At 42.1% G+C, this 72,089-nt stretch overlaps 5 protein-coding genes and 1 pseudogene across 5 annotated transcripts in view; 4 read left to right on the forward strand and 2 right to left on the reverse strand.

Annotated features, from left to right (window-relative positions):
* LOC124024820 overlaps nucleotides 1–660 on the reverse strand; it is a 4,102-nt pseudogene extending 3,442 nt beyond the window's left edge.
* Nucleotides 661–4,761: 4,101 nt separating this feature from the next.
* On the forward strand, nucleotides 4,762–9,298 carry LOC124024815. The gene is made up of 6 exons (XM_046338577.1): nucleotides 4,762–4,855; nucleotides 5,085–5,203; nucleotides 5,433–5,469; nucleotides 5,601–6,004; nucleotides 7,074–7,704; nucleotides 9,272–9,298. Exons 1-6 carry the CDS (start codon nucleotides 4,853–4,855, stop codon nucleotides 9,296–9,298), a joined length of 1,221 nt encoding a protein of 406 aa, XP_046194533.1. The 5' UTR covers nucleotides 4,762–4,852.
* A 221-nt stretch (nucleotides 9,299–9,519) lies between these two features.
* LOC124024816 lies at nucleotides 9,520–12,699 on the forward strand. Its single transcript, XM_046338578.1, has 4 exons — nucleotides 9,520–9,658; nucleotides 9,980–10,713; nucleotides 12,102–12,189; nucleotides 12,521–12,699. The coding sequence occupies exons 1-4, from the start codon at nucleotides 9,520–9,522 to the stop codon at nucleotides 12,697–12,699; spliced, it is 1,140 nt and encodes a 379-aa protein (XP_046194534.1).
* A 2,506-nt stretch (nucleotides 12,700–15,205) lies between these two features.
* Nucleotides 15,206–44,147, reverse strand: LOC124024817 (protein ANKUB1-like). The gene is given in 5 exon segments (XM_046338580.1): nucleotides 15,206–15,295; nucleotides 16,053–16,500; nucleotides 42,412–42,526; nucleotides 42,672–42,882; nucleotides 44,139–44,147. Coding segments are annotated over 5 exon segments (798 nt in total). The 3' UTR covers nucleotides 15,206–15,280.
* A 5,836-nt stretch (nucleotides 44,148–49,983) lies between these two features.
* On the forward strand, nucleotides 49,984–52,638 carry LOC124024818. The gene is made up of 5 exons (XM_046338581.1): nucleotides 49,984–50,328; nucleotides 50,558–50,676; nucleotides 50,906–50,942; nucleotides 51,074–51,477; nucleotides 52,548–52,638. The coding sequence occupies exons 1-5, from the start codon at nucleotides 50,221–50,223 to the stop codon at nucleotides 52,636–52,638; spliced, it is 759 nt and encodes a 252-aa protein (XP_046194537.1). The 5' UTR covers nucleotides 49,984–50,220.
* A 17,291-nt stretch (nucleotides 52,639–69,929) lies between these two features.
* LOC124024819 overlaps nucleotides 69,930–72,089 on the forward strand; it is a 2,546-nt gene continuing 386 nt past the window's right edge. The window contains exons 1-4 of the mRNA XM_046338582.1: nucleotides 69,930–70,168; nucleotides 70,398–70,516; nucleotides 70,747–70,783; nucleotides 70,915–71,315. Coding sequence (XP_046194538.1) covers nucleotides 70,061–70,168; nucleotides 70,398–70,516; nucleotides 70,747–70,783; nucleotides 70,915–71,315 — 665 coding nt within the window. The 5' untranslated portion in view covers nucleotides 69,930–70,060. The remainder of the gene's footprint in view (nucleotides 70,169–70,397; nucleotides 70,517–70,746; nucleotides 70,784–70,914; nucleotides 71,316–72,089) is intronic.

The raw sequence follows: 72,089 nt of genomic DNA on the forward strand, positions 1-72,089 counted from the left end.
TGGCACAACTGTTGGAAGCATTGGAGTCAACATGGGCCAGCATCCCTGGGGAACGCTTTCAAACACCTTGTAGAGTCCATGTCCCAACGAATTGAGGCTGTTCTGATGGAAAAAGGCGGGGTGCAACTCAATATTAGGAAGGTGTTTCTAATGTTTGGTACACTCAGTATATATAAGTTATACTTATACATCTATATACTATAGATTTCCACTCTAGTCAATCAGCAAGAAGGAGAGACAGACAAGGTCTGGCTTTGACGATGTCAATGATGGGATGTGTAAGTAAGGAGTAAGGAACACAAAATAAACATTATTCTGATGGTTAAATTTGTACTTAGATACATAACCACTCTCCTCTGTTAGCAAATCTTCCACAGAACTTTGTGGAACAGAGTGAGTTCTGTACCTGTCTGGCTCTGGACATGAACCCAGAGACCTCTGTACAACAACACTTCACACTCACGAAGCAGTGTTCTTACTAACCAATCACTCTACCATAACCATGGTCTAGGTATAAAGCAGTGTCCTTACTAACCAATCACTCTACCATAACCATGGTCTCGGTATAAAGCAGTGTCCTTACTAACCAATCACTCTACCATAACCATGGTCTCGGTATAAAGCAGTGTCCTTACTAACCAATCACTCTACCATAACCATGGTCTCGGTATAAAGCAGTGTCCTTACTAACCAATCACTCTACCATAACCATGGTCTCGGTATAAAGCAGTGTTCTTACTAACCAATCACTCTACCATAACCATGGTCTCGGTATAAAGCAGTGTCCTTACTAACCAATCACTCTACCATAACCATGGTCTCGGTATAAAGCAGTGTCCTTACTAACCAATCACTCTACCATAACCATGGTCTTGGTATAAAGCAGTGTTCTTACTAACCAATCACTCTACCATAACCATGGTCTCGGTATAAAGCAGTGTCCTTACTAACCAATCACTCTACCATAACCATGGTCTTGGTTGAGCAAGGGCAACATTACTTTAAGTCTCAAGCAGGGTGACCTCAACATACTATATATCACCATACTATATACCACCACACTGTACAGTGGGGCAAAAAAGTATTTAAAATTTGAAGCAGAGCTTAATTTGTAAATTGGGAGGTGCCAGAACAAAGAGTGGGTGCTAGAGGGTGGGTTCTGTGGTACCAGAACTCATGAGAAAAATATCACCTATTATAATAGAGCATTGAACGCATATCATCACATTTGGGCAGAGCCACTTATGGAAGGTGCACACATGGGGAACATTTTTAGTAGCCTAGGGTCCGGGAAAGTGTTGGCCTTTTTAAAACCGCATTTCGTGCAATTCTACATAATTTTACATGGCTGGAGACTTTGGCATTATCTTTTTTTAATCCGCACAAATGATCGAAATGGCAGGCTACTTTGACACTGACAAACTTAGTATCTGAGATCAATAAAAACGACCTTGTCTTGAATCCATCAATAGCCTATAGGCGTAGGTTTGTGGAGAAACATATAGTAGGCTACAATATGAGGAGGAAATTAGTCCTAAAAATGCTTTCCAGTTTCACTGACTCACCCAATGATGCGCAGCTCACTCGCTGGAGATTGTCGATGCGCTCGTGTCAAAAGCCTATCTCTCCCTCTCTCTGTTTTGTAAAACAATGTTTGGGAGTTGATCAAATATTGTGGTAGTCTACAGCATAGTCTTATTCATTGCTTTTCAACCTGTGTTTTCCCTCGAAATATTGCAAAAGGCCTGTTTTGTCTGCCTGCTGTATTTTCACTGACAGATTTGCCTCGCGTTCCCGACTATAGGCTATTCTTTGTTATTGGGCTACAATCGGCAGCTCGGCTATTTAAAAAAAATAAGCTATTGGTCCTCTGTAGCTAAATTATAGGGCTTCTCATGACGTATTAGGCTATTCTGAATGATTTAATTTATTTCTGAACAGACAGCAGTAATTCCGTAACTTTAGAAAATTCCTCCAGAACCCTTCATGCAGCTTTGATTCTATAAGGAAACAAATGATGAAGTGCAACTCTGGAGAGATGAGGGGGCAGGATAATTGACGAAGAGGCAACTCGAATGAACTTTGATCGCTTTTATTATAATTGTTACATAGCAAAAAGTGAAAATTATTTTTCATGGCACGAGAGGTACCGGATTCGGCCAAATAGGTTCCGGAACAAAGCAGTCCAGAACGGAAAGGTGCCGGATCCTGTTCTGGCATGATCCGGCTCAAATTAAGCACTGATTTGAAGTACCTAGGCCTCTACCTGCTGAGTATAAAGATTATTAAACTTGATTCAGTAGGCTTGTCATTCACAGTACTGATGAAAAATCAAGTATATTTGATCTAAATGTGGATATACGAGGACATCTAGTGGTCACCGGATTTTTAAAAAATCATGCAAGCTATCTTTGCACCAGCATGCGATGCCATATATTTGACGCAGGTATTTATTATTCAACATGTATTGTCATTGACCCGGACAAAATATAATTGTATGAGCTATGCCTCCTTGTACCGGCGTTGTTGCACCCCTCTACTATCTGGCTTGGTGGGGCGATCTCGTTCTGTATTCCTGCTTCACTTATATTCAATATGTCGTCATGCATTTGTGCATGCACGCTGTTAACGGTCATATCCGTCTTTCTAGCTAACTTAGCTAGCTCATCAACCAGTATTTTATTCGCTTTTTCTGCACGATAGCACTTATTAAAGCCTTGCAACTCATGGGGACCTCACTGTTACCACGGGTCATCGAGCTGGCCCTTATTTGGCAGCAGGGTTGCATCGGTTTCCACTGGATTTGACAGCTTGTTAGGCTGGCTAGCTAGGTAGCTAATTCGCTAATGCGAACTATTTATCATGTAGCAGCCTATGCTAACTAGCGTCGCTAGCAACTAGCTAACATAGATAAAGTTTAGTCGTTGGTCCACAAAATCAAACAAATGGTACTGACCTGGTGACAAAATCATGTTTCGAAAATTTAGTAGCTATTTATGTTGTTGTTTTTGACATTTAACTACCGGTATGTATTTAATCCGGTTTCGGCATGAGAAAAGTATTCATCGCAAATTCCAGCACTAACGGATACCGGGTAACAGAAATAAGAGAACCGGTAAGGAATGCGGAGCCACGCCCTAAAATAACATGTGACCACAAGGCGTTTGTGACACATTCTTTGCGTTCCAATTTTGTCTTAATTGTCTGAAGGTTCTAAATTGTTTATTAGCTTGGCTGCCCTTCAGAAAGTAGCAAGGATTTCATTCCTTAAAATGATATTGCCAGATGGAAGAAAATAATAAGGTAGGCCTAAACTTTTTATTTTATTTATTATTATTATTTTTTCCACCTTTATTTAACCATGTAGGCTAGTTGAGAACACCTTTATTTAACCATGTAGGCTAGTTGAGAACACCTTTATTTAACCATGTAGGCTAGTTGAGAACACCTTTATTTAACCATGTAGGCTAGTTGAGAACACCTTTATTTAACCATGTAGGCTAGTTGAGAACACCTTTATTTAACCAGGTAGGCTAGTTGAGAACACCTTTATTTAACCAGGTAGGCTAGTTGAGAACACCTTTATTTAACCAGGTAGGCTAGTTGAGAACAAGTTCTCATTTGCAACTGCGACCTGGCCAAGATAAAGCAAAGCAGTTCAACAGATACAACGACACAGAGTTACACATGGAGTAAACAATTAACAAGTCAATAACACAGTAGGGGAAAAAAGGGAGTCTATATACATTGTGTGCAAAAGGCGTGAGGTAGGCGAATAATTACAATTTTGCAGATTAACACTGGAGTGATAAATGATCAGATGGTCATGTACAGGTAGAGATATTGGTGTGCAAAAGAGCAGCAAAGTAAATAAATAAAAACAGTATGGGGATGAGGTAGGTAAAAATGGGGGGGCTATTTGCCGATAGACTGTAATAAGATATACCTTCAAGACTGCTTGTGTTTAATCCTGAATCCAGTTGCCCCTCTTGTACTGCGATAAAACAATAGGCAAGCCATGAACCTTATGGAGAAGTGCATGTGTTTTGCAGACACACCTGGGTTCTAGACTGGCTGAGGTAAACATTTTAGGAAAGCCTGGGTTTTTTTAATCCCGGTGAAAGCAGATATGACAAGGTTTGTCAATGTCATGTTGCCCTTCCATTTAGATGAAACTAGAGAAAAGGATCATTTTTCTTCTCTTAATCCACATTTTCTAGCAAAAAAACATGTTCATGCTTTAGGGCTGGTGGGCTGCAAATATATTGGTAAAATATAAAGTGTGTGTGTGTGTGGGTGGGGGGGGGGGGGGGTAGTGGATATAATGGGGTATAGGCCTAATTGTTGTTATGAGGGTGAAATTTCAACCACAGGATGATGTCATCATTGTAAACTAAATTCAGCATAGCCAAACCTTGTTATAAAATAGGTTGAATTTGTACCTTTGAAACCATGTCAGATTTTCAAAATTATATACACTTTAAGAAAAAAACAATAGGCAGCACCTCAGCCCGGGATCGAACCCCATCCAGGGTTTTAACTACACCCAGCCCTGCTTAGCTTTAATACGTCACTGACTACTACCAATATGCTACTGTGAGAATTATTATTGAGAAATCTCTTAATAACAAAATATATTCAGTGTTAATTTCGAAGTCATTCTAAGGGGTAGGTTTGACAAAGCAAATGAGTGAGTGAGTCTTTGACATGAAGACAGTGGTTAGATTCTGCCATTGGGACTGCTCTGATGTTTCCATTCTCTCCTGGTTATGACCATAGAGCCTTGTCCCAGTCTCTAGACCTGCCTGTCTGTGTGGTGGATGACCACCTGACCTCTGAAGCTGTCAATGAGATGGTAAGTTGACCTTGTCATTTCATATTACAACATTAATCCAATAAAATGTTATAGTGATGCTATCATTGGCAATGTTGACGTACCACAACCATCTCTGTTGTGTTGCAGTTGTTTAATTGGCCCAACGTTGCCAATGCTCCTCCACTCTTTAACAGTTAATAATTATTTCAGTATGATATTTGTTGTATATTAAGTTTGATTATTTGCAATATAATTACATTTCTACCAGGAGCAGAGCAATTCTACCAGGAGCAGAGCAACCTCAGTGATGGAAACCACAGAAGAGGGGAAGCTCAACAATGTAGAACATCTGACACTTATGGACTTCCTTCAAAACCTAACTGAGAAGTATGTTCTGTTTTCTTTGGTACTATCACACCTTCAAGGAAATAGGATCAAATTAGAAACTGATCAATCGGAAAAAAAATGTTCAGTGCTAGAAAAGTTGTCACATTGCAATTTTGCCAAAACAACTGACACAAAGCAAGTATAACTTCACGACCAGGCAAATAATTAAATACAAACAATTCTGCCACGCATCCTGATATGACAACATTTATAACAATATTGTTTTCAGGCAATGGAGGGGGATTCGTGAGGGCATGTTTGACCCGGTAAGATCATGTTACTGACAATTTAATTAGATTACCATGAAAACTCTGCCTAATGTTTAACCTTGTTCATAAGCTTTTGAAAGACACACTATGCAACATTTTAAAACACTTATTCTGTTTCTGGAATACAGCTGACAAAACAACAGCTTGCCGGCTTGTGTCTGAGGATTGTCCAGTTTTTATCGGACAAGCTGATGCAGATCATCATCCCAGGTCTTTACGAACTACTGGGCATCCAAGATGCTGCCTCCTCTCCATTGTCACAGAGATCTCTCTCAGCGTCACTCACCAGTCTGTTAGACGATAAGACTAACACCAAGTCCCGCGTGAGATTTACTGAGGCTGGTGTACCTAAGAGGCCAGGCAGTCGAAAGTCTTACAATAGCTTTCGCATCCCGACTCCCTACCCTTCCTCCAACTGTGTGGAGCAGGAAGAGGAAGAAGAGCAGGAATCACAACAACTTAAGTTCAAGGAGATTTACCTGACTAAGGGCTGTCTGGGCAGTGGAAGCTACCTGCCCAATGGGGCCATGAGGTAAGTCCCATGATGGTAGTGACTGTCCATTACTGTTTATGACTTATCAACCATCATTTACTTTCTCATATAAAATATTTATTTGATGACTTTATTACTTCATTCCAAGTCATCAACTCATCTCTATAGAGCTGCTGCTTATCCTGTCTGACAAAATCACTATTTTAGTAGTTCTTCTAAGTAAATAAGACCTACTTTTATGACCGCTGAACACCAACTGTCAATCACTTAGATCATGTATTTCCAGGTAGAGAATCCTCGCAACGCAACTGCTTTTTATCTCTCTCATGCATTCTCTCGTCTCTCCGTCTCAGTCAATGAGGTTTCCGTATCTGCTCCACACAGAGTGGACAAGCAAGTGGGCGTGCAATGGATTATGGGAATTAATTGCCATATTTTCTGTGCTAAACTATGTAGAATATTGGCCTGTTGGAAACTACAACTCCCTACTACATTGCATAGTTCGTGCTTGATCTGATTTATCTCTACAGAAACTGAGCATCGAGCTTACAGAAGAAGAAAAAATTAACTATATGGAATTCAAATAATTGAGCCGACGTCGGTTAATTAGTTGTTTAAAAAACGAAAAATAACAAAAATGTTGGTTAAATGCTCAGCTCTAGATTCTAATGACATCATCAGTGTGCATCCTGTGATTTTAACAAATTATGAGTAGGAATTGCCTACTAATTGGTTGATGATGTCATAGAAAACACTTATCTTCCTCTTTCTACAAAACATAGAAATGCCCATTTTTCACATATGCTGATGTTGGGGTGGTGCTGGAGATGATGAATATGAAGTTGAAACATTTAGAAATTTCCCTTTAACATTTCTTCAAACTGCCTTGTATTTATGATTGTCCTTGAAGTTACAGTATTTGAAGTTTATAGCAATTTGGATTTTTGTGGAGGATAGATATTGCCAGGATAGATATATATCTACAGGCCAGTTTCAATACAAATGACTTATGACAATGGTGCAGATGTATTTGACACACTGAATGTGCATCACAGCCTAACATATTATTTGTTTGACTTTGATGATTTCTGTTGTTATTTTCCCCAAGGACTCTAACCTCTCTGTCTGATGTGCAGAAGAAAACAACCAACTCTGAGACACTACAAGTCCTCTTAGGTGTCTCAGAGGAAACCCTCGTCACCTGTGTGCAGGACAGCCTGCAAGGTTCTCTCTCCAAACTTGCATGCATGTCCAATTTCCCATCTGGAAGTGCAGGCTCTATGATGCTAACCCCTGCTGTAATGGCAGAGTTGGCTAAAGATGTCAAGTCGGCCTTATCAGTGGTCGTTAAGAGTGCCTCCGCTAGCCAAACCTCTCTAGTGACACCGGTAAGAGGAGACTCACAGACCAAGGTGACTGAGAGCATGGTGAGAGAGCTGGCTGCTAAACTTGAAAAAGTTGACCAAGAGAGCAAGAGTTTAACAGGGCAAGTCATGACCACCATCTCTGACACAATGTTGGCTTTTGTTGACGAGAACGAACAGAATTTGCTGAAAGATCTGAAGGACAAGATCACGTTTTTGGCATCGCATGTTGGCTTCATTGACGATCTTGATGCCCTGATAAGGAAATATGAGAGCAGCTACAATATTAGTGAATCTGGTTCCTCCTGCACGCTCACATCTAAGAGCATCCAAAAACTCTCCAGCCGGGAGTTTCAAACATCAGCAATACAAGCAGTGAGTGGAGTTCTTGACAAAAAAGTCAGTAGTTTGAGCTTTCCTAGTTCAGTCGTTCAGTCTGAGTTAACAGGTGATGTATCAGGTCAAACATTGTCTGGCATTGTAAAGACTGAGTCAATTCACCCAGTGGGCTCAGCAGCGTCAGTAGTTATTAAGACTTTCGTGTCAGATATGAAGTCCTTGGCTGAATCTGAAGAGAGTCCCCAACAGAAGAGTGCCTGGTCTGCTGCTGTTCACATTTACCACAGCATCCAAAACAACTTGAAAGATTATTTCGGCAAGCTTCAGCGATGTACCTTAAAGAGCATTGTCACATCTGATGACAACATCACAAATGCTGAGTTTAAGGAGACAGTTCCACTTCCTTGCTTAGACATGAAATATAGGCCCAGTAAGAGTGAGCCTCAGTTGCCAGAGTCCACTGGTGAAGTTACTTTACAAAGAGGCCTAAGTGAGTGCTCAAAACCTCTTTGGGCACAAACTGAGTCAGAAGAAAGCAAGCTCCTTCTGACAACTTGCACCAAAGAAGTCATCTCAGAGCTTCTGGTCTTGTACAACACTGAGATGTCAAAGGAGGACCCCCTGTACACTGTTGGAGAAAAAGGATCAGGCTTCTCTTTTGAGAGAGAGAAATTTGTAGAGGGTGTTCTGGCTCAGCTTGGGGATATCTCCCATTCCAGGTCCTCATCACCAATAGTATGTGAGTTCCCCTGTCAAATTGAGGACAGCAGAAGTAAGGCCACAGCTTCTTTGACCAGTCTGTTAGATTGCATGAAAAAACTCTCAAGTGAGGAATTCAAGAGAGACACCACTCAAGCAGTGAGTGAGTTCCTAGTTAAAAAGTCCAACAGTAGCTTAACTAGTGCACATCCTGCTTATTCTGTAGCATCCAGGTCTTGTTCCGTTCAAAACCAGAGAACCTTGTCGAAGGATATTTGTGCGGATTCTGCTGCCTTTGGCATCATTGACACATTTGTGGAAGACCTGCAGAGCTCGGCGCAACCTGCAGAAGTAGAGGAGAGAGAACCTGACCTCCAGGAAAATGCACAAAAGCGAAAGAGCAGGATCTGGTCTGCTACCACTAGTTTATATAACAATATTAAGAAGACATTAAAGGGCTTCACCATTCACCGGCGGAAGTCAGACGTGCAGAGAAGAATGTCTAGCCGTACACCCACAGAGGACTCTGGACATCTTGTGACTAAGGAGTACCTTGGTTTGGCAAGCCAGAACTTGACGCAAGCTAGTAAGAGTGTGCCTCACTTGCCCAGTTTGAACCAGGAAGTGACTCTACACATGGGTGTCAGCGAGAGTTCAAATCTTCTCTGGACTGAAACAGACAAGGGTCTAATGAACAATGGTACCAAACAGGTCATTTCAACAATCTTGACCTCATGCGAGGATCAGGCATCAAATGCACCTTGCTTCTCCACAGTAGGAAAGAAAATATCTGATATGTCCCTTGAGGTCAACATGTTGGTAGGTGGTGTTCTGTCTCAGCTGAAGGACATCTCCTTGTCAAGGTCCCCAACACCATGTGAAGACATGTTTGAACGTCTCCAAGGTTCTCCTGAGCGAACCTCTCCAGTAAGTCTAGATTGCAGCACAGCTGCCTCCAAAGGCATTGCATCTTCCCACAGTCTTTCAACAAAGAGCCTCCAAAAACTCTCTAGTCATGAGTTCCAAACCAAAGCTGAGAAAGGAGTGAGTGAGGTCCTCTCTAGATCATTTAACATTGTGGAGGAAGGTACAACAGATAAGTACCTCCAGTCTGTATCTACATCCACCACATCTACTGATATTATACAAACCATGGTGAAAGACCAGCAGGAGCTCCCCCAGACCACCCAATCATCTGACATGGTATTTGGAACCTCCCTGCTCACCACTGGACAAGTTTCTGAGAAAAGGATCCGGTCTGTTGCTCGTAACATCTACTACAGTCTGCAAAGTAAGATTACGGAGTTTCTCAGAAAAGATCTTCAAAGATCAGACACAACACTTGGTTCAATCCAAATCTTTACATATCAAAGCAGTCCTGCATCACAAAGAGCAAGTCTCGGCCATCTTGAGGTCAACCAGAGCAGTGTTACACCTGGTGGAAACGATGCCTGTGTGGACATTCCGCACAAATTACTATCTAAAACCACTGAGCTCTCGGGATCCATGCTGGAGGATATTGACATGATCCGTTGTAGGAGTGCTGACAGCCAAACTACAAGAAATACTTCTTCTTCATGCTCCTCCATCTCTCTAACACCTACTTCAAAAGTAAGGCAGTCGAAATGGCACTTTGCCTTACCCGGGACTCCCATCCCCACTGAGTTTCCTGCTCAGATTGACTTCCCCATTGTTAGAAACACAATCATTGAGGACTTCTTTCACACAGAGGACTTACTTCCTGTAACCTTTGTGGACAAAGTCAGGCAAGCTGCTGGGGTGGTAGTGGACATTATGGTGGAAAGTGTTGAGAACACACAGGAAGATGGACAGGGTGCTTCTCATCTTGACGACCTCCAATCTGCTGTTAGGAAATTGAGAAAAATCATTTCCACTTGGACCATCCACATTTTCAGTCATGAATTGGTGGATAAAGTGATAGCCCTTCAGGACAGCCACAGCACTCCACAGGTCTTAACATTGGAAGCAGCCAAAAGTGCTTCAGACTCTATTCTTTCAAGGCTGAAATGGGGAAAGGAACAATGTGCCATATCCAAGGAGCTCTCCTCTCAGCTTCTCCAGATATTTGCTGAAGAGACAGTGAAGTGCTTCCTGAGACAGTGGTCACATGAGTATGAAAACATAAACTTTGATGTTTCAGTCCAGAACGAACCAAAGACTTCTACTTGCATGGTCATTCTTCAAATGATCACCAAAGCCACTGCTAAATGTTATTTTGAGTCTGCTACCAGCGTGGCCACCAGTGACATTGTAGAAGGCGTGTTTGATTTGGAAAGGGATACCATCAGCAGTACTGGAGAGCAGGTCCTCACCTTTAACACAAAGGTATAGTACACATACATCTTTCATGAATAACACTGCTGTTGACCTTTTGTGAGATATATGATTATTTGTGTCATGGCATTGCACTGCTTCTTTGCAATTGATATGCTGTACTTTAACCAGAAGGGGACTAGGGTTCCAATTTTGGAACACAGCTAATTTGCATAGCCAAGTTGAAAAAAATATGCAATCAACAAACGCAGGATTAAAATAAAAATAATGCACTAACCTTTTGAAATCTTCATCAGATGACAGTAGTATAACATGTTACACAGTACATTTATGTTTTTTTCAATAATATGCTATATATATCCATAAATCTCTGTTTACAATGATGCATCGTTCAAAAAATGCTACTCAAATGTCCTGAGAAATGACAACAAATGATAACTCCGGCAGATAACGTCAGCTAACAAGGAATACACATCATAAACTTTGACTAAATATAAATGTTCTACATATATATAGTTAGATACACTTCTGAATGCAATCGCTGTGTTACATTTATTTTTAACGTTACAGGTTTCGTTCACTAGGCTATACTATGAGTCGGCGCTCAAAAAGTAGCATTATGGCTCCTCTATCTTGGAGTCCACAAAAACTCAAATTTACCACATAAATATTCCCTTACCTTTGCTGTTCTTCCATCAGAAGACCTGGAAGGAATTATACTTACCAAAAACTGCGTTTAGTTTTGCAGTCTGTGTCTTTCGGTTCTCAAACACGACACATTTCGATTGAAATGTAGCCAAAAGTCAAGTGGATGCGCACCAAAACGTCAAACTTACATATTATATATCAACTAAACTTGTCTAACTAAGTTCATAATCAAGCTTTAACATGTTATAAAGGTGTACAGCAATCGTGAGGACGAACAGAAACGCATGCATTGTATAATCGATCTTGGAAAAAAGACAGGACCGCGCATGAGAGTGACCTGTTTTTTCGCGTGACCGAAAGGTTTCGGCCCGCCAAAACTCTCGTGAGCGCGCGATTCTCACAATGAGAATCCCCATTGAAAGCTGAGATCGTGCTTAAGACAGAGAGACTGTTCCCAGACCTGTAGCTGCTTGGGAAGGGTGGGGGCGATGACGTCAAAGTTGGGCCAACTTTTCTGATGACTAGAGAGAGTTTGGGAGAATGACTACCCTGAGAGTTCTGCTTTACATAGACATAATTTAAACGGTTTTAGAAGCTTTAGAGTGTTTTCTATTCAATAATATTTATTATTAATATTTATTTGCATATATTAGCAACTTTTGACAAAAAAAATAGTTTACTATGGGCACGCAATTACTCCAGCGGGGGCAGTAAACAGCCCTATCCCCAAGAGGTTTTAAGATATCGAAAACATTTCAGTTTGTTTTAATGTGCCTTTTCCCACCAACCAGGGTTCCAAGAAAGTTAGTAAGAACCTCTGTCCTCAAGAGTCTCTGGAGTACCAGCCTCAGAACATTTCCCCTACTGTGTACTTTACAGGTAAGCCCTGCTGCTGTTTAGGCTGCTGCTCAGTCAAGACCGAGACATTATCCCTTTACCATTCCACTAATTCATTTGGAAAGACATTGTACTCCTCTGAGTTGTTACCTATGACATACTGTACTGTGGGCTGGGTGGTAGCCTAGTGGGTTAAGAGGTTGGGCCAGTAACCGATAGGTTGCTGGTTCAGAATCCCTGAGTTCACGAGGCAATGTGCTCTTGAGCAAGGCACTTAATCCTAATTGCTCCTTATAAGTCTCTCTAGATAAGAGTGTCTGATATATGAGTAAAAATGTCAATTGATTGCATGCTGGATGGTCTTTCGTTGCAGAGACGATGACAACATCTCATGGCTCCTTTTCTCCAGAGGGAATTTATGATATCGCATCGTCCTTCCCACTTGAAGAGAAGAGTCGCAAACCCTCCCTTTTCACCAGATTGTCTAGATCCATCACAAAAGGCTTTCTCAGCCCATTCAAATCTTCAAGGAAAACCAAATTATTTAAATAAATTCCTCATTATAAACAATGAGAGCATTCATTTGTTCAGATGAAAATCTAATCGTATTGGTCACATACGCCGAAAACAACTGTGAGAGGCTTTATTACGAGCCCATTCCCAACAATGCAGAGTTAAAAAAGTAAGAAAATATTTTCTAAATAGTAACACAATAACAATAACAAGGCTATATACAAGGAGTACCAGTACCGAGTCAATGTGCATGGGTGCGAGGTAGTCGAGGTAATACAGTATGTACATGTAGGTAAGGGTAAAACTGACTAGGCAATCAGGATAGATAATAAACACAGTAGCAGCAGCTAGTGTGAAAGTCGGTCAGTGTCACAGTGAATGTGTGGGTAGAGTGTAGTGATTGTTGCATCGAGCCAATCCAAGAGAGTCAGTGGAAAACTATTAGAAAAATACATCAATAACAAAGGGGGTCAATGCAAATAGTGCAGGTGGCCATTTAATTAACGTTCAGCAGTCTAATGACTTGGGGGTAGAAGCTGTTCAGCAGTCTAATGGCTTGGGGGTAGAAGCTGTTCAGCAGTCTAATGGCTTGGGGGTAGAAGCTGTTCAGCAGTCTAATGGCTTGGGGGTAGAAGGCTGTTCAGCAGTCTAATGGCTTGGGGGTAGAAGGCTGTTCAGCAGTCTAATGGCTTGGGGGTAGAAGGCTGTTCAGCAGTCTAATGACTTGGGGGTAGAAGGCTGTTCAGCAGTCTAATGGCTTGGGGGTAGAAGGCTGTTCAGCAGTCTAATGACTTGGGGTAGAAGCTGTTCAGCAGTCCAATGGCTTGGGAGTGGAAGCTGTTCAGCAGTCTGGTGGCTTGGGGGTAGAAGGCTGTTCAGCAGTCTAATGACTTGGGGTAGAGGCTGTTCAGCAGTCTAATGACTTGGGGTAGAAGCTGTTCAGCAGTCTAATGACTTGGGGTAGAAGCTGTTCAGCAGTCTAATGACTTGGGGTAGAAGCTGTTCAGCAGTCTAATGGCTTGGGGGTAGAAGCTGTTCAGCAGTCTAATGACTTGGGGGTAGAAGCTGTTCAGCAGTCTGGTGGCTTGGGGGTAGAAGCTGTTCAGCAGTCTAATGACTTGGGGGTAGAAGCTGTTCAGCAGTCTGATGACTTGACTCATATTTTCAGCTTCATAAAACAGTTATTTAAAATAGTTATTTTTATTTGATTTGATGTCATATTGTAAACTGATGTATCTGTTTTGCTGAAAATATGATTTTGAAAACAATGAATGTCTACAAGTGCTTCATAAAACAGTTATATTTATTTTTGTATTTTAAAAAGACAGCAAATAGCCAATCAAATATCAACAAAAGTGAAATGAAAGACAGATTTAATTTTCATTGAATAATTGCCTTGTCCAGTGAGCAACTCAATGACAGCGATTCAATGCACATACACTAACCCGGATGTTCTACTTGCCCCACTGAGTTACAGCAAAGTTATAATTTATGCATGGGTCCACGATCCACTCATAGCTCTCACAGCTATCTGACAGTTCTCAGAATACTAAGGAAGAAGTGTGTGATATTGGATTTGGTATCCTTCCCACTCCCAAGTGATTGGGAGTCCCATAGGGTGCCGCATAATTGGCCCAGCGTCGTCCGGGTTTGGCAATCATTGTAAATAAGAATTTGTTCTGAACTGACTTGTCTAGTGAAATAAAGGTTAAATAAAAATAAACTATTTAAGCTGTCTGCGATGTTGCTGTGTAAATCCAAAGAATGACTGAGAATCCACTGCCTGCCGTTGTAAACTTTCTGCACACAAATCAAACACAGTACTGACTATATCTATAAGCCTCATCCCGAAGGAACGAAATTCTAAGTCGTCCGCATTGTTTCAGGCATCATCCGTTCCAAAGTCTCATCTTGTTCACTGTATAAAATTAAAATAAAAACTCAAATAATAGTTCCTTTTTGGACAATTCCAGGTTGTTCCTCCTTGTTTCAGTATGTTTAATCTGCCTAATGACCAGGATCCTGGTGTCTACCCAATGTGCTGAGCACTCCTCCTGGCCAGAGTCCGCGCTACATTCAGCTGCTGCAACCATGGTCTCTGTGTGAAGGCACTGTTAGAGAGTCAATCAACCAGAACAAGGTTAGGAGACCAAATCTGTGTCCTAAGCATTGTGAGATACTGTATATGTAATGGCCTCAATACATTAATGAAGTGCCCTTACATCCTATCCTCTCCCCATACTGAAACAACTTGTGAACCAATAAGACTGACACTATACCTTAAGCATGATAGTTGGCTCATGATTTGTTTCAGGACTTGTTAGGGTAAACCAATAACAGCTTCTAACCCCAAGTCATAAGACTGCTGAACAATTAATCAAATGGCCACCGGACAAGTTCAACTGTTTTATTATTTGTTACTTTAGTTTATTGGGTAAATATTCTCTTAACTCTTCTTGAACTGCACTGTTTGTTAAGGGCTTGTAAAGTAAACATTTCAAGGAAAGATCTACACTTGTTGTATTCAGCGCATGTGACAAAAAGTTTGAGTTGATTTGATTTGACAATGTACCTTCTAAGCATGATGGTTGGCTCATGATTTGTTTGTACTGAAATCTATTCAGGGAGGATAAGGGTATATCATAGGCAGTGATGTAGTGGTAAAACCATTGACTGGTAAATGCTGATTGCCGTTCAGGATTAAAGAAGTAACGCTCCCTATACTCTCAATGCATCTTCCACAAAAGGTGGGTAAATGCTTGAACCAAATAAAATAAAAAGTGTGAAAACAGCTTTTACATGTGTTCCCCCCCACTGATTATAGGAGGCTTCTTCTGACAGTATTCACACATTCCATAAGAAACCTCCAGAGAAATATTCATAGTCACCGTAGCTGTCATTTAAACTTGGACTAACCTGGCCAAGGCCAAACAGTATATGGCGTTCTCTCTGGGTGTGCGGTCGCAGTGGAGAGGAAAGGCCTCCAGTGAGGTGGTGAGTATCTGGGCGGAGTTTGGCGAGGCAAACACAGGTCTGAGATTGGTGTCTCTGGAAATGGGCGGGAGCGGAACTCTGCTCCTCCATTGGTTGCTGTTCTGATCCCCTCTCTCATCCTCCTCACATCCCTTCCTTCCACATCCCCTCTTCTTCTCTCTTTCATCCCTCGTGGCCACAGGGTGTAGCTTCGGTAGTTGAAGAGGTTTATCCTGGGATGCCAGGGCACGGAGCGGGCAGGATACATGAGATGGGCAGTTGATGGGGGTCAAATGTCGAGAGGCTGTGGACATCACCCTGATACCCGCCTTGGCCTCACTCCTCCTGGGCTTGGAGGACATCTTGGGGAGGGTGAAGCCGTCCACCAGGACCGTGTCACCCACCCTGGTCCTGAACGGAGCCCTGTTGAGGCCCATGCAGTGCCTGGATGCTGCCCTCCTCTGCCCCAGCCTCACCCAGCCCTTTATCTGGAGGTATGTCCGCATGGGCAGGGCCATACCTGGGAGGACCACCACAGAGCACAGCTTGGTGGCCAGGTGACTCACACACTCCCTGTGGCCATACTGGAGGGCGATCCTCAGGGGGTCACGACCCTGGGGATCCCGACAGGCAAGGGTCAGAACGCTGCTGGCGATAAAGAGTTTGAGGATGGTGAGCTGGCCGCGCTCGATGGAGGCGACAGCGGGACACTTGGCGACGTCGGGGTGGGCAGTCTGGTGGCACCACTCACGTTAAGGGTGAACCCCCACCGGTTCAATGACACGCAACCCCCTCTCCAGCAGCCAGCCGGCCAGGTCCAGGTGGCCCAGAGAAGCAGCGATGTAGAGTGCCACCCGGAGCTGGAACCTGGAATAATACAGAATCAATGTATTTATAACACGTTAAGTTTTTTGTCAAGTTCACAAGATACAGTGGGTTATAAAACAGTACAGTAAAATGCTTACTTGCAAGCTCTTTCCCACAATGCAGTATTAAATATCAGGGTAAGAGAAAAAAACGTATGAAGGAAAAAAACACAAGAATGTAAGCTATATACAGGGTCAGTACTATAATTATAAGCTATATACAGGGTCAGTACTATCATTGTAAGCTATATACAGGGTCAGTACTATCATTATAAGCTACATACAGGGTCAGTACCATCATTGTAAGCTATATACAGGGTCAGTACTATAATTGTAAGCTACATACAGGGTCAGTACCATCATTATAAGCTATATACAGGGTCAGTACTATCATTATAAGCTACATACAGGGTCAGTACCATCATTGTAAGCTATATACAGGGTCAGTACTATAATTGTAAGCTACATACAGGGTCAGTACCATCATTATAAGCTATATACAGGGTCAGTACTATCATTATAAGCTATATACAGGGTCAGTACTATCATTGTAAGCTATATACAGGGTCAGTACTATCATTATAAGCTACATACAGGGTCAGTACCATCATTGTAAGCTATATACAGGGTCAGTACTATAATTGTAAGCTATATACAGGGTCAGTACTATCATTATAAGCTACATACAGGGTCAGTACCATCATTGTAAGCTATATACAGGGTCAGTACTATAATTGTAAGCTATATACAGGGTCAGTACTATCATTATAAGCTATATACAGGGTCAGTACTATCATTGTAAGCTATATACAGGGTCAGTACTATCATTATAAGCTACATACAGGGTCAGTACCATCATTGTAAGCTATATACAGGGTCAGTACTATAATTGTAAGCTACATACAGGGTCAGTACCATCATTGTAAGCTACATACAGGGTCAGTACCATCATTGTAAGCTATATACAGGGTCAGTACTATCATTGTAAGCTACATACAGGGTCAGTACCATCATTGTAAGCTACATACAGGGTCAGTACCATCATTGTAAGCTACATACAGGGTCAGTACTATAATTGTAAGCTACATACAGGGTCAGTACCATCATTGTAAGCTACATACAGGGTCAGTACCATCACTGTAAGCTATATACAGGGTCAGTACTATCACTGTAAGCTATATACAGGGTCAGTACTAACATTGTAAGCTATATACAGGGCCAGTACCATTATTGTAAGCTATATACAGGGTCAGTACCATTATTGTAAGCTATATACAGGGTCAGTACCATTGTTACGAATCCCTTTTGGCCCGACAGTCTAGGGGGGATGGTAATGAGACCAGTAACATAACTCATGCAAATTATTATTGTGACAAAGTAAAAGTGTGCACGAAATAACCACGACAACAGAAATCTACTGTCAAACTCTAGGTTTATTTATAAACACACGGTAATGGGGGGAGCAGGAAAAGGGGCTGAGCTGGACCCAATGAACGAAACAATAAATATACAAAAACACACCTCTAAGCTAGACTAGCCTACTTTAACAGCTAACTAACCAAAAATACAGTGGGTGGTCCGCCCAGTTCTACCTAGTGTACTTAACAAAGTTCACCTACGGGTAGTGTATGCCCATGGGCGACCTGTCTTACATTTTACATTTACATTTAAGTCATTTAGCAGACGCTCTTATCCAGAGCGACTTACAAATTGGTGCATTCACCTTATGACATCCAGTGGAACAGCCACTTTACAATAGTGCATCTAAATATTTTAAGGGGGGTGAGAAGGATTACTTTATCCTATCCTAGGTATTCCTTAAAGAGGTGGGGTTTCAGGTGTCTCCGGAAGGTGGTGATTGACTCCGCTGTCCTGGCGTCGTGAGGGAGTTTGTTCCACCATTGGGGAGCCAGAGCAGCGAACAGTTTTGACTGGGCTGAGCGGGAACTGTACTTCCTCAGTGGTAGGGAGGCGAGCAGGCCAGAGGTGGATGAACGCAGTGCCCTTATTTGGGTGTAGGGCCTGATCAGAGCCTGGAGATACTGAGGTGCCGTTCACCTCACAGCTCCGTAGGCAAGCACCATGGTCTTGTAGCGGATGCGAGCTTCAACTGGAAGCCAGTGGAGAGAGCGGAGGAGCGGGGTGACTTGAGAGAACTTGGGAAGGTTGAACACTAGACGGGCTGCGGCGTTCTGGATGAGTTGTAGGGGTTTAATGGCACAGGCAGGGAGACCAGCCAACAGCGAGTTGCAGTAATCCAGACGGGAGATGACAAGTGCCTGGATTAGGACCTGTGCCGCTTCCTGTGTGAGGCAGGGTCGTACTCTGCGGATGTTGTAGAGCAGGGGTGTCAAACATACGGCCCGCGGGCCGGAACCGGCCCCCAAGGAGGTTCGATCAGGCCCGCAGGATAATTTGAAAGTGGAAAAAATGCATAAAAGACATGGAATTAATATTTTTAATTCGCTGCAATTCATGGATTATCCGCTAAGGGGCGCACTCTTTCCATCAGAGTAGAAGACAAGCCGCATCACTGAGACAGACTGAAAACAGCAGACGGTATCAATGCGCCATCTGCTGCTTGTTACGACGTTGTAAATACCTTGGTCTCTACCTCTCCGCTACACCATCATTAGCCAAAATGTCGTTATCCAAACGGAGAAAAGTAGATAAGGAGTGTAGAATTTTCAAAGAAAAATGGACCACGTCCTATTTATTTACAGAGATGCACGGAAAACCTTTGTGCTTGGTGTGTTTGCAACAAGTTTCGGTATTGAAGGAATATAATATTCGACGCCACTACGAGACTCATCACAGCGAAAAATATGACGGCTTGCAAGGACAACTGAGAAGAGATAAGATTAACGAATTGCTGGCGGGTCTGAGGAAACAGCAGTCAACTTTCATCCAGAGCCGAGAAGTCAGTGAAGCAGCGGTAAAAGCCAGCTACCTAATTGCTAGCGAAATAGCATTAGCATCAAAGCCATATTCCGACGGTGACTTTGTTAAACGATGCATGATGAAGGCGGCTGAACTTGTATGTCCCGAGAAGCGACAAGCTTTTGCCAATATTAGCCTGACGAGGAATACTATAGCAGAGAGGATTTCGGAACTATCGACAGATTTAGACAGTCAATTGAAACAGAGAGTCAAGTCATTTATTGCATTTTCCGTGGCAATTGACGAGAGCACTGACATCACAGACGTGGCCCAACTGGCCATATTTATTCGAGGAGTTGATGAGACATTGACTGTTACTGAAGAGTTTCTTGAGTTGGTGCCAATGATGGACACCACAACAGCCGAGGACATTTTCGGCTCTGTCGTTGCTGCATTGGACAGAGTTGGAGTGGACTGGTCCCGCGCTGTCAGCCTGGCTACAGACGGCGCGCCATCCATGGTCGGAAAGAAAGCAGGTGCCGCGACAAAGTTCAAAGACAAAGTACAAGCCCTTAATGGAGGAGATCGTTTCTGGACATTTCACTGTATTTTGCACCAGGAGGCATTGTGTTGCAAGTCGCTGAAAATGGACCACGTCATGGAGGTGGTTGTTCGCACTGTAAATTTCATCCGGTCCAGAGGTCTGAACCATCGTCAGTTTGACAAACTTCTCAGCGACAGCAACATTACCCACAGCCTGCCATACCACACTGAAGTGAGATGGTTAAGCCGAGGCGCTGTGCTGAGGCATTTCTTTGATCTACGAGACGAAATCGTACAGTTCATGGAGAAAAAGGAAAACCGGTGTTGGAATTACAATCTCAGGAATGGCTACGGGACCTTGCATTCTTGGTTGATATTACTGAACACTTGAACAATCTGAACAAAATGTTGCAAGGCCGCAAAAAGTTGTCACACAGTTTTCTGACAACATACATGCATTTAAGTTGAAGCTGACTTTGTGGGAGATGCAACTGGCAAATGGCAACCCTGCTCATTTCCCCTGTCTGAGAGATGTGTGTGTGACCAGACCTGATGCGGACATGAAACGGTACAAAGACAAAATTGCAGGACTACTGCGGGAGTTTGAGAAACGTTTTCAGGTATTTGGTGAACTTGAGACAGAATTTTCAGTTTTTCGCTCACCTTTCACAGTTAAAGCTTCTGATCTGCCGGTCGAAATTCAGCTAGAGATAATTGATTTGCAGTGTGATGCAGATTTGAAGGGCAAATTTGCCTCTGTAGGTCTGGACAGATTTTATCAGTATCTACTACCAGGTTACCCCAAATTAACAGCCCTGGCTGCTAAAATTTTGTGCATGTTTGGGACAACCTACCTTTGTGAACAAATTTTCTCAGTGATGAATATCAATAAAACAAAAATGCGTTCAAGGCTCACAAACAAGCACTTAAATGACATTCTGAAAGTGACAGCTAGTCAGGACATGACACCTGGTGTTGATGCACTTGTACAGGCCAAAAGATGCCAAGTTTCAGGTACAAATACAAGTCCAGACTAGACTAACACCTTTAAAATGCTGCCTTAGATACTGTTTGCATTGAAAGAATACAGCTCTGTGAAGATGAATCCTTACTGTGGTGATTTAAAAAATGTGCACTTTAATGTTAGTCAGCAGCTTCAAAACAAAAGTTGTGTGATGGAATTCTACTGTTCATACAACTCCATAAATTTTCAGTATGTATTGTATGTGTATGTATGTTTCATGTATGAAGTTTACAGATTTACAGGACAGGCGAACACTTTCTTCATTACACATTTAAAATCACTCTCCTTAGTTTGTAAGGTGTATGCAGGGATTACATTTAGATTTTATATGCGTATGTGTAAGTGGTTTAAAAATTCCTTTCTTTAAAAGTCTCATTTAATCTTAAATCAAATCAAATCAAATCAAATTTTATTTGTCACATACACATGGTTAGCAGATGTTAATGCGAGTGTAGCGAAATGCTTGTGCTTCTAGTTCCGACAATGCAGTGATAACCAACAAGTAATCTAACTAACAATTCCAAAAAAAACTACTGTCTTATACACAGTGTAAGGGGATAAGGAACATGTACATAAGGATATATGAATGAGTGATGGTACAGAGCAGCATACAGTAGATGGTATCGAGTACAGTATATACATATGAGATGAGTGTGTAGACAAAGTAAACAAAGTGGCATAGTTAAAGTGGCTAGTGATACATGTGTTACATAAGGATGCAGTCGATGTTGTAGAGTACAGTATATACATATGCATATGCATATGAGATGAATAATAATAAAGTGCAAATAATAAAGTGCATTACTATATTTTTCAGTACCAATTAAAGTTTTGTGCCTTTGTACAATCAGTGGGATCAGTTGCAATGCATATTTGTGAATGATAAAAGTAAATTGCACATTTGTCTAAGGAAATATGAGGTGTTTCATGAAATGTTTTGTAAAAGGATAGTTCCTTAAATTTCAATATTTTCCTAATGTTCTTGTGCTTCTTTACACCAAAACAAAGGAAAGACATGTTATTTTGGTTATTTATAGCAGAGTATGGTATAATTTTAATGGTCCGGCCCACTTGACATCTCCCTAGGCCGTATGTGGCCCACGATGCGAAATGAGTTTGACACCCCTGTTGTAGAGCATAAACCTACAGGAACGGGCCACCGCCTTGATGTTAGTTGAGAACGACAGGGTGTTGTCCAGGATCACGCCAAGATTCTTAGTGCTCTGGGAGGAGGACACAATGGAGTTGTCAACCGTGATGGCGAGATCATGGAACGGGCAGTCCTTCCCCGGGAGGAAGAGCAGCTCCGTCTTGCCGAAGTTCAGCTTGAGGTGGTGATCCGTCATCCACACTGATATGTCTGCCAGACATGCAGAGATGCGATTCGCCACCTGGTCATCAGAAGGGGGAAAGGAGAAGATTAATTGTGTGTCGTCTGCATAGCAATGATAGGAGAGACCATGTGACGTTATGACAGAGCCAAGTGACTTGGTGTATAGCGAGAATAGGAGAGGGCCTAGAACAGAGCCCTGGGGGACACCAGTGGTGAGAGCGCGTGGTGAGGAGACAGATTCTCGCCACGCCACCTGGTAGGAGCGACCTGTCAGGTAGGACGCAATCCAAGCGTGGGCCACGCCGGAGATGCCCAACTCGGAGAGGGTGGAGAGGAGGATCTGATGGTTCACAGTATCGAAGGCAGCCGATAGGTCTAGAAGGATGAGAGCAGAGGAGAGAGAGTTAGCTTTAGCGGTGCGGAGCGCCTCCGTGATACAGAGAAGAGCAGTCTCAGTTGAATGACTAGTCTTGAAACCTGACTGATTTGGATCAAGAAGGTCATTCTGAGAGAGATAGCGGGAGAGCTGACCAAGGACGGCACGTTCAAGAGTTTTGGAGAGAAAAGAAAGGGATACTGGTCTGTAGTTGTTGATATCGGAGGGATCGAGTGTAGATTTTTTCAGAAGGGGTGCAACTCTCGCTCTCTTGAAGACGGAAGGGACGTAGCCAGCGGTCAGGGATAAGTTGATGAGCGAGGTGAGGTAAGGGAGAAGGTCTCCGGAAATGGTCTGGAGAAGAGAGGAGGGGATAGGGTCGAGCGGGCAGGTTGTTGGGCGGCCGGCCGTCACAAGACGCGAGATTTCATCTGGAGAGAGAGGGGAGAAAGAGGTCAGAGCACAGGGTAGGGCAGTGTGAGCAGAACCAGCGGTGTCGTTTGACTTAGCAAACGAGGATCGGATGTTGTCGACCTTCTTTTCAAAATGGTTGACGAAGTCATCTGCAGAGAGGGAGGAGGGGGGGAGGAGGATTCAGGAGGGAGGAGAAGGTGGCAAAGAGCTTCCTAGGGTTAGAGGCAGATGCTTGGAATTTAGAGTGGTAGAAAGTGGCTTTAGCAGCAGAGACAGAGGAGGAAAATGTAGAGAGGAGGGAGTGAAAGGATGCCAGGTCCGCAGGGAGGAGTGTTTCTCCATTTCCGCTCGGCTGCCCGGAGCCCTGTTCTGTGAGCTCGCAATGAGTCGTCGAGCCACGGAGCGGGAGGGGAGGACCAAGCCGGCCTGGAAGATAGGGGACAGAGAGTCAAAGGATGCAGAAAGGGAGGAGAGGAGGGTTGAGGAGGCAGAATCAGGAGATAGGTTGGAGAAGGTTTGAGCAGAGGGAAGAGATGATAGGATGGAAGAGGAGAGAGTAGTGGGGGAGAGAGAGCGAAGGTTGGGACGGCGCAATACCATCCGAGTAGGGGCAGTGTGGGAAGTGTTGGATGAGAGCGAGAGGGAAAAGGATACAAGGTAGTGGTCGGAGACTTGGAGGGGAGTTGCAATGAGGTTAGTGGAAGAACAGCATCTAGTAAAGATGAGGTCGAGCGTATTGCCTGCCTTGTGAGTAGGGGGGGAAGGTGAGAGGGTGAGGTCAAAAGAGGAGAGGAGTGGAAAGAAGGAGGCAGAGAGGAATGAGTCAAAGGTATACGTGGGGAGGTTAAAGTCGCCCAGAACTGTGAGAGGGGAGCCGTCCTCAGGAAAGGAGCTTATCAAGGCATCAAGCTCATTGATGAACTCTCCGAGGGGACCTGGAGGGCGATAAATGACAAGGATGTTAAGCTTGAAAGGGCTGGTAACTGTGACAGCATGAAATTCAAAGGAGGCGATAGACAGATGGGTAAGGGGAGAAAGAGAGAATGACCACTTGGGAGAGATAAGGATCCCGATGCCACCACCCCGCTGACCAGAAGCTCTCTGGGTGTGCGAGAACACGTGGGCGGACGAAGAGAGAGCAGTAGGAGTAGCAGTGTTATCTGTGGTGATCCATGTTTCTGTCAGTGCCAAGAAGTCGAGGGACTGGAGGGAGGCATAGGCTGAGATGAACTCTGCCTTGTTGGCTGCAGATCGGCAGTTCCAGAGGCTACCGGAGACCTGGAACTCCACGTGGGTCGTGCGCGCTGGGACCACCAGATTAGGGTGGCAGCGGCCACGCGGTGTGGAGCGGTTGTATGGTCTGTGCAGAGAGGAGAGAACAGGGATAGACAGACACATAGTTGACAGGCTACAGAAGAGGCTACGCTAATGCAAGGAGATTGGAATGACAAGTGGACTACACGTCTCGAATGTTCAGAAAGTTAAGCTTACGCAGCAAGAATCTTATTGACTAAAATGATTCAAATGATACAGTACTGCTGAAGTAGGCTAGCTGGCAGTGGCTGCGTTGTTGACACTACACTAATCAAGTCGTTCCGTTGAGTGTAATAGTTACTACAGTGCTGCTATTCGGGGGCTAGCTGGCTAGCTAGCAGTGTTGATTACGTTACGTTGCGTTAAAAGAACGACAATAGCTGGCTAGCTAACCTAGAAAATCGCTCTAGACTACACAATTATCTTGACACACAGACGGCTATGTAGCTAGCTATGTAGCTAGCTACGATCAAACAAATCAAACCGTTGTGCTGTAATGAAATGAAATGAAAAATGTGATACTACCTGTGGAGCGAAGCGGAATGCGACCGGGTTATTGAGTGCGGAAGTTCTATTCCGTAGACGTTGGCTAGCTGTTGGCTAGCTAGCAGTGTCTCCTACGTTAAGGACGACAAATAGCTGGCTAGCTAACCTCGGTAAATTAAGATAATCACTCTAAGACTACACGCTCTAAACTACACAATTATTCTGGATACGAAGACAGCAAAGACAACTATGTAGCTAGCTAACACTACACTAATCAAGTCGCTCAGTTGAGTCTAATAGTTTCTACAGTGCTGCTATTCGGTAGACGTTTGCTAGCTGGCTAGCTGCTGGGCAGATAGCAGTGTAGACTACGTTAGGACGACGAAATACAAAGTTGCAATAGAAGTGCTGACTGTTTCACTTTGTTGTCCTCTTTCTTTTCCTTTTTCTTCTGTCCTTCTTTTGTCCTTATTTTGTCTTCCTTTCTTCTGTTAACTAGATATTTTTTGTTGTTATTCTTTGTAAGCTAGCTAGCTTCTTCCAGGAGAGTCCCTAGCAACTGCTTAGCAACAAGTAAACAATTCTGCTAGCAATTCAGCTAGCTAAGATAACTGTACAATTTTATGAAAAATAGTTAATTTTTCAAAAGCCTGTCTTTTTTGGTTTGTTCCTTGTTTTGTCTTCTATTGAGTCTTGCAGTTCTCTCTTGATTTTTTCGATGTACTTCACTCTAAAAAAACATTTAAATCTCAATATATACAGGAGCTCATTTTTCAGCAGCTGCTCAATTTAGAACTCCGCTTCCCCTTTTTCCCCACCAGCAACAAACAAACACCATAACCAAAAACAATACTCACAGGTGATGCAAAGTGCTATGAGGTGCTTTAAACAAAAGAGAGGTTAAGACACAAAGCGAGAGTGAAACACAGCGACCTACAGACATGGCATTTACAGAGAGATTGAGCTAGAGATTGAGCTGAGCTGAGCTGAGCTCTAGAACAAACGATGGGGTTTTTAAACCATGGGGAAGGAACTGTGATAGGTCAGGAAATAGGAGGCGGTGTGTCTTCTGATTGATGATTGATTGTTGACTGATTGGGGAGTGATGATTTTCACCTGTGAGGGGAGAAGGAGAGAAAAGAAACACACACACAGGATACACACACACAGGATAACTGTATCCGTAACAACCATTATTGTGAGCTATATACAGGGTCAGTACTATCATTGTAAGCTATATACAGGGTCAGTACCATCATTGTAAGCTATATACAGGGTCAGTACTATCATTGTAAGCTATATACAGGGTCAGTACTATCATTGTAAGCTATATACAGGGTCAGTACTATCATTGTAAGCTATATACAGAGTCAGTACCATCATTGTTGATAGTAAGTCTATCATACAGTTCAGTGTGTAGATGTGTATTCTGACCTCATCACAGGTCTCTCCCTCGACAGGTGTCGTTGGACGGTCAGTCTGTGTCCCAGGAAGCAGCCTCTGAGGAACTCCACCCACCCATCCCAGGTGTTGGAAGCATTGGAGTCAACATGGGCCAGCATCCCTGTGGAACGCTTTCAAACACCTTGTAGAGTCATTTACATTTACATTTAAGTCGTTTAGCAGACGCTCTTATCCAGAGCGACTTACAAATTGGTGCATTCACCTTATGACATCCAGTAGAACAGTCACTTTACAATAGTTTACAATAGTGCATATAAATCTTAAAGGGGGGGTGAGAAGGATTACTTATCCTATCCTAGGTATTCCTTAAAGAGGTGGGGTTTCAGGTGTCTCCGGAAGGTGGTGATTGACTCCGCTGTCCTGGCGTCGTGAGGGAGTTTGTTCCACCATTGGGGGGCCAGAGCAGCGAACAGTTTTGACTGGGCTGAGCGGGAACTGTACTTCCTCAGTGGTAGGGAGGCGAGCAGGCCAGAGGTGGATGAACGCAGTGCCCTTGTTTGGGTGTAGGGCCTGATCAGAGCCTGGAGGTCCATGCAACCAACGAATTGAGGCTGTTCTGATGGCAGAAGGCGGGGTGCAACTCAATATTAGGAAGGGGTTTCTAATGTTTGGTACACTCAGTATATATAAATTAGGAGTCATATAATTACAGGGGTAAGATGAAGTGGCTCCTTTGCACTGATCATTGGTCTGGTTTGTGTTTTTACTGCTAATGGTAAAGGTTAGGATTTGGTGAGAGTAAACTGATCCTAGATCTGTGCCCAAGGGCAATTTCTATCCAGAGACAAATCAAAGGTCCATGCTATTTAAATGTATAATCTACCACCATCTCGTGGCTCAAATTTGTAACAACATTCTCTAATTCATGTGCTGTACTGAGTTTTGTTCTATCACATTGAACACTAATCTGGGTGCAGATTAAATTGAACACTAATCTGGGTGAAAATTAAATTGAAGACTAATCTGGGTGCAGATTAAATTGAACACTAATCTGGGTGCAGATTAAATTGAAGACTAATCTGGGTAAAGATTAAATTGTTAACAGAAATATTATGAATATGTATTTCAATGAACCCAAAGGGCCTCTTCTCCTACTATACGGCCTGCTGTGCTCTACTGTACTCTACTGTAGTCTGCTGTACTCTACTGTACTCTGTCTGCTGTACTCTGTCTGCTGTACTCTACTGTAGTCTGCTGTACTCTGTTGTGCTCTACTGTACTATACACCACTGCGTATACAGATTCTTCAGATACTGTTAGCGAACACCAGACTGAGATGGAGGCGATTACATGGGGAAAAGGTTTATGACTGTAAGGGTGTTTGGTACAAAGGCAACACTACATTGGGCCACATTTCAGCTCTATCCCAGGTCAACCATACAATACTATAGATTTCCACTCTAGTCAACCAGCAAGAAGGAGAGACAGACAGAAGGTCTGGCTTTGACGATGTCAATGATGGGATGTGTAAGTAAGGAGTAAGGAACACAAATAAACATGATTCTGATGGTTAAATTTGTACTTAGATACATAATCACTCTCCTCTGTTAGCAAATCTTCCACAGAACTGTGTGTCTCAACCACACTGCACACTGCCCTAACCCATCTGGACAAGAGGAATACCTATGTGAGAATGCTGTTCATCGACTTCAGCTCGGCATTTAACACCATAGTGCCCTCCAAGCTCGTCATCAAGCTCGAGAGCCTGGGTCTTGACCCCGCCCTGTGCAACTGGGTACTGGACTTCCTGACGGGCCACCACCAAGGGGGTAAGGGTAGGCAACAACATCTCCACCCCGCTGATCCTCAACACTGGGGCCCCACAACGGTGCGTTCTGAGCCCTCTCCTGTACTCCCTGTTCACCCACGACTGCGTGGCCATGCACGCCTCCAACTCAATCATCAAGTTTGCGGACTACACAACAGTGGTAGGCTTGATTACCAACAACGACGAGACGGCCTACAGGGAGGAGGTGAGGGCCCTCTGAGTGTGGTGTCAGGAAAATAACCTCAACGTCAACAAAACTAAGGAGATGATTGTGGACTTCAGGAAACAGCAGAGGGAACACCCCCCTATCCACAACGATGGAACAGTAGTGGAGAGGGTAGCAAGTTTTAAGTTCCTCGGCATACACATCACAGACAAACTGAATTGGTCCACCCACACAGACAGAATTGTGAAGAAGGCGCAGCAGCGCCTCATCAACCTCAGGAGGCTGAAGAAATTCGGCTTGTCACCAAAAGCACTCACAAACTTCTACAGATGCACAATCGAGAGCATCCTGGCGGGCTGTATCACCGCCTGGTACGGCAACTGCTCCGCCCTCAACCGTAAGGCTCTCCAGAGGGTAGTGAGGTCTGCATAACGCATCACCGGGGGCAAATTACCTCCCCTCCAGGACACCTACACCACCCGATGTTACAGGAAGGCCATAAAGATCATCAAGGACAACAACCACCCGAGCCACTGCCTGTTCACCCCGCTATCATCCAGAAGGCGAGGTTAGTACAGGTGCATCAAAACTGGGACCGAGAGACAGAAGCTGTTTTTCAATCTCAAGGCCATCAGACTGTTAAACAGCCACCACTAACATTGAGTGGCTGCTGCCAACACACTGACTCAACTCCAGCCACTTTAATAATGGGAATTGATGGGAAATTATGTCAAATATATCACTAGCCACTTTAAACAATGCTACCTAATATAATGTTTACATACCCTACATTATTAATCTCATATGTATACGTATATACTGTACTCTATATCATCTACTGCATCTTTATGTAATACATGTATCACTAGCCACTTTAACTATGCCACTTTGTTTACATACTCATCTCATATGTATATACTGTACTCGATACCATCTACTGTATCTTGCCTATGCCGCTCTGTACCATCACTCATTCATATATCTTTATGGACATATTCTTTATCCCCCTACACTTGTGTGTATAAGACAGTAGTTTTGGAATTGTTAGTTAGACTACTTGTTGGTTATTACTGCATTGTCGGAACTAGAAGCACAAGCATTTCGCTACACTCGCACTAACATCTGCTAACCATGTGTATGTGACAAATAAAATTGGATTTGATTTGAGTTCTGTTGCTGTCTGGCTCTGGACATGTACCCAGGGACCTCTGTACAACAACACTTCACACTCACAAAGCAGTGTTCTTACTAACTAATCACTCTACCATAACATTTACATTTACATTTAAGTCATTTAGCAGACGCTCTTATCCAGAGCGACTTACAATCTCGGTATAAAGCAGTGTCCTTACTAACCAATCACTCTACCATAACCGTGGTCTTGGTTGAGCAAGGGCAATATTACTTTAAGTCGGTGACCTCAACATACTATATACCACCACACTATACAGTGGGGCAAAAAAGTATTTAGTCAGCCACCAATTGTGCAAGTTCTCCCACTTAAAAAGATGAGAGAGGCCTGTAAATTTTCATTTTCAACTATGACAGACAAAATGAGAAAAAAAAATCCAGAAAATTCACATTGTAGGATTTTTAATGAATTTATTTGCAAATTATGGTGGAAAACAAGCAACATTTCTGGCTCTCACTTCTTCTCTCCTCCACTCATTACCTGTATTAATGGCACCTGTTTGAATGAACTAAATCACCTAATCATACTATATTTTATTTGACCTTTATTTTAGGTCAAATCCTTATTTTCAATGACTGCCTGTTCAGGGGCAAAGCGACAGATTTGTACCTTGTCAGCTCAGGGGTTTGAACTTGCAACCTTCTGGTTACTAGTCCACCGCTCTAACCACTAGGGGTGATTCCAACGTCTGTCAGGACCCAGCTGTCCCGAAGGATGGCACCAGCATAGCTCAGCTCCAGGAAGTGCCTCACCTGCTTGTCGTCTGACAGTTGCACGTGGAAGTAATCCTGCCAGAGGAAGAAGATTGGAAACACAAGGAGCCGTAATTGAGTGTCCCATACAATCAGAGTGAGAGGGCTCAACACTGATGGAGCCGTAATGGAGGGTGTTCCACCCAGACAGATGTCAATGTTTACCATACAATAATTGTGAAAGTGTCCAATTGTGTACAATTAAGAAATAAGGCCCAAGGAGGTGTGGTATATGGCCAATATACCACGGCCAAGGGCTGTTCTTAGGCACAACGCAACGCGGAGGTATATTGGCCATATACCACAAACCCCCAAGGTGACTTCTTTTTTCCCCAATTTAGTGGTATCCAATTGGTAGTTACAGTCTTGTCCCATTGCCACAACTCCCATATGGACTTGGGTGCACATTTTTACTTTAAGTCTCAAGCAGGGTGACCTCAACATACTATATATCACCATACTATATACCACTAAACTATACAGTGGGGCAAAAAAGTTTTTAAAATTTGAAGCAGAGCTTAATTTGTAAATTGGGAGCTGCCAGAACAAAGAGTGGGTGCTAGAGGGGGGGTTCTGTTGGTACCAGAACTCATGAGAAAAAATATCACCTATTATAATAGAGCATTGAACGCATATCATCACATTTGGGCAGAGCCACTTATAGAAGGTGCATACATGGGGAACATTTTTAGTAGCCTAGGGTCCGGGAAAGTGTTGGCCTTTTTAAAACCGCATTTCGTGCAATTCTACATCCTTTTCCATGACTGGAGACTTTGGCATTATCTGTTTTTTAATCCGCACAAATGATCGAAATGGCGGGCTACTTTGACGCTGACAAATTTAGTATCTGAGATCAATAAAAACGACCTTGTCTTGAATCCATCAATAGACTATAGGCGTAGGTGTGTGGAGAAACATATAGTAGGCTACAATATGAGGAGGAAATTAGTCCTAAAAATGCTTTCCAGTTTCACTGACTCACCCAATGATGCGCAGCTCACTCGCTGGAGATTGTCGATGCGCTCGTGTCAAAAGCCTATCTCTCTCTCTCTCTCTCTGTTTTGTAAAACAATATTTGGGAGTTGATCAAATATTTTGGTAGTCTACAGCATAGTCTTATCTTTTCAGCCAAGAGTCATTGCTTTTCAATCTGTGTTTTCCCTCTATTGGATTTAAAATATTGCAAAAGGCCTGTTTTGTCTGCCTGCTGTATTTTCATTGACAGATTTGCCTCGCGTTCCCGACTGTAGGCTATTCTTTGTTATTGGGCTACAATCCGCAGTTAGGCTATTTTTTAAAAAAAGCTATTGGTCCTCTGTAGCTAAATTATAGGGCTTCTCATGACTGATTAGGCTATTCTGAATGATTTAATTTATTTCTGAACAGACAGCAATAATTCCGTAACTTTAGAAAATTCCTCCAGAACCCTTCATGCAGCTATGATTCTATAAGGAAACAAATGATGAAGTGCAACTCTGGAGAGATGAGGGGGCAGGATAATTGACGAAGAGGCAACTCGAATGAACTTTGATCGCTTTTATTATAATTGTTACATAGCAAAAGGTGAAAATAATTTTTCATGGCACGAGAGGTACCGGATTCGGCCAAATAGGTTCCGGAACAAAGCAGTCCAGAACGGAAAGGTGCCGGATCCTGTTCTGGCATGATCCGGCTCAAATTAAGCACTGATTTGAAGTACCTAGGCCTCTACCTGCTGAGTATAAAGATTATTAAACTAGATTCAGTGGGCTTGTCATTCACAGTACTGATGAAAAATCAAGTATATTTGATCTAAATGTGGATATACGAGGACATCTAGTGGTCACCGGATTATAAAATCAAATCCATGCAAGCTATCTTTGTACTAGCATGCGATGCCATATATTTGACGCAGGTATTTATTATTGAACAAGGATAGTCATTGACCCGGACAAAATATAATTGTATGAGCTATGCCTCCTTGTACCGGCGTTGTTGCACCCCTCTACTATCTGGCTTGGTGGGGCGATCTCGTTCTGTATTCCTGCTTCACTTATATTCAATGTGTCGTCATGCATTTGTGCATGCACGCTGTTAACGGTCATATCCGTCTTTCTAGCTAACTTAGCCAGCTCATCAACCAGTATTTTATTCGCCTTTTCTGCACGATAGCATTTATTAAAGCATTGCAACTCATGGGGACCTCACTGTTTACCACGGGTCGTCGAGCTGGCCCTTATTTGGCAGCAGGGTTGCATCGGCTTCCACTGGATTTGACAGCTTGTTAGGCTGGCTAGCTAGGTAGCTAATTCGCTAATGCGAACTATTTATCATGTAGCAGCCTATGCTGACTAGCGTCGCTAGCAACCGTCTAATGCCGATACACATACATTACATTGCGAATATAATAATTTTTGACATTTAACTACCGGTATGTATCTAATCCGGTTTCGGCATGAGAAAAGTATTAATCCCAAATTCCAGCACTAACGGATACCGGGAAACAGAAAGAGAACCGGTCACTAATGCGGAGCCACGCCCTAAAATAACATGTGACCACAAGGCGTTTGTGACACATTCTTTGCGTTCCAATTTTGTCTTAATTGTCTGTAGGTTCTAAATTGCTTATGAGCTTGGCTGCCCTTCAGAAAGTAGCTGATTCTAGAACTTTACAGCTGTATTTTCCTGCATTTACTAATAATACTAGCAACAAAACAGATTTCATTCCTTAAAATGATATTGCCAGATGGAAGAAAATAATAAGGTAGGCCTAAACTGTAATAAGATATACCTTAAAGACTGCTTGTGTTTAATAAGATGGGGTATAGGCCTACACTGTCTTCATCCTCTAAACTCTGGATGTTTACTAACTTTGGGAAGTTGGAAACACAAGCATCTTCATATAAAATAGGTTGAATTTGTACCTTTGAAACCATGTCAGATTTTCAACATTATATACACTTTCAGAAAAAAACAATCGAACCCCAACCAGGGTTTTAACGACACCCAGACCTGCTTATCTTTAATGTCACTGACTACTACCAATATGCTATTGTGAGAATTATTATTGAGAGATCTCTTAATAACAAAATATATTCCATGTTAATATCAAAGTCATTCCAAGGGGTAGGTTTGACAAAGCAAATGAGAGTTAACAGCTATTGTTTCAATTCAACCCAGAGTTCAACTAATAGACAAGCAATACAGTATGAAGAAGACATTAAAGGGCTTCACCATTCACCGGCGGAAGTCAGACGTGCAGAGAAGAATGTCTAGCCATACACCCACAGAGGACTCTGGACATCTTGTCACTAAGGAGTACCTTGGTTTGGCAAGCCAGAACGTGACGCAAGCTAGTAAGAGTGTGCCTCACTTGCACAGTTTGAACCAGGAAGTGACTCTACACATGGGTGTCAGCGAGAGTTCAAAACTTCTCTGGACTGAAACAGACGAGGGTCTAATGAACAATAGTACCAAACAGGTCATTTCAACAATCTTGACCTCATGCGAGGATCAGACATCAAATGCACCTTGCTTCTCCACAGTAGGAAAGAAAATATCTGATATGTCCCTTGAGGTCAACATATTGGTAGGTGGTGTTCTGTCTCAGCTGAAGGACATCTCCTTGTCAAGGTCCCCAACACCATGTGAAGACATGTTTGAACGTCTCCAAGGTTCTCCTGAGCGAACCTCTCCAGTAAGTCTAGATTGCAGCACGGCTGCCTCCAAAGGCATTGCATCTTCCCACAGTCTTTCAACAAAGAGCCTCCAAAAACTTTCTAGTCATGGGTTCCAAACCAAAGCTGAGAAAGGAGTGAGTGAGGTCATCTCTAGATCATTTAACATTGTGGAGGAAGGTACAACAGATAAGTACCTCCAGTCTGTATCTACATCCACCACATCTACTGATATTATACAAACCATGGTGAAAGACCAGCAGGAGCTCCCCCAGACCACCCAATCATCTGACATGGTATCTGAAACGTCCCTGCTCACCACTGAACAGGTTTCTGAGAAAAGAATCTGGTCTGTTGCTCGTAACATCTACTACAGTCTGCAAAGTAAGATTACGGAGTTTCTCAGAAAAGATCTTCAAATGTCAGACACAACACTTGGTTCAATCCAAATCTTTACGTATCAAAACAGTCCTGCTTCACAAAGAGCAAGTCTCGGCCATCTTGAGGTCAACCAGAGCAGTGTTACACCTGGTGGAAACTATGCCTGTGTAGACATTCCGCACAAATTACTACCTAAAACCACTAAGCTCTCAGGATCCATGCTGGAGGATATTGGCACGAACCGTTGTAGGAGTGCTGACAGCCAAAATACAAGAAATACCTCTTCTTCACGCTCCTCCATCTCTCTAACACCTACTTCAAAATCAAAGCAGTCAGAATGGGACTTCACCTTGCCCGGTACTCCCATCCCCACTGAATTATCTGCTCAGAGTGACTTTCCCATTGTAAGAAACATGATCATTCAGGACTTGTTTCACACAGAGAACTTACTTCCCCCATCCTTTGTGGACAAAGTCAGGCAAGCTGCTGGGGTGGTAGTGGACGAAATGGTGGAAAGTGTTGAGAACACACAGGAAGATGGACAGGGTGCTTCTCATCTTGACGACCTCCGATCTGCTGTTAGGAAATTGAGAAAAATCATTTCCACTGGGACCATCCACATTTTCAGTCATGAATTTGTGGATAAAGTGATAGCCCTTCAGGACAGCCACAGCACTCCACAGGTCTTAACATTGGCAGCAGCCAGAAGTGCTTCAGACTCCATTCTTTCAAGGCTGAAATGGGGAAAGGAACAATGTGCCATATCCAGGAAGCTCTCCTCTCAGCTTCTCCAGATATTTGCTGAAGAGACAGTGAAGGGCTTCCTAAAACAGTGGTTAGATGATTATGAAAATATAAACATTGATGTTTCAGTCCAGAATGAACCAAGCACCTCTACTTGCATGGTCTTTCCTATCCAGCTCAATCAGAGCAAGCCAGAGGATAATGACACAATGAATCAGCTTACGAAGGTCATGGTCAACAAAATGATGGATGCCTTATCAGTTGGCTCAAGTCATCAAATGATCACCAAAGCCAATGCCAAATGTTCTTTTGAGTCCGGTACCAGCATGGCCACCAGTGACATTGTAGAAGGGATGTTGGATTTGGTAAGGGATAGCACCAGCAGTACTGGAGAGCAGATCCCCATCTTCAAGTCCAAGAAAAGCAAGAAAACCATGTTCAGCAAGATATGCTTTAACATAAAGGTATAGTACAAGTACAGATTTTTTATGAATAACACTGCTTTTGAATGTATGAGATATTATTTTTTATACAATTCAGTATTTTAGCATTGTATTGCCTTTTTCCAGTTGATATACTGTACTTGTAAGATATATAACAGTTTGTTTTAATGTGCCTTTTCCCACCAAACAGGGTTCCAAGAAAGTTAGAAAGGACCACTGTCCTCAAAAGTCTATGGACTACCAGCCTCAGAACACTTCCCCTACTGTGTACTTTACAGGTAAGCCCTGCTGCTGCTCATTCAAGACTAAGATATTATTACTTTAGCGTTCAACTAATTCATTTGGAAAGACATTGCACTCTGCTCTGAATTGTTACCCATGACATACTGGATGGTCTTTCTTTGCAGAGTCGAGGACAAATTCTCATGGCTCCTTTGCTCCAGACATCGCATATTCCTTCCCACCTGAAGAGAAGAGTCACAAACCCTCCCTTTTCACCAGAATGTATAGAGCCATCACTAGAAGCTTCTCTAACCCAAGATAATTTTCCTCATTAAATTAGATTGCATTCATTTGTTGTTATGTGTTGACTGTTTTGCTAGCTCAGACTGTAATATGTTCTGCGATTCATCCACATGCATTGAGGAGTATACCACCTCAGTCACAGGCTACATGCCCACGGTGACCGTATGTACATATCCCCGACAGAAGCCATGGATTACAGGCAACATCCACACCGCGCTAAAGGCTAGAGCTGCTTCTTTCAAGGAGCGGGACACTAATCCAGACACTTATATGAAATCCTGCTATGCCCTCATACTAACCATCAAACAGGCAAAGTGTCACGCCCTGACCGTAGAGATCCTTTTAATTCTCTATTTGGTTAGGTCAGGGTGTGACTAGGGTGGGCAATCTAGGTTATTTCTTTGTTTGGCCCGGTATGGTTCCCAATCAGAGGCAGCTGTCTATCGTTGTCTCTGATTGGGGATCATACTTTGGTATGATGCAGAACCTTATGTCTTTATATATATATATATTTTTGGTTTCTTTTTTTTTGTTCATCTAATAAAGTAAGATGTACACTTACCAAGCTGCACCTTGGTCTCCTCATTCTGACGACGAGCATAACACAAAGCATAAATACAGGACTAAGATTGAATCCTACTACACCAGTTCTGATGCTCGTTGGATGTGGCAAGGCTTGCAAACTATTACGGACAACAAAGGGAAACCCAGCCGCAAGCTGCCCAGTGACACAAGTCTGCCAGATGGGCTAAGTGCCTTTTATGCTCGCTTCAAGGCAAGCAACACTGAGGCATGCATGAGAGCATCAGCTGTTCGGTACGACTGTGATAACGCTCTCTGTAGCCAATGAGAGCAAACCTTTAGAAAGGTCAACATTCACAAGGGGTCAGATGGATTACCAGGACGTGTGCTCCGAGCATGCGCGGACCAACTGGCAAGTGTCTTCACTGACATTTTCAACCTCTGTAATACCTACATGTTTCAAACAGACCACCATAGTCCCTGTGCCCAAGAAAGTGAAGGTAACCTGCCTAAATGACTATTACCCCATAGCCTTTGAAAGGCTGGTCAAGGCTCACATCAACGCCATCATCCCAGAAACTCTATATATCCACTTGAATTTGCATACCGCCCCAACAGCTTCACAGATGATGCAATATCAATCGTGATCTATACTGCCCTTTCCCAACTGGTCAAAAGGAACACCTATGTGAGAATGCTGTTCATTGACTACAGCTCAGCATTCAACACCATAGTGCCCACAAAGCTCATCACTAAACTAAGGACCCTGGAACTGAACACCTCCCTCTGCAACTGGATCCTGGACTTCCTGAAGGGCCACCCCAGGTGGTAAGGGTAGGTAACACCACATCTGCCACACTGATCCTCAACATGGGGGCCCCTCAGGGGTGTGTGCATAGTCCCCTCCTGCATGGCCAGCACGACTCCAACACCATCATTAGGTTTGCTGACGACACAACAGGGGTGGACCTGATCACCGACAATGATGAGACAGCCTATAGGGAGGTCAGAGACCTGATAGTGTGGTGCCAGAACAACAACCTCTCCCTCAACATGAGCAAAACAAAGGAGATGATTGTGGGCTACAGGAAAAGGAGGGCAGAACACTCCCCCATTCACATCAACAGGGCTGTAGTGGAGTGGATTGAGAATTAAGTTCCTTGGTGTCCACATCACCAACAAACTATCATGGTCCAAACGCACAAAGACACTCATGAAGAGGGCACGACAATGCCTTTTAAACCCTCGGGAGACTGAAAAGATTTGGCATGGGTCCCCAGATCCTCAAAAGTTATGCAGCTGCACCATTGAGAGCATGGTTGCATCAACTGCTCGGCATCCAACCTTAAGGCACTACAGAGGGTGGTGCATACAGCCGAATACATCACTGGGGACAAGCTTCCTGCCATCCAGGACCTATATACTAGGTGGTGTCAGAAGGCCCCAAAAACTTGTCTAAGACTCCAGTCCCACAAGTCATAGACTTGTTACTGTAACAGTATAGCTTCCATCCCTCTCTTCGCCTGTGTTTATTTAGTTTATGCTTCACAATGCTAACAGTAATGTAGGTAACAGCCACCTTGAAATGAGGTAATTTGCTCAGCCAGCCCTTATACATTTGTATGCCTATATATAGTATTAAGGCACAGATCAATAGCGAAGATACTCAGCTTTCCAGACACCCTGCTTTTGCAGAAAGGGAATACCGTTCTCATACCATACTAAATTGAATTTAAAAAATATCTAATAGGGTCCCCAAATATGGGGAGTTTACATTTAAGAGGTTAAGGGGTTGTAAGTAAGCATTTCAGAGTAAGATTGTACCTGTTGTATTCGGCGCATGTGACAAATCAATTATGCATTTGTTCGGCTGAAAAATTCATGCTTGCAAGCGTCAAAAAAGTTGCAAGTGTCATAAAACATTTCAACATCACTTAACAAAAAATGCATTTTATTTTCAAAAGACTGCAATCAAATATCAACAAAAGTGAAAATAAATACAGATTTCATTTTCAGTGAATAATTGTCTTGTCCAGTGAGCAACTCAATGACAGCGATTCAATGACATCATTAGATCACCTCCATGAAGCATCTTCAATGTTCACCTGACAACCCATTGGATAAGACACAAACACTAACCAAGCGTTTCTTTCCTGTCAAGAAGGTTGAGATCAGAAGCTTCTTCAATACCCCAGAAATGGAAAGGCTTTGAGACAAAGACAATCAACTGACAAGATAATGCACATACACTAACCCGGATGTTCTACTTGCCCCACTGAGTTACAGCAAAGTTATCATTTATGCATGGGTCCACGATACACTCATAGCTCTCACAGCTATCTGACAGTTCTCAGAATACTAAGGAAGAAGTGTGTGATATTGGATTTGGTATCCTTCCCACTCCCAAGTGATTGGGGGGGTTGGAGCCTCAATTAGACCCATGTCAAACACTTACAATCACGTACAGTACAACCACATTCAGTACAACCACATAGTCAACTGAATGATTCTAGAATAATAATAATTCCATTCACATTTGGCTACTACAAATAGCCAGTGAAATATGACACGTTTTTTGTTACTTGAGAATAGGAATGACTGAGAATCCACTGCCTGCCGTTGTAAACTTTCTGCACACAAATCAAACACAGTACTGACTATATCTATAAGCCTCATCCAAAGGAACGCAATTCTAAGTCGTCCGCATTGTATCAGGCATCATCCATTCCAAAGTCTCATCTTGTTCACTGTAAAGAATTAAAATAACTCAAATAAAGAGTTCCTTTTTGGACAATTCCAGGTTGTCCCTCCTTGTTTCAGTATGTTTAATCTGTCTTAATGACCAGGATCCTGGTGTCTACCCAATGTGCTGAGCACTCCTCCTGGACAGAGTCCACGCTACATTCAGCTGCTGCAACAATGGTCTCTGTGTGAAGGCACTGTTAGAGTCAATCAACCAGTACAAGGTTAGGAGACCAAATCTGTGTCGTAGCATTGTGAAATACTGTATATGTAATGGCCTCAATACATTAATGAAGTGCCCTTACATCCTATCCTCTCCCCATACTGAAACAACTTGTGAACCAATAAGACTGACACTATATACCTTCTAAGCATGATAGTTGGCTCATGATTTGTTTCAGGACTTGTCAGGGTAAACCAATAACAGCTTCTAACCCCAAGTCATAAGACTGCTGAACAATTAATCAAATGGCCACCGGACAAGTTCAACTGTTTTATTATTTGTTACTTTAGTTTATTGGGTAAATATTCTCTTAACTCTTCTTGAACTGCACTGTTTGTTAAGGGCTTGTAAAGTAAACATTTCACGGAAAGATCTACACTTGTTGTATTCAGCGTATGTGACAAATAAAGTTTGAGTTGATTTGATTTGACAATGTACCTTCTAAGCATGATGGTTGGCTCATGATTTGTTTGTACTGAAATCTATTCAGGGAGGATAAGGGTATATCATAGGCAGTGATGTAGTGGTAAAACCATTGACTGGAAAATGCTGATTGCCGTTCAGGATTAAAGAAGTAACGCTCCCTATACTCTCAATGCATCTTCCACAAAAGGTGGGTAAATGCTTGAACCAAATAAAATAAAAAGTGTGAAAACAGCTTGTACATGTGTTCCCCCCCACTGATTATAGGAGGCTTCTTCTGACAGTATTCACACATTCCATAAGAAACCTCCAGAGAAATATTCATAGTCACCGTAGCTGTCATTTAAACTTTGACTAACCTGGCCAAGGCCAAACAGTATATGGCGTTTTCTCTGGGTGTGCGGTCGCAGTGGAGAGGAAAGGCCTCCAGTGAGGTGGTGAGTATCTGGGCGGAGTTTGGCGAGGCAAACACAGGTCTGAGATTGGTGTCTCTGGAAATGGGCAGGAGCGGAACTCTGCTCCTCCATTGGTTGCTGTTCTGATCCCCAATCTCATCCTCCTCACATCCCTTCCTTCCACATCCCCTCTTCTTCTCTCTTTCATCCCTCGTGGCCACAGGGTGTAGCTTCAGTAGTTGAAGAGGTTTATCCTGGGATGCCAGGGCGCGGAGCGGGCAGGATACATGAGATGGCCGTACTGAAGGGCGATCCTCAGGGGGTCACGACCCTGGGGATCCCGACAGGCAAGGGTCAGAACGCTGCTGGCGAAAAAGAGTTTGAGGATGGTGAGCTGGCCGCGCTCGATGGAGGCGACAGCGGGACACTTGGCGACGTCGGGGTGGGCCGTCTGGTGGCACCACTCACGGTAAGGGTGAACCCCCACCGGCTCAATGACACGCACCCCCCTCTCCAGCAGCCAGCCGGCCAGGTCCAGGTGGCCCAGAGAAGCAGCGATGTAGAGTGCCATCCGGAGCTGGAACCTGGAATAATACAGAATCAATGTATTTATAACACGTTGCAAGTTTTTTTTGTCAAGTTCACAAGATCCAGTGGGTTATAAAACAGTACAGTAAAAAGCTTATTTGCAAACTCTTTCCCACAATGCAGTATTAAATATCAGGGTAAGAGAAAAAACATATGAAGGAAAAAACAAGAGAATATAAGCTACATACAGGGTCAGTACCATCATTATAAGCTACATACAGGGTCAGTACCATCATTGTAAGCTATATACAGGGTCAGTACCATCATTGTAAGCTACATACAGGGTCAGTACCATCATTGTAAGCTACATACAGGGTCAGTACCATCATTATAAGCTACATACAGGGTCAGTACTATCATTGTAAGCTACATACAGGGTCAGTACCATCATTATAAGCTACATACAGGGTCAGTACTATCATTGTAAGCTACATACAGGGTCAGTACCATCATTATAAGCTACATACAGGGACAGTACCATCATTGTAAGCTACATACAGGGTCAGTACCATCATTGTAAGCTATATACAGGGTCAGTACCATCATTGTAAGCTACATACAGGGTCAGTACCATCATTATAAGTTACATACAGGGTCAGTACTATCATTGTAAGCTACATACAGGGTCAGTACCATCATTATAAGCTACATACAGGGACAGTACCATCATTGTAAGCTACATACAGGGTCAGTACCATCATTGTAAGCTACATACAGGGTCAGTACCATCATTATAAGCTACATACAGGGTCAGTACCATCATTGTAAGCTACATACAGGGTCAGTACCATCATTGTAAGCTACATACAGGGTCAGTACCATCATTGTAAGCTACATACAGGGTCAGTACCATCATCATAAGCTACATACAGGGTCAGTACCATCATTGTAAGCTACATACAGGGTCAGTACTATCATTGTAAGCTATATACAGGGTCAGTACCATCATTGTAAGCTACATACAGGGTCAGTACCATCATTGTAAGCTACATACAGGGTCAGTACCATCATTGTAAGCTACATACAGGGTCAGTACCATCATTATAAGCTACATACAGGGTCAGTACCATCATTATAAGCTACATACAGGGTCAGTACTATCATTGTAAGCTACATACAGGGTCAGTACCATCATTATAAGCTACATACAGGGACAGTACTATCATTGTAAGCTATATACAGGGTCAGTACCATCATTGTAAGCTACATACAGGGTCAGTACCATCATTGTAAGCTACATACAGGGTCAGTACCATCATTGTAAGCTACATACAGGGTCAGTACCATCATTATAAGCTACATACAGGGTCAGTACCATCATTGTAAGCTATATACAGGGCCAGTACCATCATTGTCAGTTATATACAGGGTCAGTACCATCATTATAAGCTATATAGAGGGTCAGTACTATCATTGTAAGCTATATACAGGGTCAGTACTATCATTGTAAGCTATATACAGGGTCAGTACTATCATTGTGAGCTATATAAAGATTCAGTACCATCACTGTTGATAGTAAGTCTATCATACAGTTCAGTGTGTAGATGTGTATTCTGACCTCATCACAGGTCTCTCTCTAGACAGGTGTCGTTGGACGGTCAGTCTGTGTCCCAGGAAGCAGCCTCTGAGGAACTCCGCCCACCCATCCCAGGTGTCCAACCGTAGAGTAGCCCCTGAGAGACAGAAACACACATGCAGGTTGTCCTCCTGGTTGCCATGAACCAATAATGTGTTCCATACAGTCCATTTGTCTCTGTGTTACATCCATAAGGTGTTGAGCCAGAGGACCATTGATCTACTGCACAGGGAAGGCCATACCCAGGTCAATGGCGTAGTCGTGCAGCCGGTTGCAGTCATAGAGTTGCAGGCCGGTGGGAGAGCTCAGTCTGAAGGAGCTGACGGGAAGCCCACACTGCTGGGACACCAGGGTCATGAGCCTGGCCACAGACGTACTCAGGAGAAACACATTGCCCATGACTGAGAGGGTCTCCCCCGTCACGGCACTGAACATACGCACCACCGGCTCCCGCTGAAGTATAAGACCATGGACATAAATTAAATAAAGTAAATTCACTTGTTTTACATAAATACCTATGTTGTGTTTATACACCGAGTAAACAAAACATTATGAACACCTGTTCTTTCCATGACAAAGACTGACCAGGTGAATCCAGGTGAAAGCTATGATCCCTTAATGATGTCACTTGTTAAATCCACTTCAGTGTAGATGAAGGGGAGCGGACAGGTTAAAGAAGGATTTTTAAGGATTTTTAAGCCTTGAGACAATTGAGGCATAGATTGTGTATGTGTGCCATTCAGAGGGTGAATGGGCAAGACAAAATATTTAAGTGCCTTTGAACAGGGTAGTAGGTGCCAGGTGCACCGGTTTGTGTCAAGAACTACAATGCTGCTTTCACACTCGACAGTTTCCTGTGTGTATCATGAATGGTCCATCACCCAAAGAACATCCAGCCAACTTGGCACAACTGTTGGAAGCATTGGAGTCAACATGGGCCAGCATCCCTGGGGAACGCTTGCAAACACCTTGTAGAGTCCATGTCCCAACGAATTGAGGCTGTTCTGATGGAAAAGGCGGGGTGCAACTCAATATTAGGAAGGTGTTTCTAATGTTTGGTACACTCAGTATATATAAGTTATAGTCATACATCTATATACTATAGATTTCCACTCTAGTCAACCAGCAAGAAGGAGAGACAGACTGAAGGTCTGGCTTTGACGATGTCAATGATGGGATGTGTAAGTAAGGAGTAAGGAACACAAAATAAACATTATTCTGATGGTTAAATTTGTACTTAGATACATAACCACTCTCCTCTGTTAGCAAAACTTCCACAGAACTTTGTGGAACAGAGTGAGTTCTGTACCTGTCTGGCTCTGGACATGAACCCAGGGACCTCTGTACAACAACACTTCACACTCACGAAGCAGTGTTCTTACTAACCAATCACTCTACCATAACCATGGTCTAGGTATAAAGCAGTGTCCTTACTAACCAATCACTCTACCATAACCATGGTCTAGGTATAAAGCAGTGTCCTTACTAACCAATCACTCTACCATAACCATGGTCTAGGTATAAAGCAGTGTCCTTACTAACCAATCACTCTACCATAACCATGGTCTGGTATAAAGCAGTGTCCTTACTAACCAATCACTCTACCATAACCATGGTCTAGGTATAAAGCAGTGTCCTTACTAACCAATCACTCTACCATAACCATGGTCTCGGTATAAAGCAGTGTCCTTACTAACCAATCACTCTACCATAACCATGGTCTCGGTATAAAGCAGTGTCTGGCTTACTAACCAATCACTCTACCATAACCATATTCTGATGGTATAAATTGTCCTTACTAACCAATCACTCTACCATAACCATGAACTCGGTATAAAGCAGTGTCCTTACTAACCAATCACTCTACCATAACCATGGTCTAGGTATAAAGCAGTGTCCTTACTAACCAATCACTCTACCATAACCATGGTCTAGGTATAAAGCAGTGTCCTTACTAACCAATCACTCTACCATAACCATGGTCTCGGTATAAAGCAGTGTCCTTACTAACCAATCACTCTACCATAACCATGGTCTAGGTATAAAGCAGTGTCCTTACTAATAAACAATCACTCTACCATAACCATGGTCTCGGTATAAAGCAGTGTCCTTACTAACCAATCACTCTACCATAACCATGGTCTAGGTATAAAGCAGTGTCCTTACTAACCAATCACTCTACCATAACCATGGTCTCGGTATAAAGCAGTGTCCTTACTAACCAATCACTCTACCATAACCATGGTCTAGGTATAAAGCAGTGTCCTTACTAACCAATCACTCTACCATAACCATGGTCTCGGTATAAAGCAGTGTCCTTACTAACCAATCACTCTACCATAACCATGGTCTCGGTATAAAGCAGTGTCCTTACTAACCAATCACTCTACCATAACCATGGTCTAGGTATAAAGCAGTGTCCTTACTAACCAATCACTCTACCATAACCATGGTCTCGGTATAAAGCAGTGTTCTTACTAACCAATCACTCTACCATAACCATGGTCTCGGTATAAAGCAGTGTCCTTACTAACAAATCACTCTACCATAACCATGGTCTTGGTATAAAGCAGTGTTCTTACTAACCAATCACTCTACCATAACCATGGTCTAGGTATAAAGCAGTGTTCTTACTAACCAATCACTCTACCATAACCATGGTCTAGGTATAAAGCAGTGTTCTTACTAACCAATCACTCTACCATAACCATGGTCTCGGTATAAAGCAGTGTCCTTACTAACCAATCACTCTACCATAACCATGGTCTTGGTTGAGCAAGGGCAACATTACTTTAAGTCTCAAGCAGGGTGACCTCAACATACTATATATCACCATACTATATACCACCACACTGTACAGTGGGGCAAAAAAGTATTTAAAATTTGAAGCAGAGCTTAATTTGTAAATTGGGAGGTGCCAGAACAAAGAGTGGGTGCTAGAGGGTGGGTTCTGTGGTACCAGAACTCATGAGAAAAATATCACCTATTATAATAGAGCATTGAACGCATATCATCACATTTGGGCAGAGCCACTTATGGAAGGTGCACACATGGGGAACATTTTTAGTAGCCTAGGGTCCGGGAAAGTGTTGGCCTTTTTAAAACCGCATTTCGTGCAATTCTACATAATTTTACATGGCTGGAGACTTTGGCATTATCTTTTTTTAATCCGCACAAATGATCGAAATGGCAGGCTACTTTGACACTGACAAACTTAGTATCTGAGATCAATAAAAACGACCTTGTCTTGAATCCATCAATAGCCTATAGGCATAGGTTTGTGGAGAAACATATAGTAGGCTACAATATGAGGAGGAAATTAGTCCTAAAAATGCTTTCCAGTTTCACTGACTCACCCAATGATGCGCAGCTCACTCGCTGGAGATTGTCGATGCGCTCGTGTCAAAAGCCTATCTCTCCTCTCTCTGTTTTGTAAAACAATGTTTGGGAGTTGATCAAATATTGTGGTAGTCTACAGCATAGTCTTATTCATTGCTTTTCAACCTGTGTTTTCCCTCGAAATATTGCAAAAGGCCTGTTTTGTCTGCCTGCTGTATTTTCACTGACAGATTTGCCTCGCGTTCCCGACTATAGGCTATTCTTTGTTATTGGGCTACAATCGGCAGCTTAGGCTATTTAAAAAAATAAGCTATTGGTCCTCTGTAGCTAAATTATAGGGCTTCTCATGACGTATTAGGCTATTCTGAATGATTTAATTTATTTCTGAACAGACAGCAGTAATTCCGTAACTTTAGAAAATTCCTCCAGAACCCTTCATGCAGCTATGATTCTATAAGGAAACAAATGATGAAGTGCAACTCTGGAGAGATGAGGGGCAGGATAATTGACGAAGAGGCAACTCGAATGAACTTTGATCGCTTTTATTATAATTGTTACATAGCAAAAAGTGAAAATTATTTTTCATGGCACGAGAGGTACCGGATTCGGCCAAATAGGTTCCGGAACAAAGCAGTCCAGAACGGAAAGGTGCCGGATCCTGTTCTGGCATGATCCGGCTCAAATTAAGCACTGATTTGAAGTACCTAGGCCTCTACCTGCTGGGTATAAAGATTATTAAACTAGATTCAGTGGACTTGTCATTCACAGTACTGATGAAAAATCAAGTATATTTGATCTAAATGTGGATATACGAGGACATCTAGTGGTCACCGGATTTAAAATCTCAAATCCATGCAAGCTATCTTTGTACTAGCATGCGATGCCATATATTTGACGCAGGTATATATGTACATATATTTGACGAAGGATAGTCATTGACCCGGACAAAATATAATTGTATGAGCTATGCCTCCTTGTACCGGCGTTGTTGCACCCCTCTACTATCTGGCTTGGTGGGGCGATCTCGTTCTGTATTCCTGCTTCACTTATATTCAATGTGTCGTCATGCATTTGTGCATGCACGCTGTTAACGGTCATATCCGTCTTTCTAGCTAACTTAGCCAGCTCATCAACCAGTATTTTACTCGCTTTTTCTGCACGATAGCACTTATTAAAGCCTTGAAACTCATGGGGACCTCACTGTTACCACGGGTCATCGAGCTGGCCCTTATTTGGCAGCAGGGTTGCATCGGTTTCCACTGGATTTGACAGCTTGTTAGGCTGGCTAGCTAGGTAGCTAATTCGCTAATGCGAACTATTTATCATGTAGCAGCCTATGCTGACTAGCGTCGCTAGCTAACATAGATCAGTTTAGTCGTTGGTCCACAAAATCAAACAAATGGTACTAAACTGATGACAAAATCAGAAAATAGTAGCTATTTATGTTGTTGACTTTTAACTGACATTTAACCGGTATGTATTTAATCCGGTTTCGGCATGAGAAAAGTATTAATCCCAAATTCCAGCACTAACGGATACCGGGAAATAGAAATAAGAGAACCGGTCACGAATGCGGAGCCACGCCCTAAAATAACATGTGACCACAAGGCGTTTGTGACACATTCTTTGCGTTCCAATTTTGTCTTAATTGTCTGTAGGTTCTAAATTGCTTATGAGCTTGGCTTCCCTTCAGAAAGTAGCTGATTCTTTTACTTTACAGCTGTATTTTCCTGCATTTACTAATAATACTAGCAACAAAACAGATTTCATTCCTTAAAATGATATTGCCAGATGGAATAAAATAATAAGGTAGGCCTAAACTTTTTAATTTAAGATATACCTTTATTTAACCAGACTGCTTGTGTTTAATAACCATGGGGTAGTTGAGCCTACACTGTCAAGTTCATCCTCTAAACTCTGGATGTTTACTAACTTTGGGAAGTTGGAAACACAAGAGTTAAAATAGGTTGAATTTGTACCTTTGAAACCATGTCAGATTTTCAACATTATATACACTTTCATTGTGAAAAAAACATGAGAACCCCAACCAGGGTTTTAAGATTTTGCTTATCTTTAAATGTCATTGACTACTACCAATATGCTATTTGAGAATTACCATTGTAGAGATCTCTTGGAAAATATATTCCATGTTAATATCAAAGTCATTCCAATGTAGGTTTGAAAAGCAGTTAACAGCTAGGTAATACTAGTTCAACTAATAGACAAGCATGGATACAGTATGAAGAACCGCTAGCAACTAGCTAACATAGATAAAGTTTAGTCGTTGGTCCACAAAATCAAACAAATGGTACTAAACTGATGACAAAATCATGTTTTGAAAATGTAGTAGCTATTTATGTTGTTGTTTAATGACATTGCGAATAAAATCATTTTTGACATTTAACTACCGGTATGTATTTAATCCGGTTTCGGCATGAGAAAAGTATTAATCGCAAATTCCAGCACTAACGGATACCAGGAAATAGAAATAAGAGAACCGGTCACGAATGCATGGAGCCACGAACCCTAATTTAACATGTGACCACAAGGCTAGTTTGTGACACATTCTTTGCGTTCCAATTTTGTCTTAATTGTCTGAAGGTTCTAAATTGTTTATGAGCTTGGCTTCCCTTCAGAAAGAAGCTGATTCTTGAACTCTACAGCTTATTTTCCTACAGTTACTAATAATACTAGCAACAAAACAGATTTCATTCCTTAAAATGATATTGCCAGATGGAAGAAAATAATAAGGTAGGCCTAAACTTTTTACTTTATTTTTATTGTTATTTTTTCTCACCTTTATTTAACCAGGTAGGCTAGTTGAGAACACCTTTATTTAACCAGGTTGGCTAGTTGAGAACAAGTTCTCATTTACAACCATGGCCAAGATGGCAAAGCAGTTCAACAGATACAACGACACAGAGTAGGCATGAGTAAACAATTAACAAGTTTAACACAGTAGGGGAAAAAAAGGGGAGTAGTTATACATTGTGTGAACACCTTTATTTAAACATGTAGGCTAGTTGAGAACACCTTTATTTAACCATGTAGGCTAGTTGAGAACACCTTTATTTAACCATGTAGGCTAGTTGAGAACACCTTTATTTAACCATGTAGGCTAGTTGAGAACACCTTTATTTAACCATGTAGGCTAGTTGAGAACACCTTTATTTACATTTATTTAACCATGTAGGCTAGTTGAGAACACCTTTATTTTTTTTAACCATGTAGGCTAGTTGAGAACACCTTTATTTAACCTTTATTTAACCAATGTAGGCTAGTTGAGAACACCTTTATTTAACCAGGTAGGCTAGTTGAGAACAAGTTCTCATTTGCAACTGCGACCTGGCCAAGATAAAGCAAAGCAGTTCAACAGATACAACGACACAGAGTTACACATGGAGTAAACAATTAACAAGTCAATAACACAGTAGGGGAAAAAAGGGGAGTCTATATACATTGTGTGCAAAAGGCGTGAGGTAGGCGAATAATTACAATTTTGCAGATTAACACTGGAGTGATAAATGATCAGATGGTCATGTACAGGTAGAGATATTGGTGTGCAAAAGAGCAGCAAAGTAAATAAATAAAAACAGTATGGGGATGAGGTAGGTAAAAATGGGGGGCTATTTGCCGATAGACTGTAATAAGATATACCTTCAAGACTGCTTGTGTTTAATCCTGAATCCAGTTGCCCCTCTTGTACTGCGATAAAACAATAGGCAAGCCATGAACCTTATGGAGAAGTGCATGTGTTTTGCAGACACACCTGGGTTCTAGACTGGCTGAGGTAAACATTTTAGGAAAGCCTGGGTTTTTAATCCCGGTGAAGGCAGATATGACAAGGTTTGTCAATGTCATGTTGCCCTTCCATTTAGATGAAACTAGAGAAAAGGATCATTTTTCTTCTCTTAATCCACATTTTCTAGCAAAAAAACATGTTCATGCTTTAGGGCTGGTGGGCTGCAAATATATTGGTAAAATATAAAGTGTGTGTGTGTGTGTGTGTGTGGGGGGGGGGGTAGTGGATATAATGGGGTATAGGCCTAATTGTTGTTATGAGGGTGAAATTTCAACCACAGGATGATGTCATCATTGTAAACTAAATTCAGCATAGCCAAACCTTGTTATAAAATAGGTTGAATTTGTACCTTTGAAACCATGTCAGATTTTCAAAATTATATACACTTTAAGAAAAAAACAATAGGCAGCACCTCAGCCCGGGATCGAACCCCATCCAGGGTTTTAACGACACCCAGCCCTGCTTAGCTTTAATATGTCACTGACTACTACCAATATGCTACTGTGAGAATTATTATTGAGAGATCTCTTAATAACAAAATATATTCAGTGTTAATTTCGAAGTCATTCTAAGGGGTAGGTTTGACAAAGCAAATGAGTGAGTCTTTGACATGAAGACAGTGGTTAGATTCTGCCATTGGGACTGCTCTGATGTTTCCATTCTCTCCTGGTTATGACCATAGAGCCTTGTCCCAGTCTCTAGACCTGCCTGTCTGTGTGGTGGATGACCACCTGACCTCTGAAGCTGTCAATGAGATGGTAAGTTGACCTTGTCATTTCATATTACAACATTAATCCAATAAAATGTTATAGTGATGCTATCATTGGCAATGTTGACGTACCACAACCATCTCTGTTGTGTTGCAGTTGTTTAATTGGCCCAACGTTGCCAATGCTCCTCCACTCTTTAACAGTTAATAATTATTTCAGTATGATATTTGTTGTATATTAAGTTTGATTATTTGCAATATAATTACATTTCTACCAGGAGCAGAGCAATTCTACCAGGAGCAGAGCAACCTCAGTGATGGAAACCACAGAAGAGGGGAAGCTCAACAATGTAGAACATCTGACACTTATGGACTTCCTTCAAAACCTAACTGAGAAGTATGTTCTGTTTTCTTTGGTACTATCACACCTTCAAGGAAATAGGATCAAATTAGAAACTGATCAATCGGAAAAAAAATGTTCAGTGCTAGAAAAGTTGTCACATTGCAATTTTGCCAAAACAACTGACACAAAGCAAGTATAACTTCACGATCAGGCAAATAATTAAATAAAAACAATTCTGCCACGCATCCTGATATGACAACATTTATAACAATATTGTTTTCAGGCAATGGAGGGGGATTCGTGAGGGCATGTTTGACCCGGTAAGATCATGTTACTGACAATTTAATTAGATTACCATGAAAACTCTGCCTAATGTTTAACCTTGTTCATAAGCTTTTGAAAGACACACTATGCAACATTTTAAAACACTTATTCTGTTTCTGGAATACAGCTGACAAAACAACAGCTTGCCGGCTTGTGTCTGAGGATTGTCCAGTTTTTATCGGACAAGCTGATGCAGATCATCATCCCAGGTCTTTACGAACTACTGGGCATCCAAGATGCTGCCTCCTCTCCATTGTCACAGAGATCTCTCTCGGCGTCACTCACCAGTCTGTTAGACGATAAGACTAACACCAAGTCCCGCGTGAGATTTACTGAGGCTGGTGTACCTAAGAGGCCAGGCAGTCGAAAGTCTTACAATAGCTTTCGCATCCCGACTCCCTACCCTTCCTCCAACTGTGTGGAGCAGGAAGAGGAAGAAGAGCAGGAATCACAACAACTTAAGTTCAAGGAGATTTACCTGACTAAGGGCTGTCTGGGCAGTGGAAGCTACCTGCCCAATGGGGCCATGAGGTAAGTCCCATGATGGTAGTGACTGTCCATTACTGTTTATGACTTATCAACCATCATTTACTTTCTCATATAAAATATTTATTTGATGACTTTATTACTTCATTCCAAGTCATCAACTCATCTCTATAGAGCTGCTGCTTATCCTGTCTGACAAAATCACTATTTTAGTAGTTCTTCTAAGTAAATAAGACCTACTTTTATGACCGCTGAACACCAACTGTCAATCACTTAGATCATGTATTTCCAGGTAGAGAATCCTCGCAACGCAACTGCTTTTTATCTCTCTCATGCATTCTCTCGTCTCTCCGTCTCAGTCAATGAGGTTTCCGTATCTGCTCCACACAGAGTGGACAAGCAAGTGGGCGTGCAATGGATTATGGGAATTAATTGCCATATTTTCTGTGCTAAACTATGTAGAATATTGGCCTGTTGGAAACTACAACTCCCTACTACATTGCATAGTTCGTGCTTGATCTGATTTATCTCTACAGAAACTGAGCATCGAGCTTACAGAAGAAGAAAAAAATTAACTATATGGAATTCAAATAATTGAGCCGACGTCGGTTAATTAGTTGTTTAAAAAACGAAAAATAACAAAAATGTTGGTTAAATGCTCAGCTCTAGATTCTAATGACATCATCAGTGTGCATCCTGTGATTTTAACAAATTATGAGTAGGCATTGCCTACTAATTGGTTGATGATGTCATAGAAAACACTTATCTTCCTCTTTCTACAAAACATAGAAATGCCCATTTTTCACATATGCTGATGTTGGGGTGGTGCTGGAGATGATGAATATGAAGTTGAAACATTTAGAAATTTCCCTTTAACATTTCTTCAAACTGCCTTGTATTTATGATTGTCCTTGAAGTTACAGTATTTGAAGTTTATAGCAATTTGGATTTTTGTGGAGGATAGATATTGCCAGGATAGATATATATCTACAGGCCAGTTTCAATACAAATGACTTATGACAATGGTGCAGATGTATTTGACACACTGAATGTGCATCACAGCCTAACATATTATTTGTTTGACTTTGATGATTTCTGTTGTTTTTTCCCCCAAGGACTCTAACCTCTCTGTCTGATGTGCAGAAGAAAACAACCAACTCTGAGACACTACAAGTCCTCTTAGGTGTCTCAGAGGACACCCTTTAACCTGTGTGCAGGACAGCCTGCAAGGTTCTCTCTCCAAACTTGCATGCATGTCCAATTTCCCATCTGGAAGTGCAGGCTCTATGATGCTAACCCCTGCTGTAATGGCAGAGTTGGCTAAAGATGTCAAGTCGGCCTTATCAGTGGTCGTTAAGAGTGCCTCCGCTAGCCAAACCTCTCTAGTGACACCGGTAAGGGGAGACTCACAGACCAAGGTGACTGAGAGCATGGTGAGAGAGCTGGCTGCTAAACTTGAAAAAGTTGACCAAGAGAGCAAGAGTCTAACAGGGCAAGTCATGACCACCATCTCTGACACAATGTTGGCTTTTGTTGACGAGAACGAACAGAATTTGCTGGAAGATCTGAAGGACAAGATCACATTTTTGGCATCGCATGTTGGCTTCATTGAGGATCTTGATGCCCTGATAAGGAAATACGAGAGCAGCTACAATATTAGTGAATCTGGTTCCTCCTGCACGCTCACATCTAAGAGCATCCAAAAACTCTCCAGCCGGGAGTTTCAAACATCAGCAATACAAGCAGTGAGTGGAATTCTTGCCAAAAAAGTCAGTAGTTTGAGCTTTCCTAGTTCAGTCGTTCAGTCTGAGTTAACAGGTGCTGTGTCAGGTCAAACATTGTCTGGCATTGTAAAGACAGAGTCAATTCACCCAGTGGGCTCAGCAGCGTCAGTAGTTGTTAAGACTTTCGTGTCAGATATGAAGTCCTTGGCTGAATCTGAAGAGAGTCCCCAACAGAAGAGTGCCTGGTCTGCTGCTGTTCACATTTACCACAGCATCCAAAACAACTTGAAAGATTATTTCGGCAAGCTTCAGCGATGTGCCTTAAAGAGCATTGTCACATCTGATGACAACATCACAAATGCTGAGTTTAAGGAGACAGTTCCACTTCCTTGCTTAGACATGAAATATAGGCCCAGTAAGAGTGAGCCTCAGTTGCCAGAGTCCACTGGTGAAGTTACTTTACAAAGAGGCCTAAGTGAGAGCTCAAAACCTCTTTGGGCACAAACTGAGTCAGAAGAAAGCAAGCTCCTTCTGACAACTTGCACCAAAGAAGTCATCTCAGAGCTTCTGGTCTTGTACAACACTGAGATGTCAAAGGAGGACCCCTGTACACTGTTGGAGAAAAAGGATCAGACTTCTCTATTGAGAGACAACAATTTGTAGAGGGCGTTCTGGCTCAGCTTGGGGATATCTCCCATTCCAGGGCCTCATCACCAATAGTAAATGAGTTCCCCTGTCAAATTGAGGCCAGCAGAAGTAAGGCCACAGCTTCTTTGACCAGTCTGTTAGATTGCATGAAAAAACTCTCAAGTGAGGAATTCAAGAGAGACACCACTCAAGCAGTGAGTGAGTTCCTAGTTAAAAAGTCCAACAGTAGCTTAACTAGTGCACATCCTGCTTATTCTGTAGCATCCAGGTCTTGTTCCGTTCAAAACCAGAGAACCTTGTCAAAGGATATTTGTGCGGATTCTGCTGCCTTTGGCATCATTGACACATTTGTGGAAGACCTGCAGAGCTTGGCGCAACCTGCAGAAGTAGAGGAGAGAGAACCTGACCTCCAGGAAAATGCACAAAAGCGAAAGAGCAGGATCTGGTCTGCTACCACTAGTTTATATAACAATATTAAAAAGACATTAAAGGGCTTCACCATTCACCGGCGGAAGTCAGACGTGCAGAGAAGAATGTCTAGCCATACACCCACAGAGGACTCTGGACATCTTGTGACTAAGGAGTACCTTGGTTTGGCAAGCCAGAACTTGACGCAAGCTAGTAAGAGTGTGCCTCACTTGCCCAGTTTGAACCAGGAAGTGACTCTACACATGGGTGTCAGCGAGAGTTCAAAACTTCTCTGGACTGAAACAGACGAGGGTCTAATGAACAATGGTACCAAACAGGTCATTTCAACAATCTTGACCTCATGCGAGGATCAGACATCAAATGCACCTTGCTTCTCCATAGTAGGAAAGAAAATATCTGATATGTCCCTTGAGGTCAACATGTTGGTAGGTGGTGTTCTGTCTGAGCTGAAGGACATCTCCTTGTCAAGGTCCCCAACACCATGTGAAGACATGTTTGAACGTCTCCAAGGTTCTCCTGAGCGAACCTCTCCAGTAAGTCTAGATTGCAGCACGGCTGCCTCCAAAGGCATTGCATCTTCCCACAGTCTTTCAACAAAGAGCCTCCAAAAACTCTCTAGTCATGAGTTCCAAACCAAAGCTGAGAAAGGAGTGAGTGAGGTCCTCTCTAGATCATTTAACATTGTGGAGGAAGGTACAACAGATAAGTACCTCCAGTCTGTATCTACATCCACCACATCTACTGATATTATACAAACCATGGTGAAAGACCAGCAGGAGCTCCCCAGACCACCCAATCATCTGACATGGTATCTGGAACCTCCCTGCTCACCACTGGACAGGTTTCTGAGAAAAGGATCCGGTCTGTTGCTCGTAACATCTACTACAGTCTGCAAAGTAAGATTACAGAGTTTCTCAGAAAAGATCTTCAAAGATCAGACACAACACTTGGTTCAATCCAAATCTTTACATATCAAAGCAGTCCTGCATCACAAAGAACAAGTCTTGGCCATCTTGAGGTCAACCAGAGCAGTGTTACACCTGGTGGAAACGATGCCTGTGTGGACATTCCGCACAAATTACTATCTAAAACCACTGAGCTCTCGGGATCCATGCTGGAGGATATTGGCACGATCCGTTGTAGGAGTGCTGACAGCCAAACTACAAGAAATACCTCTTCTTCACGCTCCTCCATCTCTCTAACACCTACTTCAAAAGTAAGGCAGTCGAAATGGCACTTTGCCTTACCCGGGACTCCCATCCCCACTGAGTTTCCTGCTCAGATTGACTTTCCCATTGTTAGAAACACAATCATTGAGGACTTCTTTCACACAGAGGACTTACTTCCTGTAACCTTTGTGGACAAAGTCAGGCAAGCTGCTGGGGTGGTAGTGGACATTATGGTGGAAAGTGTTGAGAACACACAGGAAGATGGACAGGGTGCTTCTCATCTTGACGACCTCCGATCTGCTGTTAGGAAATTGAGAAAAATCATTTCCACTTGGACCATCCACATTTTCAGTCATGAATTGGTGGATAAAGTGATAGCCCTTCAGGACAGCCACAGCACTCCACAGGTCTTAACATTGGAAGCAGCCAAAAGTGCTTCAGACTCCATTCTTTCAAGGCTGAAATGGGGAAAGGAACAATGTGCCATATCCAAGGAGCTCTCCTCTCAGCTTCTCCAGATATTTGCTGAAGAGACAGTGAAGTGCTTCCTGAGACAGTGGTCAGATGAGTATGAAAACATAAACTTTGATGTTTCAGTCCAGAACGAACCAAAGACTTCTACTTGCATGGTCATTCTTCAAATGATCACCAAAGCCACTGCTAAATGTTATTTTGAGTCTGCTACCAGTGTGGCCACCAGTGACATTGTAGAAGGCGTGTTTGATTTGGAAAGGGATACCATCAGCAGTACTGGAGTGCAGGTCCTAACATTTAACACAAAGGTATAGTACACATATTTCATGAATAACACTACTGTTGACCTTTTGGGAGATATATGATTATTTGTGTCATGGCTTTGCACTGCTTCTTTGCAATTGATATGCTGTACTTTAAGATATCGAAAAAAATTCAGTTTGTTTTAATGTGCCTTTTCCCACCAACCAGGCTTCCAAGAAAGTTAGTAAGAACCTCTGTCCTCAAGAGTCTCTGGAGTACCAGCCTCAGAACATTTCCCCTACTGTGTACTTTACAGGTATGCCCTACTGCAGTTTAGGCTGCTGCTCAGTCAAGACTGAGACATTATCCCTTTACCATTCCACTAATTCATTTGGAAAGACATTGTACTCCTCTGAGTTGTTACCTATGACATACTGTACTGTGGGCTGGGTGGTAGCCTAGTGGGTTAAGAGGTTGGGCCAGTAACCGATAGGTTGCTGGTTCAGAATCCCTGAGTTCACGAGGCAAAATCTGTCAATGTGCTCTTGAGCAAGGCACTTAATCCTAATTGCTCCTTGTAAGTCTCTCTAGATAAGAGTGTCTGATAAATGAGTAAAAATGTAAATTGATGGCATGCTGGATGGTCTTTCGTTGCAGAGACGATGACAACATCTCATGGCTCCTTTTCTCCAGAGGGAATTTATGATATCGCATCGTCCTTCCCACTTGAAGAGAAGAGTCGCAAACCCTCCCTTTTCACCAGATTGTCTAGATCCATCACGAAAGGCTTTCTCAGCCCATTCAAATCTTCAAGGAAAACCAAATTATTTAAATAAATTCCTCATTATAACAACGAGAGCATTCATTTGTTCAGATGAAAATCTAATCGTATTGGTCACATAAGCCGAAAACAACTGTGAGAGGCTTTATTACGAGCCCATTCCCAACAATGCAGAGTTAAAAAGTAAGAAAATATTTTCTAAATAGTAACACAATAACAAGGCAAAATACAAGGAGTACCAGTACCGAGTCAATGTGCATGGGTGTGAGGTAGTCGAGGTAATACAGTATGTACATGTAGGTAAGGGTAAAAGTGACTAGGCAATCAGGATAGATAATAAACACAGTAGCAGCAGCTAGTTTGAAAGTCGGTCAGTGTCACAGTGAATGTGTGGGTAGAGTGTAGTGAGTGTTGCATCGAGCCAATTCAAGAGAGTCAGTGGAAAACAATTAGAAAAATACACCAATAACAAAGGGGGTCAATGCAAATAGTGCAGGTGGACATTTAATTAACGTTCAGCAGTCTAATGACTTGGGGGTAGAAGCTGTTCAGCAGTCTAATGACTTGGGGGTAGAAGCTGTTCAGCAGTCTAATGACTTGGGGGTAGAAGCTGTTCAGCAGTCTAATGACTTGGGGGTAGAAGCTGTTCAGCAGTCTAATGACTTGGGGGTAGAAGCTGTTCAGCAGTCTAATGACTTGGGGGTAGAAGCTGTTCAGCAGTCTAATGACTTGGGGGTAGAAGCTGTTCAGCAGTCTAATGACTTGGGGGTAGAAGCTGTTCAGCAGTCTAATGACTTGGGGGTAGAAGCTGTTCAGCAGTCTAATGACTTGGGGGTAGAAGCTGTTCAGCAGTCTAATGACTTGGGGGTAGAAGCTGTTCAGCAGTCTAATGACTTGGGGGTAGAAGCTGTTCAGCAGTCTAAAACAGTTATTTAGCTGTTCATTTGTCTAATGTCATATTAGTAAGCTGGTGTAGCTGTCTAATGACTTGAAAAGCTGTTTTGAAAACAATGACTTGGGTAGAAGCTGTTCATAAAACAGTTATATTTATTTTTGTAGCTTTCAGCAGTCTAAAAAAGACTTGCAAATAGAAGCAAATATCAAGTCTAATGGCTTGGGGTGAAATGAAAGACTTTCAGCATTCTAATGTCTTGTCCAGTGAGCAACTCAATGACAGCAGTTCAATGAAACATAACACGGATGTTTTATTCACTGCAGTTACAGCAAAGTTTATCATTTATGCATGTACCTTCGATCCATGATAGCTCTCACAGCTATCTGACAGTCCTCAGAATACTAAGGAAGAAGTGTGTGATATTGGATTTGGTATCCTTCCCACTCCCAAGTGATTGGGAGTCCCATGGATGTCATAATTGGCCCAATTTGTAAGTCCGTGTTTGGCAATCATCTGTAAATAAGAATTTGTTCTGTAAATGGTAAAACCTTGACTGGTAAATGCTGATTGCCATTCAATTAAAAAGTAACGCTCCCTATTTCAATGCATGTCCACAAAAGGTGGGTAAATGCTTGTAAACCAAATAAACTGCCTGCCTGTAAACTTTCTGCACACAAATCAAAAATAAATGTAAAACAGCTTTATATCATAAGTTCCCCTCATCTGATTAAGGAGGCTTCTTCTCCGCATTGTATTCAGGCATCATCCGTTCCAAAGTCTCATCTTGTTCACTGTCATTTAAAATTAAAATAAAAACTCAAAATAATAGTTTTCTTTTTGGACAATTCCAGGTTGTTCCTCCAGTTGTTTCAGTATGTTTAATCTGCCTAATGACCAGGTCTGAGATTGGTGTCTACTGGAAATGTGCGGGAGCACTCCTCCTCCAGAGTTGCTGCTGACATTCAGCTGCTGCAATCCATGGTTCTGTGTGAAGGCACTGTTAGAGAGTCAATCAACCAGTACAAGGTGTAGACCAAATCTGTGTAGTTGAAGAGGTTTATCCTGGGATGCCAGGGCACGGAGCGGGCAGGATACATGAGATGGGCAGTTGATGGGGTCAAACGTCGAGAAGACTGACAGGTGGACATCACCCTGATACCTTCGCATGATAGGCCTCATCCTCCTGGGTTTCAGGACACTTGGGAGGGTGAAACCAATACCAGACGTTCTAACACCCTGGTCATAACGGAGCCCTGCTGAGGCCCATGCAGTGCCTGGATGGCCCTCCTCTGGCCAGCCTCACCCATTTTTTATCTGGAGGTATGTTAGCATGGGTAAATACATGGGAGGACCACCACAGAGCACAGCTTGGTGGCCAGGTGACTGGTAACACTCCCTGTGGCCGTCACTGAAGGGGATCCTCAAAGTCACGACCCTATATTTCAATGCATCTTGAGGATGGTGAGCTTGAACCAAATGGAATAGTGAAAGTGGTAAACACTTTGACTGTGTAAATGCTGGTGGCACCAGGATTAAGGAGTGAACCCCCACCGGCTCTGACACGCACCCCCTTCAGCCAGCATCAGGTCCAGGTGGCCCAGAGAAGCTGTGCGATGTAGAGTGCCACCCGGAGCTGGAACCTGGAATAAAACAGAATCAATGTATTTAAACAGTTTCAAGTTTTTTTTTGTCAAGTTCACAAGATCCAGTGGGATAAAAGGTATAGGCTTCTTCTGACAGTATTGGGCAAACTCTTTCCCAGAAATGCAGAGTATTAAATTGGTAAGAGAAAAAACTATGAAGGAAAAAACAAGAGAACTAAGCTACCTCCAGGGTCAGTACCATCATTATAAGCTCTCAGGGTCAGTACCATCATTATAAGAAACATACAGGGTCAGTACCATCATTATAAGCTTTCAGGGTCAGTACCATCATTTGGCTACATACAGGGTCAGTACCAGGTCTGAGATTGGTGTACCTGGGATAAGCTACATACAGGGTCAGTACCATCATTATAAGCTTGATACAGGGTCAGTACCATCATTATAAGCTACATCAGGGTCAGTACCATCATTATAAGCTACATGGCAGGGTCAGTACCATCAGTTATAAGCATCATACAGGGTTACCATAAGCTACATACAGGGTCAGGGTACCATCATTATAGGCTGTCGCCATACAGGGTCCAGTACCATCATTTGAAGCCCAGGGCAGTACCCTGGATGCTGCCATACAGGGTCAGTACCATCATTATAAGCTTTATCAGGGTCAGTATGTCCATACATGGGTCAGGCCATCATTGTAGGACTACCACAGATACAGCTTGGTGGCCAGGTCACTACCATCCCTATAAGCTACATACAGGGTGAGTACCATCATTAGGGCTACATACAGGGGGATCCCGCTACATACAGGGTCAGTACCATGCTGCTGGGTCATAAAGAGTTTGAGGATACATGAGCTGGGTCAGTACCATCATTATAAGCTACATACAGGGTCAGACCATCATTATAAGCTACATACAGGGTCAGTACCATCATTATAAGCTACATACAGGGTCAGTACCAGTACCATCATTATAAGCTACATACAGGGTCAGTACCATCATTATAAGCAGCCAGGGTCAGGTACCATCAGGGGCCCAGTAGCATCATTGTAAGCTGCCATACAGGGCTGGTACCATCAATAATACAGAATCAATGTATTTATCACGTACCATTTTTTAAGCTGTCAGGGTCAGTACCATGGGTTATAAAACGGTCAGTACCATCATTATAAGCTACATACAAACTCAGTACCATCATTATATTAAATATCAGGGTCAGTACCATCATTATAAAACATACAAGGTCAAACCAAGAGAATATAAGCTACATACAGGGTCAGTACCATCATTATAAGCTACATACAGGGTCAGTACCATCATTATAAGCTACATACAGGGTCAGTACCATCATTATAAGCTACATACAGGGTCAGTACCATCATTATAAGCTACATACAGGGTACCATCAGTAAGCCATACAGGGTCAGTACCATCATTATAAGCTACATACAGGGTCAGTACCATCATTATAAGCTACATACAGGGTCAGTACCATCATTATAAGCTACATACAGGGTCAGTACCATCATTATAAGCTACATACAGGGTCAGTACCATCATTATAAGCTACATACAGGGTCAGTACCATCATTATAAGCTACATACAGGGTCAGTACCATCATTATAAGCTACATACAGGGTCAGTACCATCATTATAAGCTACATACAGGGTCAGTACCATCATTATAAGCTACATACAGGGTCAGTACCATCATTGTAAGCTACATACAGGGTCAGTACCATCATTATAAGCTATATACAGGGTCAGTACCATCATTGTAAGCTATATACAGGGTCAGTACCATCATTGTAATCTATATACAGGGTCAGTACCATCATTGTAAGCTATATACAGGGTCAGTACCATCATTGTAAGCTACATACAGGGTCAGTACCATCATTGTAAGCTATATACAGGGTCAGTACCATCATTGTAAGCTACATACAGGGTCAGTACCATCATTGTAAGCTACATACAGGGTCAGTACCATCATTGTAAGCTATATACAGGGTCAGTACCATCATTGTAAGCTACATACAGGGTCAGTACCATCATTGTAAGCTATATACAGGGTCAGTACCATCATTGTAAGCTATATACAGGGTCAGTACCATCATTGTAAGCTATATACAGGGTCAGTACCATCATTGTAAGCTATATACAGGGTCAGTACCATCATTGTAAGCTATATAAAGATTCAGTACCATCACTGTTGATAGTAAGTCCATCATACAGTTCAGTGTGTAGATGTGTATTCTGACCTCATCACAGGTCTCTCTCTAGACAGGTGTCGTTGGACGGTCAGTCTGTGTCCCAGGAAGCAGCCTCTGAGGAACTCCGCCCACCCATCCCAGGTGTCCAACCGTAGAGTAGCCCCTGGGAGACAGAAACACATGCAGGTTGTCCTCCTGGTTTGCCATGAACCAAGAATGTGTTCCATACAGTCCATTTGTCTCTGTGTTACATCCATAAGGTGTTGAGCCTTTTATTTTTTTGCATTTGCAATGCTGCACTTCACTGACCTCTACAGTAATGCTAAGAATCAATATGAAACGTTACAGTATAAAGGCCATACCAAGGTCAATGGCGTAGTCGTGCAGCCTGTTGCAGTCGTAGAGTTGCAGGCCGGTGGGAGAGCTCAGCCTGAAGGAGCTGACAGGAAGCCCACACTGCTGGGACACCAGGGTCATGAGCCTGGCCACAGACGTACTCAGGAGAAACACAGTGCCCAACACTGAGAGGGTCTCCCCCGTCACGGCACTGAACACACGCACCACCGGCTCCCGCTAAAGTATAAGACCATGGACATATGGTAAATTCACTTGTTTTGCATAAATATTATGCAAACAAAATATTATGAACACCTGTTCTTTCCATGACAAAGACTGACCAGGTGAATCCAGGTGAAAGCTATGATCCCTTAATGATGTCACTTGTTAAATCCACTTCAGTGTAGATGAAGGGGAGCGGACAGGTTAAAGAAGGATTTTTAAGCCTTGAGACAATTGAGGCATAGATTGTGTATGTGTGCCATTCAGAGGGTGAATGGGCAAGACAAAATATTTAAGTGCATATTTGAACAGGGTAGTAGGTGCCAGGTGCACCGGTTTGTGTCAAGAACTGCAATGCTGAACACTAAGTTTCTGTGTGTATCATGAATGGTCCATCACCCAAAGAACATCCAGCCAACTTGGCACAACTCTGGAAGCATTGGAGATGGGCCAGCATTGGGGAACGCTTGCAAACACCTTGTAGAGTCCATGTCCCAACGAATTGAGGCTGTTCTGATGGAAAAAGGCGGGGTGCAACTCAATATTAGGAAGGTGTTTCTAATGTTTGGTACACTCAGTATATATAAGTTAGGAGTCATATAATTACAGGGGTAAGATGAAGTGGCTCCTTTGCACTGATCTTAGGTCTGGTTTGTGTTTTTACTGCTAATGGTAAAGGTTAGGATTTGGTGAGAGTAAACTGATCCTAGATCTGTGCCCAAGGGCAATTTCTATCCAGAGACAAATCAAAGGTCCATGCTATTTAAATGTATAATCTACCACCATCTCGTGGCTCAAATTTGTAACAACATTCTCTAATTCATGTGCTGTACTGAGTTTTGTTCTATCACATTGAACACTAATCTGGGTGAAGATTAAATTGAACACTAATCTGGGTGCAGATTAAATTGAACACTAATCTGGGTGCAGATTAAATTGTTAACAGAAATATTATGAATATGTGTTTCAATGAACCCAAAGGGCCTCTTCTCCTACTATACGGCCTTCTGTGCTCTACTGTACTCCATCTGCTGTACTCTACTGTACTCTACTGTAGTCTGCTGTACTCCGTCTACTGTACTCCGTCTACTGTGCTCTGTCTGCTGTGCTCTACTGTGCTCTGTCTGCTGTGCTCTACTGTACTCTACTGTACTCTGTCTACTGTACTCTGTTGTGCTCTACTGTACTCTGTCTACTGTGCTCTACTGTGCTCTACTGTACTCTACTGTGCTCTGTCTGCTGTGAACTGTAGGTCTACTATGACTGTACTCTGTTTGGTACAAAGACCTTGTCACTGAATCCATCAATAGCCTATAGGCCTACATGTTCAGTAGGCTCTATGAGGGAGGAAATTACCTAAAATGCTATAGTTTTGACTCACTCTGATGTCAGCTCACCAGCTGGAAAGATTGTCGATGACGTGTCAAAAGCCTATCTCTCCTCTCTCTGTTTTGTAAAACAATGTTTGGGAGTTGATCAAATATTTTGGTAGTCTACAGCATAGTCTTATCTTTTCAGCAAGAGTCATTGCTTTTCAACCTGTGTTTTCCCTCGATTGTATTTGAAATATTGCAAAAGGCCTGTTTTGTCTGCCTGTTGTATTTTCACTGACAGATTTGCCTCGCGTTCCCGACTGTAGGCTATTCTTTGTTATTGGGCTACAATCCGCAGCGAGGCTATTTAAAAAAAGAAGCTATTGGTCCTCTGTAGCTAAATTATAGGGCTTCTCATGACGTATTAGGCTATTCTGAATGATTTAATTTATTTCTGAACAGACAGCAGTAATTCCGTAACTTTAGAAAATTCCTCCAGAACCCTTCATGCAGCTATGATTCTATAAGGAAACAAATGATGAAGTGCAACTCTGGAGAGATGAGGGGCAGGATAATTGACGAAGAGGCAACTCGAATGAACTTTGATCGCTTTTATTATAATTGTTACATAGCAAAAAGTGAAAATTATTTTTCATGGCACGAGAGGTACCGGATTCGGCCAAATAGGTTCCGGAACAAAGCAGTCCAGAACGGAAAGGTGCCGGATCCTGTTCTGGCATGATCCGGCTCAAATTAAGCACTGATTTGAAGTACCTAGGCCTCTACCTGCTGGGTATAAAGATTATTAAACTAGATTCAGTGGACTTGTCATTCACAGTACTGATGAAAAATCAAGTATATTTGATCTAAATGTGGATATACGAGGACATCTAGTGGTCACCGGATTTAAAATCAAATCCATGCAAGCTATCTTTGTACTAGCATGCGATGCCATATATTTGACGCAGGTATATATGTACTTATATTTGACGAAGGATAGTCATTGACCCGGACAAAATATAATTGTATGAGCTATGCCTCCTTGTACCGGCGTTGTTGCACCCCTCTACTATCTGGCTTGGTGGGGCGATCTCGTTCTGTATTCCTGCTTCACTTATATTCAATGTGTCGTCATGCATTTGTGCATGCACGCTGTTAACGGTCATATCCGTCTTTCTAGCTAACTTAGCTAGCTCATCAACCAGTATTTTACTCGCTTTTTCTGCACGATAGCATTTATTAAAGCCTTGCAACTCATGGGGACCTCACTGTTACCACGGGTCATCGAGCTGGCCCTTATTTGGCAGCAGGGTTGCATCGGTTTCCACTGGATTTGACAGCTTGTTAGGCTGGCTAGCTAGGTAGCTAATTCGCTAATGCGAACTATTTATCATGTAGCAGCCTATGCTGACTAGCGTCGCTAGCAACTAGCTAACATAGATACAGTTTAGTCGTTGGTCCACAAAATCAAACAAATGGTACTAAACTGATGACAAAATCATGTTTTGAAAATGTAGTAGCTATTTATGTTGTTTAATGACATTGCGAATATAAACATTTTTGACATTTAACTACCGGTATGTATTTAATCCGGTTTCGGCATGAGAAAAGTATTAATCGCAAATTCCAGCACTAACGGATACCGGGAAATAGAAATAAGAGAACCGGTCACGAATACGGAGCCACGCCCTAAAATAACATGTGACCACAAGGCGTTTGTGACACATTCTTTGCGTTCCAATTTTGTCTTAATTGTCTGTAGGTTCTAAATTGCTTATGAGCTTGGCTTCCCTTCAGAAAGTATCTGAATCTTTTACTCTACAGCTGTATTTTCCTACAGTTACTAATAATACTAGCAACAAAACAGATTTCATTCCTTAAAATGATATTGCCAGATGGAAGAAAATAATAAGGTAGGCCTAAACTTTTTATTTGATTTATTATTATTATTTTTTCCACCTTTATTTAACCAGGTAGGCCACCTTTATTTAACCAGGTAGGCTAGTTGAGAACACCTTTATTTACCTTTATTTAACCATGTAGGCTAGTTGAGAACACCTTTATTTAACCATGTAGGCTGTTGAGAACACCTTTATTTAACCAGGTAGGCTAGTTGAGAACACCTTTATTTAACCATGTAGGCTAGTTGAGAACACCTTTATTTAACCAGGTAGGCTAGTTGAGAACACCTTTATTTAACCAGGTAGGCTAGTTGAGAACACCTTTATTTAACCATGTAGGCTAGTTGAGAACACCTTTATTTAACCATGTAGACTAGTTGAGAACACCTTTATTTAACCATGTAGGCTAGTTGAGAACACCTTTATTTAACCATGTAGGCTAGTTGAGAACACCTTTATTTAACCATGTAGGCTAGTTGAGAACACCTTTATTTAACCATGTAGGCTAGTTGAGAACACCTTTATTTAACCATGTAGGCTATGAGAACACCTTTATTTAACCATGTAGGCTAGTTGAGAACACCTTTATTTAACCATGTAGGCTAGTTGAGAACACCTTTATTTAACCATGTAGGCTAGTTGAGAACACCTTTATTTAACCATGTAGGCTAGTTGAGAACACCTTTATTTAACCATGTAGGCTAGTTGAGAACACCTTTATTTAACCATGTAGGCTAGTTGAGAACACCTTTATTTAACCATGTAGGCTAGTTGAGAACACCTTTATTTAACCATGTAGGCTAGTTGAGAACACCTTTATTTAACCATGTAGGCTAGTTGAGAACACCTTTATTTAACCATGTAGGCTAGTTGAGAACACCTTTATTTAACCATTTAGTTTAACCATGTAGGCTAGTTGAGAACACCTTTATTTAACCATGTAGGCTAGTTGAGAACACCTTTATTTAACCATGTAGGCTAGTTGAGAACACCTTTATTTAACCATAGGCTAGTTGAGAACACCTTTATTTAACCATGTAGGCTAGTTGAGAACACCTTTATTTAACCATGTAGGCTAGTTGAGAACACCTTTATTTAACCATGTAGGCTAGTTGAGAACACCTTTATTTAACCATGTAGGCTAGTTGAGAACACCTTTATTTAACCATGTAGGCTAGTTGAGAACACCTTTATTTAACCATGTAGGCTAGTTGAGAACACCTTTATTTAACCAGGTAGGCTAGTTGAGAACACCTTTATTTAACCAGTAGGCTAGTTGAGAACACCTTTATTTAACCATGTAGGCTAGTTGAGAACACCTTTATTTAACCATGTAGGCTAGTTGAGAACACCTTTATTTAACCATGTAGGCTAGTTGAGAACACCTTTATTTAACCATAGGCTAGTTGAGAACACCTTTATTTAACCATGTAGGCTAGTTGAGAACACCTTTATTTAACCATGTAGGCTAGTTGAGAACACCTTTATTTATTTGAGAACACCTTTATTTAACCATGTAGGCTAGTTGAGAACACCTTTATTTAACCATGTAGGCTAGTTGAGAACACCTTTATTTAACCATGTAGGCTAGTTGAGAACACCTTTATTTAACCATGTAGGCTAGTTGAGAACACCTTTATTTAACCATGTAGGCTAGTTGAGAACACCTTTATTTAACCATGTAGGCTAGTTGAGAACACCTTTATTTAACCATGTAGGCTAGTTGAGAACACCTTTATTTAACCATGTAGGCTAGTTGAGAACACCTTTATTTAACCATGTAGGCTAGTTGAGAACACCTTTATTTAACCATGTAGGCTAGTTGAGAACACCTTTATTTAACCATGTAGGCTAGTTGAGAACACCTTTATTTAACCATGTAGGCTAGTTGAGAACACCTTTATTTAACCATGTAGGCTAGTTGAGAACACCTTTATTTAACCATGTAGGCTAGTTGAGAACACCTTTATTTAACCATGTAGGCTAGTTAGAACACCTTTATTTAACCATGTAGGCTAGTTGAGAACACCTTTATTTAACCATGTAGGCTAGTTGAGAACACCTTTATTTAACCACTAGTTGAGAACACCTTTATTTAACCATGTAGGCTAGTTGAGAACACCTTTATTTAACCATGTAGGCTAGTTGAGAACACCTTTATTTAACCATGTAGTTAGTTGAGAACAGTTGAGAACACCTTTATTTAACCATGTAGGCTAGTTGAGAACACCTTTATTTAACCATGTAGGCTAGTTGAGAACACCTTTATTTAACCATGTAGGCTAGTTGAGAACACCTTTATTTAACCATGTAGGCTAGTTGAGAACACCTTTATTTAACCATGTAGGCTAGTTGAGAAACTTTATTTAACCATGTAGGCTAGTTGAGAACACCTTTATTTAACCATGTAGGCTAGTTGAGAACACCTTTATTTAACCATGTAGGCTAGTTGAGAACACCTTTATTTAACCATGTAGGCTAGTTGAGAACACCTTTATTTTAGGCTAGTTGAGAACACCTTTATTTAACCATGTAGGCTAGTTGAGAACACCTTTATTTAACCATGTAGGCTAGTTGAGAACACCTTTATTTAACCATGTAGGCTAGTTGAGAACACCTTTATTTAACCATGTAGGCTAGTTGAGAACACCTTTATTTAACCATAGGCTAGAGCTTTATTTAACCATGTTAGTTGAGAACACCTTTATTTAACCATGTAGGCTAGTTGAGAACACCTTTATTTAACCATGTAGGCTAGTTGAGAACACCTTTATTTAACCATGTAGGCTAGTTGAGAACACCTTTATTTAACCATGTAGGCTAGTTGAGAACACCTTTATTTAACCATGTAGGCTAGTTGAGAACACCTTTATTTAACCATGTAGGCTAGTTGAGAACACCTTTATTTAACCATGTAGGCTAGTTGAGAACACCTTTATTTAACCATGTAGCTAGTTGAGAACACCTTTATTTAACCATGTAGGCTAGTTGAGAACACCTTTATTTAACCATGTAGGCTAGTTGAGAACACCTTTATTTAACCATGTAGGCTAGTTGAGAACACCTTTATTTAACCATGTAGGCTAGTTGAGAACACCTTTATTTAACCATGTAGGCTAGTTGAGAACACCTTTATTTAACCATGTAGGCTAGTTGAGAACACCTTTATTTAACCATGTAGGCTAGTTGAGAACACCTTTATTTAACCATGTAGGCTAGTTGAGAACACCTTTATTTAACCATGTAGGCTAGTTGAGAACACCTTTATTTAACCATGTAGGCTAGTTGAGAACACCTTTATTTAACCATGTAGGCTAGTTGAGAACACCTTTATTTAACCATGTAGGCTAGTTGAGAACACCTTTATTTAACCATGTAGGCTAGTTGAGAACACCTTTATTTAACCATGTAGGCTAGTTGAGAACACCTTTATTTAACCATGTAGGCTAGTTGAGAACACCTTTATTTAACCATGTAGGCTAGTTGAGAACACCTTTATTTAACCATGTAGGCTAGTTGAGAACACCTTTATTTAACCAGGTAGGCTAGTTGAGAACACCTTTATTTAACCAGGTAGGCTAGTTGAGAACAAGTTCTCATTTGCAACTGCGACCTGGCCAAGATAAAGCAAAGCAGTTCGACAGATACAACGACACAGAGTTACACATGGAGTAAACAATTAACAAGTCAATAACACAGTAGGGGAAAAAAAGGGGAGTCTATATACATTGTGTGCAAAAGGCGTGAGGTAGGCGAATAATTACAATTTTGCAGATTAACACTGGAGTGATAAATGATCAGATGGTCATGTACAGGTAGAGATATTGGTGTGCAAAAGAGCAGAAAAGTAAATAAATAAAAACAGTATGGGGATGAGGTAGGTAAAAATGGGGGGGCTATTTGCCGATAGACTGTAATAAGATATACCTTCAAGACTGCTTGTGTTTAATCCTGAATCCAGTTGCCCCTCTTGTACTGCGATAAAACAATAGGCAAGCCATGAACCTTATGGAGAAGTGCATGTGTTTTGCAGACACACCTGGGTTCTAGACTGGCTGAGGTAAACATTTTAGGAAAGCCTGGGTTTTTTAATCCCGGTGAAAGCAGATATGACAAGGTTTGTCAATGTCATGTTGCCCTTCCATTTAGATGAAACTAGAGAAAAGGATCATTTTTCTTCTCTTAATCCACATTTTCTAGCAAAAAACATGTTCATGCTTTAGGGCTGGTGGGCTGCAAATATATTGGTAAAATATAAAGTGTGTGTGTGTGTGTGTGGGGGGGTAGTGGATATAATGGGGTATAGGCCTAATTGTTGTTATGAGGGTGAAATTTCAACCACAGGATGATGTCATCATTGTAAACTAAATTCAGCATAGCCAAACCTTGTTATAAAATAGGTTGAATTTGTACCTTTGAAACCATGTCAGAGAAAAAAACAATAGGCAGCACCTCAGCCCTGAACCCCATCCAGGGTTTTAATAGCCCTGCTTAGCTTTGTCACTGACTACTACCAATATGCTACTGTGAGAATTATTATTGAGAGATCTCTTAATAACAAAATATATTCAGTGTTAATATCGAAGTCATTCTAAGGGGTAGGTTTGACAAAGCAAATGAGTGAGTCTTTGACATGAAGACAGTGGTTAGATTCTGCCATTGGGACTGCTCTGATGTTTCCATTCTCTCCTGGTTATGACCATAGAGCCTTGTCCCAGTCTCTAGACCTGCCTGTCTGTGTGGTGGATGACCACCTGACCTCTGAAGCTGTCAATGAGATGGTAAGTTGACCTTGTCATTTCATATTACAACATTAATCCAATAAAATGTTATAGTGATGCTATCATTGGCAATGTTGACGTACCACAACCATCTCTGTTGTGTTGCAGTTGTTTAATTGGCCCAACGTTGCCAATGCTCCTCCACTCTTTAACAGTTAATAATTATTTCAGTATGATATTTGTTGTATATTAAGTTTGATTATTTGCAATATAATTACATTTCTACCAGGAGCAGAGCAATTCTACCAGGAGCAGAGCAACCTCAGTGATGGAAACCACAGAAGAGGGGAAGCTCAACAATGTAGAACATCTGACACTTATGGACTTCCTTCAAAACCTAACTGAGAAGTATGTTCTGTTTTCTTTGGTACTATCACACCTTCAAGGAAATAGGATCAAATTAGAAACTGATCAATCGGGAAAAAAAATGTTCAGTGCTAGAAAAGTTGTCACATTGCAATTTTGCCAAAACAACTGACACAAAGCAAGTATAACTTCACGATCAGGCAAATAATTAAATAAAAACAATTCTGCCACGCATCCTGATATGACAACATTTATAACAATATTGTTTTCAGGCAATGGAGGGGGATTCGTGAGGGCATGTTTGACCCGGTAAGATCATGTTACTGACAATTTAATTAGATTACCATGAAAACTCTGCCTAATGTTTAACCTTGTTCATAAGCTTTTGAAAGACACACTATGCAACATTTTAAAACACTTATTCTGTTTCTGGAATACAGCTGACAAAACAACAGCTTGCCGGCTTGTGTCTGAGGATTGTCCAGTTTTTATCGGACAAGCTGATGCAGATCATCATCCCAGGTCTTTACGAACTACTGGGCATCCAAGATGCTGCCTCCTCTCCATTGTCACAGAGATCTCTCTCAGCGTCACTCACCAGTCTGTTAGACGATAAGACTAACACCAAGTCCCGCGTGAGATTTACTGAGGCTGGTGTACCTAAGAGGCCAGGCAGTCGAAAGTCTTACAATAGCTTTCGCATCCCGACTCCCTACCCTTCCTCCAACTGTGTGGAGCAGGAAGAGGAAGAAGAGCAGGAATCACAACTTAAGTTCAAGGAGATTTACCTGACTAAGGGCTGTCTGGGCAGTGGAAGCTACCTGCCCAATGGGGCCATGAGGTAAGTCCCATGATGGTAGTGACTGTCCATTACTGTTTATGACTTATCAACCATCATTTACTTTCTCATATAAAATATTTATTTGATGACTTTATTACTTCATTCCAAGTCATCAACTCATCTCTATAGAGCTGCTGCTTATCCTGTCTGACAAAATCACTATTTTAGTAGTTCTTCTAAGTAAATAAGACCTACTTTTATGACCGCTGAACACCAACTGTCAATCACTTAGATCATGTATTTCCAGGTAGAGAATCCTCGCAACACAACTGCTTTTTATCTCTCTCATGCATTCTCTCGTCTCTCCGTCTCAGTCAATGAGGTTTCCGTATCTGCTCCACACAGAGTGGACAAGCAAGTGGGCGTGCAATGGATTATGGGAATTAATTGCCATATTTTCTGTGCTAAACTATGTAGAATATTGGCCTGTTGGAAACTACAACTCCCTACTACATTGCATAGTTCGTGCTTGATCTGATTTATCTCTACAGAAACTGAGCATCGAGCTTACAGAAGAAGAAAAAAATTAACTATATGGAATTCAAATAATTGAGCCGACGTCGGTTAATTAGTTGTTTAAAAAACGAAAAATAACAAAAATGTTGGTTAAATGCTCAGCTCTAGATTCTAATGACATCATCAGTGTGCATCCTGTGATTTTAACAAATTATGAGTAGGAATTGCCTACTAATTGGTTGATGATGTCATAGAAAACACTTATCTTCCTCTTTCTACAAAACATAGAAATGCCCATTTTTCACATATGCTGATGTT

Source organism: Oncorhynchus gorbuscha, unplaced genomic scaffold (genome assembly GCF_021184085.1).
Source record: "Oncorhynchus gorbuscha isolate QuinsamMale2020 ecotype Even-year unplaced genomic scaffold, OgorEven_v1.0 Un_scaffold_2013, whole genome shotgun sequence".
Classification (NCBI taxonomy): Eukaryota; Metazoa; Chordata; class Actinopteri; order Salmoniformes; family Salmonidae; genus Oncorhynchus; species Oncorhynchus gorbuscha.

Bases quoted from the DNA above. Each gene is read 5' to 3' on its own strand.
- LOC124024815 (XM_046338577.1), top strand. The intron at 6,005-7,073 runs GTAAGTCCCATG...ATTTTCCCCAAG, and splicing joins CTGCCCAATGGGGCCATGAG to GACTCTAACCTCTCTGTCTG. The intron at 7,705-9,271 runs GTGAGTGGAGTT...AACGTCTCCAAG, and splicing joins AAACATCAGCAATACAAGCA to GTTCTCCTGAGCGAACCTCT.
- LOC124024816 (XM_046338578.1), top strand. From the start codon at position 9,520: ATGGTGAAAGACCAGCAGGAGCTCCCCCAGACCACCCAATCATCTGAC. The intron at 9,659-9,979 runs GTAAGATTACGG...CTACTTCAAAAG, and splicing joins CATCTACTACAGTCTGCAAA to TAAGGCAGTCGAAATGGCAC. The intron at 12,190-12,520 runs GTAAGCCCTGCT...CTTTCGTTGCAG, and splicing joins CCCTACTGTGTACTTTACAG to AGACGATGACAACATCTCAT.
- LOC124024818 (XM_046338581.1), top strand. From the start codon at position 50,221: ATGTTTCCATTCTCTCCTGGTTATGACCATAGAGCCTTGTCCCAGTCT. The intron at 50,677-50,905 runs GTATGTTCTGTT...TATTGTTTTCAG, and splicing joins CTTCAAAACCTAACTGAGAA to GCAATGGAGGGGGATTCGTG. The intron at 51,478-52,547 runs GTAAGTCCCATG...TTTTCCCCCAAG, and splicing joins CTGCCCAATGGGGCCATGAG to GACTCTAACCTCTCTGTCTG.